General features: G+C 36.6%; 1 protein-coding gene across 1 annotated transcript; it reads right to left on the reverse strand.

Moving 5' to 3' along the window:
• Window positions 1-25,449: 25,449 nt before the first annotated feature.
• Window positions 25,450-59,941, reverse strand: LOC150105635 (endochitinase-like). Its single transcript, XM_090394957.1, has 9 exons — window positions 59,893-59,941; window positions 42,437-42,548; window positions 38,524-38,742; window positions 37,423-37,685; window positions 34,848-34,951; window positions 34,522-34,645; window positions 29,820-30,014; window positions 29,059-29,181; window positions 25,450-25,777 (listed from the first exon to the last, which is right to left on the reverse strand). The coding sequence occupies exons 2-9, from the start codon at window positions 42,507-42,509 to the stop codon at window positions 25,631-25,633; spliced, it is 1,248 nt and encodes a 415-aa protein (XP_090251083.1). The 5' UTR covers window positions 42,510-42,548; window positions 59,893-59,941; the 3' UTR covers window positions 25,450-25,630.
• Window positions 59,942-72,089: the final 12,148 nt, after the last annotated feature.

Here is a 72,089-nt window from a genome sequence, read left to right on the forward strand (position 1 = left end):
AGTCGTCCAAATTTCTATAACTCTATATTAAAATAATAACATAAAATTGTTTACAAACGAAAGTGATCTGTTAGTAGTCATTAAAACACGTCGTTGAAACTTTTGATTAAAAAAGAAAATCATTTTTATTATCTTGATACTATTTTACCATTTTTATTATATTGTCCCCTTAATATAATTTACATTTATGGTACAGTTCGTCATGCATTGGTTTAAAGGTGCAAATTGATAATGAAAAATTTGGCCGCTGAAGAAGACTATTAATACTGTATAAGTTACATAACACATGTTGTTGCAACAAACTTAGCGCCATATTTGAATATGATATTTTAATAGGTAAATATGAATCACTTTCAGATAAACCAAATTAAACTCTCTATGCAAAATACCACGAAAATGCTGTATGAATACCCTATGGATGACAAATCGTCTTTTTGGTGTAATGCTACAGACTCGTGTTTGAAAATTCGGTTTACTTGATAAGAATCTTTAACGCGCAACGAATTATCATCACATTTTGAGTTTAAAAGGTTTGGAGGACCTATTAAGCTCAAAATGTCTAATACCGACCACGATACACCCACAACTCAAGTACTGCATCGCATAAACCCCATTCACTGTTATTAAACAAGCAGACAATGACACCAGAAAACCTTACCTCTTCTGGGAAGGCAAGTGCCTACACTTTGTAGCTGTTTGTTGGACAAGGCGAATCTGACCCCAAGTTGTGTCCAGACGATGAATATATGAACTGGTAACCTGCATTGCCACCTCTCCTGGAGCTATTTAACCGGTCCTTTCACTTTTTTTTTTTTGCACGTTCATTCCTCTCTAAACATCTGATTATGATGAGTAGGGTTGGTGCCCTCTTGAAGGTCATGAAGCAAAGACACTGGAAAGGATTTAGTGAAAACAAGGCAAGTGGTACCATCCAGTGGAGCCTCAGGAACAATGATGTATTGCGGGTCTTGTTTTTATGCCCTCCTGTTGTTAATGCGCGCAAGGCTGTGCAAACAACTTTCTCTCTTTTCAATGAGAAGCTTGAGAATAATGTAGATGAGATAGGCGGAGAACTGGGTTAAGAACTTTAAAAGAAATCTTATGTCACATGAATGAAAGAAATAGTTTCATTGATATGAAAGGATTATATTTGTTCAGAACTTAAAGCACCGTATTCATATTGGTTAGTCGCTAATGGTTATTTTATGCCAACTTCGAATCATTCTTTACAAAGTGTACTGAAATTGACAGTATTCGAATGTGGGGAAGAAGGGGGGGGCTATGCATTCTAGTTCAGTTGAAGCACACTTTTATTTACAGTTACTTTATTTATATTGAACAACGACCACGGGAAATTTTAGTTTGAGAAATGGCACTAAGTATGCAGTCAAGAATAAGAAGCTTTCTTAACGAAGTAATAATAATAATAATAATAATAATAATAATAATAATAATAATAATAGCATTTTCCTCTGAAGAATCGAAGTTTCTGAGTGTAAAACGATACAGATAACACATGCACTTGCTCATCTTTTCCAGTTTCCTTGGTGTCACATTGCTTAGTAGAAATGGCACCCGTACAGCACGTTCAAGAATACCGAGAACCCGTCATTATTTTGCTATGCGATTCTTTTTTTTTTTTTTTTTTTTTTTTGGCAGTCATATTATCAATTTAAAAAAATGGTTTCTGTGTGATAGGTGCAATTTTATAATAAACTTATATGATGTTAGTTTTCTTTATCTTGTATTATAGTGTTCCGAGTTTGAATGTAAGGCTGAGGATTAAAGTGTGCGTTAGTTTTATTTTATTTTATGTAAGTAATGAACAAAATTTCCGAATATTGTGACTTTTGGATAACAAATGTAATAATAATAATAAACTGTTGATTTTGGCTATTCAATGTCTGCTTTTTGATAACGTTATACGTCAGCGAAACAGCGGCCTGTTCGAATAGTATGTAAGTCTTTCTACACACACACACACACACACACACACACGTGTGTGTGTGTGTGTGTGTGTGTGTATGTGTAGAAGGTTTTTTACCTTGGGTATGATATATGTTAAAGATACCAAGCTATTTTAAACCTGGTTTTTACTCCATTTCCCAAGTAAGCAAATAGACAAATAAGTCAAGTTTGCGCCTGCACATAATGCAAGTCTAAGTGACCCTTAAAGTAGTACAAGTCTAGGCAACTCGTGGTAAAGTTGGAATAAGCTCCTTGGTATTTCTAAGCCTGGCTCCCACTGATGAGACCTCAATAAAGGTCGAAACCGGTCTGGGTAGTGACCCCTTGCCTTTAATGCATAGCATCATATATCTCCTCAAGGAGATGGGCTTTGCATTAAGGGTAAATATTAAGAATAGTGATCAGAGCTTATCCCAACTTTACCACGAGTTGCCTAGACTTGTACTACTTTACGGGTCACTTAGACTTGCACTACGTGCAGGCGCAAACTTGACTTATTTGTCTGTTTGCTTACTTGGAAAATGGAGTAAAAACAGGTTTAAAATAGCTTGTTATCTTTAATGTGTATATAGCTTGGTATCTTTAATGTGTATATAGCTTGGTATCTTTAACATATATATATATATATATATATATATAAATTTCGATAAACTAGAAAGTATGGTATCCTTGCTGCAGAAGCTCTAGGCATGATGCTTCATTGGTTATTAGGAGGTATTAGCGAAAGAAAGGTCAGTTTTAAAGAGCGAGAAGATTTTATTGTGGGAAAAAGTTTAATTGCTAATGGAGGTTAATCCTATCCTCTAATCTGCTGTGGCTGTCGGTTGCGCGATATCTGGCTGTTTTACGGGATGAAAAAACTTAGTTTCCGGAGGATTACCCCTGCAACCTGTACAATTGAAGTATGAAGCAGGCTAACTGCAGTTCGGTTGAAAAATTGAGGAAGAAAATCGCCTTTACTAAGCGTGAGAATCCTCAGTCTGTGTTATCTTATATATAATAGTTATTATCCGTGCATGGCGTTGTGAATACATCAACGAACACATTTTAATTTGAAGACAGAACCAGAAATTCCGCAATTACAATTTAAATTTTGATTATATGATTTAATATTTTGATGAAAGAATGGGAAGAGGCGTGAAGTGACCTATAGGATATTAGTGCCCTCGGCACTAATGTACTATAGGTTTGTAACCTTTTGTGAGTAGGAGTCACATGATAAAGAAAGAAAGAAAGAATCTTTATAATCGCTTGTCAGTTGAAAGCGAGTTTAAAAGTCTCATACGCTTGTGGAGGGGTTTTCTCCCTCCTCCTTGTAACTCGAATTTTTTTTTTTTTATTTTCCCTCTATATACAATTGAAATACAGAAAATTTATTTGTAAGAATGATTAACCACATTATTCTATTAAAATTATGATCACGAGTCAAGAATAATTTTTTTATATTTACAGTCTTTGATTAAGTGTCACTTAATCAAAATAAGTTTCACTCGGTATTCTCGAATGTTTTGATGGAACTGATTTCAGACTTCTTCCATAATCTGTAAAAATACTTGAGATGTCCGTGAATTAATTTACGGCCAATGACAGCACGGGATTTCAGACTCATTTACGACTCGATTTTTAAGGAATCCTAGCTATCGTTAAACGAAAAATATCATCTGAATTGTGATTCTTTTTTTTTAATGCGTTTTTAAAATTTGAATTGTCATTCATTTTCTTTTATTGTTTATTTTAATGCATTTCAGAAGGGACTTTTCGATTTTGTCGCCCTTAAAATGAAATTCACTTTACTATCCCTTAATGATTTTAAGCGTAGGAGCGAGAAAAATATTGCTCCGTATGTGCTGCATTATCAGAGCTGATAAATACTTTATTACACAGAAGCACTGATTAAATTGATTCGTATGTTGTTGGTGGTGTTTTTTAATTCAGAAGATTTGATTTTTTTATTTATTTTTTAAAAAATCCAATTTACATAATAAACAATAACGTTGTACTATTATAATGATTACCGTAAGTAAAACTTCCTTAGTTTTTGGCTGAAATGAAATGGTAGTTATGAATTATAAATGGATTAACACTCATTGAACTGTGAAGTGGAATCAAGTTCATTTATTCATATTCGTTTTTTGCTCAGACACTATCTAAGTGATCGATTGGTGTGTGTGTGTGTGTGTGTGTGTGTGTGTGTGTGTGTGTGTGTGTGTGTGTGTGTGTGTGTGTGTGTGTGTGTGTGTGTGAATCACTTGTTCATTGGCAAAAGAAATTTTCGAAGTAACGAATTTAATTATTTGTATCAGAAAACGGTTTCCTAATCCACTGATCTCCGCTCGACGAAGTTAGGAAATGTATGTACAACGTAACATTGCAGTGCGTAGTGAAAAATATATTTCGACCTTCATGTAAATCAGTGGTTATTATTGTTCGATTTTAATAAAATTAAAATTGCTTGACAGCTTTTCTTAAATATGAGGTTTCATCAACTCCGTTCATCTCTTTTTGAATTGCTTAAACAGACGGACAGACGGCAAAGCCAATACATGGTGTTTACTAATGCGTCTTAAAATGACTACGAGGCTTTATCGTTGAATCTGACCAGTGACACTGGATATTGTTATATAAATGACATTAATGCAACATTATGTTACTGTGTATCAATTAAGATAAATGTTACCGTAAAAAATATAGCATGAAAATCAACTACGGTGTTGAATTAATTTGCTTAAAATCCCTTCTGTTAGACTTTCTATATTGCTATAAGTTAGATTAGGAATTAATTTCTAAAGAAATTTAACTTTTTCTGTTTACAAGAAATTACATTTATAACACTTTCACATGTAACTGGTAACGTAATACTTTATTATTTTGGGGTAACTTAAGATAATTCGTGTTCTTTTCCTCTTAAATTTTTGCCAAAAAATTGAGAAAAATAAAGAGAGAGAGAGGGGGGGGGGATTTCATGAACGCCTTTCGTTTCTTGTTACTACTCTCCTTTGTCTTGTTGTTTCGGAAATCGCCTTCAAGGTAACCTTCAAAGTGACTGTCAGCGTGATCTTCAACCTGGTGTTGCTTCCCTTCTGGGCACTCAAGGAGTGAAAAACAACCGCTAAACTACTTCGGGTACAAGCTCCCTCATCTCCTCTCCTCTCCCCTTAGTTCCATTGCATTCCTTACTAAGTATTACTATTAACCATAAACACTCCTAACAAGTAAGCAGCCACTGCATAAAAACTTGCCTACTCACGGTGATTATGAATAATGTGTAAGCCAAAACAACTTGCACCATGATTGCTGTACCGTATCGAAAATTACTCGGAAAGTCAAGTCCCTCTGTTAAGTCATTGGAGCTTTTGTAGAGGAAAAACATTTGTTTTTGAAACGAAATATCACATAAAAAAAAAACAAGCGTAATCAGAGAACTGGGATAGTCGATCGCTAAACTGCAACCCTAAAAGAAATCTTTCATATGCAATAGCAAAAAAAAAAAAAAAAAAGTGACTTACGAAGCCTTACTGGAATTTAAGGACCGAAAACAGACAAGGTGCTAAATTCACTTTAAAAAAATTAAAGAACACGTGTTATTGAATTGAAAACCTAACTAAAGAAAAGAGCAACGATTTATGAGTTGAACTGGCCCAAGACAAAAGTGGAAGAATTAATGAGATTGCACATATTGAATGAGTTCCGAAAGATGATACAGATAATTTCATTGCTATAATCAAAATTTGGCAAAATGGATGCATGCCGAAATTACCATTTCGCGGTCTTCTTTTATCAATTAAGCCCTAGTTACTTGAAGCGACGCTGTTTTCGAGACCACCCTGCCGTCTTCACCTTGGTATTTTTCTGCTTCTATTTCCTTTTTCATTACTTACTTTGCTCGTATATTATCCTGCATTTTTTTATATATGTTTATATGTTCTATACGTTTTCTATATTTTTCTATATGGATTTTCTTATGCATCAACACATGCTCTTTATCACTTTGATTAACTGCTTACTCATTATAAATTTTTGAACCGCTGCAATGAAATACTGTCTTTTGTGTTCGGGGTGGTGTCTTTAAGTCAAAAACTTTCTTTAAAAAAAAATCTCACCTCTGTTTGACAGAGCACAGTGAGATTAATTAAGTACCGTTTCTTATTCACTCATTCCACACCTATTGCAAAGACGCCCAATTCAGCTCTATTTTTAATCTGCAGGGAGTTGTTTATCTGAACTTGCATCTTTTCTTCTGTCTTCTATTTCTTCTTGAGTTCTTGTGTGAAGTCTGAAACACGATAGATGCTATTTGGTTGGAAAGATCTAAATTCAATTCCCGTTCTTCTAACTTCTATGGCTGGATGGACATCAACCCCTTGGATTTTTATCCCGTAATCGGTATTTTTTTTTTTTTTAATTGTTTAAAGAAAGACAGTTTTGAGCACTTGGCTCGCCCTAATCAGGGCTGTGTAGAAATATTTCAATCTGTGATCAGAGCCGCCTTTGGGCGTTTATGTTTCCATCTGTCTTTTTCATCGTAATCTGATGACTCACGAATGAGTAGGTTGGGATGGAGTGATGCCTGAGCAAAGTACTTGGTTGCTATCTGGAGGAGAAACGTAGGTATGTCTGGCAGGTTTCTGTCTTGGTGGAGGATAGTGTTCCTTACAAACCACGGGACATCAAAGATCATTCGGAGGCATTTGGTTTGGATTATTTCTAATCTTTTGATGTTGCTAGGGGAGGTGTGGCTCCACGCTGGTGAACCATAAGTTAGTATGAGTCTGATGATTGCTTTGTATATTCTTAATTTGTTTTCTGGACTGACTTTGCTTCTACAGTTAAGTAGAGGGTAGAGTTGAGCTATTGCTGAGGTTGCTTTGTTGCAGGCATGAGAGATGTGGAAGTTGAAGCTGAGATGGTTATCTAGTTTGATTCCCAGGTATTTTACTTTTTGCCATGGGATATCAATATTGAACATCGTGACTGCTCCATGATGGTCTGCTTTCTTCCTTGTAAATAGTATGGCCGTGCTTTTGTCTGCATTGACATTAATTCTCCATTTCCGAAACCATTTTTCAAGATTCGTTGCTGCGTTTTTTTGTAGTCGTTGTGTGACTAGGTATGGTCTGAGCGAACTGGTCAGTATCGCAATGTCATCTGCATAGAAAGCCATGGTGGTTGATGCTGTGCTTGGGACGTCTGAGATAAAAATGTTGAATAGTAGCGGCAATAATAGGGAGCCTTGCGGGACATCTGCTGTGATACTTCTTGTAGTGGATCCGACACGGAGTTTCACTTGAAATATTCGGTCTTTTAGGTAAGAGTCTATGATTTGGATGAGGTTTCGTGAGTATTTTGCAGTTATTAGTTTGTGGATGAGGCCTTTGTGCCACACTTTATCGAAGGCTTTCGCCACATCCAGGAAGATTGCACCTGTACGTTGTTTCCAATTAAATCCGATAGTTATGTATTCTATAAGTCTGTCTGTGAAATAAATATGTAAACTTAAAAGAACAAACATGATATGTTATGTATGTTTAAGTAAGATCACTTTCGAAATCGCCGTGAATTCACACACGATTTGTTTATTTATTTATTTATTGAACTTTAAGATCTTAATTTTAGACAAATCAAAATATTCGGATGATTATGAATAAAATATGCATTAGAATTAGAATATGAATATAGAAGAAAATACAGATGAGCTATGGGAAAAAAAAGTGTGTTTGTTTGAGGGACAGCAGTTATATAATTAAATTATGCAGAAAAGCTCGAAACACTGCCGCCATCACGATTTTCTCTAAGAATTCTCACCCTTTAACAGGAAAGAAATACCCCAAAATGTATTGGATAATCAGTACAACCATCTATAGAAGAAAACAAAACTGTATGTTTGAGTGACATTAGTATATATAATTAAATTATTCAGAAAACCCTAAACACGGCCGTCATCATGACTCTACTCTAAGAATTCCCACCCTTTAACAGGAAAGAAATACCCCATAATGTATTGGAAATTAGTACACCCATCTATTGACAACCAAACAAAACTTGACGACAATAACGGATGTGTGTCACCCTGGGAAAATTCCAAGATATCTTATCTCAAAAACATCGCCCACAATTCCATAGCTAAACCAAAACACTATGTGATGTCCCTGACAGACGAGGGCCCCAGCGAAATTCCAAACTCTATAACAACAAACATTCACATCACGATACCTTATCTTATCTTGATCTTGATCTTGATCTTGTCAGAAGTGTCCCACGAATCACGACACGATTCCTTATACACTAATATATCTCCCTTTCCATTCAAAACAACAACGTCACTTATTTACAACTAACAAATGACGTCATTTATCTACATCTCATAACAACACACAGCCACATCACGATTCCTTATCTTATCTTGATCTTGTCACTAGTGCACCACCAATCACGACACGAATCCTTATACACTAATATATCTTCCTTTCCATTCAAAACAATAACGTCACTTATTTATAACTAACAAATGACGTCACTTATCTACATCTCATAAAAACACACACCCACGTCACGATTCCTTATCTTATCTTGATCTTGATCTTGTCAGAAGTGCACCACCAATCACAACACGAATCCTTATCTCTACCATCACCCATAATTCCAAAACATTTTCGCGAACCAAAACACAAGAGCTCACGTCACTGACACATATGCCATGCCCCCAGGGAAATTCCAAACATTCTAATCTCATGACGTCACGCCCACAATGACGTCATCTTCTTATCAACCAATCACTTCACGATTCCTTATCTTATCTTGATCTTGATCTTGTTCAAAGCGCCTGGTATACTACTCAGGTAAACCCGCCTAGAGGAACCCACGTAGTTAACTGGCATAATGGTTCATAGATGCAATGGCCTCATAGCGCTAGTTGCTTCGTCCGTAATTCAGAATAATCCAACCAAAGTCTTTCAATACATCCTGACAACTTGGAGTATAGCACGTGCTCACTGCGTATAAATTGCATGTTCGTGAATTCGTGTAGGAAACATGGTATCTCTCAAAAAAGCCGTTTATCGCATTGTCTAAAATATGATAATAATATACAGTATTTTGTTTTGAACAAATCAAGTTTTCTTAACATCTGTGATTTTTTAAGCATTTAAAAAAAACATTTGTTTCAAACATGTTCAGAACAATTAAGCATCAGTTAATTAAAGATCAGTGGATTAAGGATCAATAAAACAACACTTCAAAGGTGATGTTCGTTACACACACACACACACACACACACACACACACACACTATCGCTTCCCAAAACACTTCGATGTTGGGAATTTCAATCCGAATGATTGAAATTTGAATAAAGTAGTGTTTCACTGGTTTCAATGAAAAGACAATGGAATCTGAATTGGCTTTTGCATATTTTCATTTCGTTCTAATGTATTCCATACCTCGAGTCGATGACATGGGATGCCAAACCAGATTCATCGGTTTTAAGTACATGATGGAATTCTTGTATCCTTTAATTTTGACCTCAGCTAAAATTTGTCCAAAATAAGACAGATGAGAGAAGTAAGACAGCTGGTAAACACAGGGACCTTGACGGTAGGCAGAAAGAATGACAGTTTCAAGTATTTTAGTAATAAGGTGTGACAACTTTTAACTACTTGTATATGGAATATATTAACTTTAAAGTAGTTTAAAGGTAATATGCCGGAGTTTTAGTGTATCTGTTTTTTTTTTATTTTTTTATATATATATATAATATCCCATGCACATATCCTTACGGACATGTATAATGCTATGCATTATAATGCATTTCCATAATGCATAGCATAATACATGTCTTAATTGATTAAATTGACTTGAAATAGACAACTAAATTGCCTTAGTTTACCCTAATGCAACACACACACACACACACACACACACATCCTTACGGACATATATAATGCTGTGCATTATGGGAATGCATATATACGAGAGCTGGAACGCTAATATTTAAATATAAGTGACTTCAATAAATTTCTGATTACATTCCTTCTGAGGAATTTTTATTTTATGCTTTGATAAAAATTCATTGGGAAAATAAATATAAAAATTGGTGGTGATATAGAAAGAGGAAAATAAAAGAAGAAAAATTAATAAAAAAAATAAATAAAGAGAAAGTGAGGGGATAAAATCTAACTAAAAATGGAAAGGAAATAAACAAATGACGGAAAGATAACGAAGAAAAAAGATAACAGAATAGCGATAAAGAAGGAATTAGAGGAGGAGGAGGAAAGAATGGAAATAAAAATGAACGAAGGAAAAATAGTGAGTGAGAGAGAGAGAGAGAGAGATGAACTTACTACTGCTGTGTAATTTTGAACGCTACTGAGTGAATGCATGAGATCAAGAGTAATGGAAAATATTTTTTTCAAATATTTTCCCTGAATTGGTAAGAGATTTGCATCTTATGTATGCTAGGTTGAACAAAAATTTACTCATTGTTTTTGCATGTTTTTAATCAGGAATTTATTGAAGTCACTTAGATTTAAATGCTAGGGGTCCAGCGCTCGTATTCATATTTTATTGCTGGTTTAGGCCGCAGTTCCCAAAGGTTGATTCTACAGTTCCCAAAGGTTGAATTTACATCACGTAAATTCCGGTGGTTGTTCACCACCGGAATTTACGTGATGTGTATTGAAATTGGCCCGTTGGTTGGTTTGCCATTGACCTTGAATCCCACCGTCTTTCTAGCAAGTTAATGTCCGACTGGGCAGTTTCACGCCAGACATTTTACGTGACCGCGTCATTAGTTCCCAATGTCACAAGGTAAATCGATGACCTCCTTCACCGTACCAACCTTTTTCAGGTACTGCATTCCGCCTTTGGCAGAACGAAATGAATAAAACAAACTACATAAGAAAAAAAAAAAAAGTTTTATTATTCGCTGTAAGCAAGCATACTCGTGCATGAAAAGCAAAATTCTTCTTTCTTTCCATTTCAAAATATGGAGCAAATTAACTGCGTGTCTTACTTTAAATGTCAAATGATGAATTTTCTGCACATTTGTCATTTTCATGCCCGTGTAGACATCCATCCAACTCACGCTTGAAATGTCGATTTTATCTCATGACTGAAAGTGCTATTTAGCGTTTCGTTTGTTTTCTACGTGTGTGTTTTATTCATTTACTTTCCAGCTTTTGTGTAATAACTCTGAAATCAAATGTTAATAGGGAATTTCTAGTATGTGCGTTTATTTGAAGTTTCAATGTATTAATTTCATTTTTTTTTTCATTAACATAATGTATTTTTTTCATTAGCATCAGAAATTCAATGTTATATAATCTGTATTAGAAACAATGAAATTGATAAATCATGATTTTTATTCTACAGTGGAGGCACGCATGAATTCACGCTTTATATTTAAAATGAACTGTATAAATAAATAAAGTTATGAATATAGGAAATTCAGTCATGAAAGAATATAAAATATGCGCTTACGAAGTAAGTTTTCTAATCACAGCGTTAAAAGAATGTTCCATGAAAATCGCACACGTGCGCGCGCGCACACACACACGCACATCAAATGTAATTAAACCTGGTTACCTTGTTACTTCAACTTGTTCTGATCTGTATTGCATAATAAGGTTATTAATGTCGCAGAGAGAGAGATGACCTTCACTTTTATCCCTCAGCGATATTATTATGATAACGACAGTGCTGATCTTATCACAACAGTATCGCAGAAGGGACGGACCGTCAACTGCTTAAGTTGCATTGTCAAGAAATATACAAATACACCTGGATCCTTCCAGCAAGTCATGTGTTTCATCGTGTTCTATTTACTGCATTTTATTTTTATGTGAATCCAACCCACAAATGGTTGTAAATCTATTGTACATTAGTGGATTGGGTTGGTTGAGGGTTAGACAATCTGGGGGGGGGGGGGGGGAGATTCTTCTCTAGACCAAACATAGAACTCATTTTGTTAATTATTGGCGAAAACCACGTAAAAAGTAGAGCTCTTTAATAAATTAATTAATAGATTCGTACAACACTATTGTGTACTCCTACTTCATATTGGAATAGAACACAAATAAAAAGTGGTATTTACAAAGATTTGTGAATTAACAACTCTCTTTTTTTTTCTTTCCAACATTCAACACGATATAGATGTTGAACGTAGGTATCACACGAGCGGTTCATTGTTACATGGTCATAGCCTGATTCATTAATATGGTTGATCCTTTATATATGCTGTTCAGAGTTAAGATTAGACTTTGGTTTTTATTAAATTTTATATACAGAATTTTAGTGAGTTGCCAATTAACCTGGTTTTTTTTTTGTTTTTTTTTTTTCCCTCTCTCTTTCTGTTTCATAGGTGGATGAGGTTGTTTTGGCAATCTTAATTTCATTGATACTTTTCATAGCAGTCGAAAGGCAACTTTTAAGTTATGTCGTGGTAAGATTTTTGCTATTTTGTCTGTCAGATTTCTGATGTGTGGTGAGGAAATTTCACCTTTTGTCTGGTTGTTGTCTTGGAACATGGGATGGTTCATTCAAAACTCTATCGACCGTTCTGACATTGTAAGCATTTTTAGAGGAATGTCTTTAACATAAGTTCTTTCTTATTTTTCTTCTTATTTTTTAAATCATCACTGGATATCGTAATAGCTTTCTCCATTTAGCTGATTTATACGTGGAAAAGTTTGAACTGTCTCATGTTGAATGGGTTTTAAAAAATGGCAGTTGTTAATTCAAAAATCTCTTTATAAATATCACTTTTTATCTGAGTTCTGTCCCAATCTGAAGAGGTATAATAGTGCTGTAAGAAACTAGTAATTAATTTATAATGTGGTTTTTGCCAGTAATTAACAAAATATGGATGCAGCATGCCACGGAAATTTTAACTTTTTTAACATAGAACTTTTTTCAAGCCACTTCAGGACTCCAGTAAGCAAGGGTTGAATGTTATCTCAACAGGTGACGAAAATAGTGTACCACGAAGTCTCACAAACATCCATATCACGGTTGGATTCAAACTTAGGACAGCTAGTTATGCTATTTGCTCGGCCAGTGAGATCAGCGCTGAGTTCTTCTGCCTGGTTGGCAGACATCGCACCTGATACCGTGGATTTATGCATTAGACTCAATTTTGAACAATGAAAATAAGAACAATAAATAAAATATGAAACTCAAAGGCTTTGATAATGAGTGTGAATACCAAAAAGATAAGAGAACAAAATAGGCATTTGTTAGGAAAAAACAAGTTGTGTTGAAAAATACGACCGCTGAATAGAACTGAACATTCACGAAACTCAACGTGTTCAGAATTAAATCATGTAAAAGATTTAATTCTGAACACGTCGCCGACAGTTAACCTAAAATGTATTGCCTACGCGGAAGAAAACATCTCTGAGTACCCCGATATACCAAAAATTAATGATTTAACTAAATAGTGCGGCATTTGTTTTCTAGATGAAAGAGGACGATCTCTTACACTTGCACTTTCTGCAGTCCAGTCTCTCAAAAGTATGAAAGATTCGCATATCACACTTTCAGAAGGCTATAGAACGTAGAAATCATAAATATTTACAGGGAGAAATGAGAGAGAGAGAGAGATCAGCCAAACGACATATTAGGGATTGGCTTATTTAAAAAAAATTTATTAATACTTCTTTTTTTTTTAATCTCCTAAACAGTTTCAATTTTATTGTTCTTCCTTTTTCAATACTGTTCCTTCATCTATAATTGATACGTGTTTACAAGGAACAGCGAGAAAAGCTGGAGGGGGGGGGAATGTTCACACTACATTATTTTCTTTCTTTCTTTATTTCCATTATCATTTCTTTATATTTCATTATAAATCATGTAAAAGCAGTTATTCACTTCGATCTACAACATGTAGTTCACAGGAAGATCCCCTGTTCCAATTTGGGTTAGAGTATCGATAAATGGCGGATCCATCGTTCCAATGCCGATGTATTAATTTAATCATGTATAGTGGTTGCTGGCCATGACATGGTTTTTATCCTACTCACAAGCAGTCCAACAAACGCAAACAAATGTGCTGAGATTTTTAATTTTGTTTATATTACAAATAAGGCTTATTTTTTATGTTTTGTTAATGTTTTTTATTACCCAAACGCTAAGCTTTTGCTGAAATGCGAAACTTTTTTGAATACGCTTTAAGTTTTCATTGAAGCACTATTATCAGGCTCCTGCGCAGCTAGCTAATATATCTCTTATCTCGTTCTTATTTATTTATTATTGTTATTATTACTTTTTTTTTCGTTTCAAAAGAATATCCTTGAGATAAATTGTACGACGCAGAAGTTGCAAGTAACTGCGCGTATGTATCTTACCACTTTGCTTCGACACATTGTTTATTTATATATAACCATTGCTTTGCCACTCATGCAGAACCTATTGATGAAAGGCATTTACTCATAGTCTTAGGAAAATATTGTATCGCATCCTTCTCTCTCGTTCAATGAAACTTTTTTTACTATATAGAGGCGCGACAAAATTGCCAGCCTCGATGGTAAAATGGATATTTCCACTTTGCAATCAACGAGGTTCGAAACTCACTGTGATGTAGGTGTTTGTGAATGTCTCGCTATGTTGTGGATGATTTCACTCTGGTCGGTATGTGTTCATCACTTCTTCATAGGAGTCCTGAAATGCCTTAAATGAAGTATCATGTTAGATGCCAAGCAGTGGCGGCTCGTGGTTTGAAATCGTGGGGGTGCTGCAACTTTCGAAATATGCATACATACTGTAAGTACAATGTATACGTGTTTGGATAAAATATCAAACTTATGGTAAAATTTTTTTAAAAAATTAAACATGAAAAAATATTGTTTATTATCGATAAAATTATACAGTTTAGTATAATTCAACATTACTTAAAAATAAAATCCATTATCATAACCCCAATAATGTTCTAAAATAAAAACTATAACAAATGTTATGTTTTTAATTGTAATGTCCAAATATTTAAAGAGACGGAGTAAACACGATAAGCACTACGAACACTACTACTGGAGCAAACTGCATATAAACAACAGTAAAACTGCGCGACGGACAGTGCCGCATTACGCTAATAGTTAGCATCTCACTATGACGTGCATAAGCTTGCGCGCATAGCAATATGACTGTGGTAAACACAGTGCTGCTAGCGTCCTTCGCCCTCCTAAGTGCTACAAGATGGATTTTTATTATTTTTTATACAAAATAAGAGAATTGTATAGGATTATTGATGATAAAATTAAATATTACAAGCAAATATAAATAAATTAATAAATATATTAATTTATTTAATTAATTTATACTGGGGCTAATGGGGGTCTTAAATTCATGTACACTAATACTAGGAGTATTAGGAACAAGAAGGAAGAGTTTTTGGCCATGGTTGGCACTTCCAGACCACAGGTTATAGGTATTAGTGAAACATGGCTGACTGTAGATGATATAACTAGTGGGATTGAATGTGATGGGTATAGTGTGTTCAGGAATGACAGAGAGAATAAAATGGGGGGAGGAGTATTGTTGATGATAGCTGATGAGCTCCAGCCAAGGAGAATAGAAGTTGAATTGCAGGATAGAGAAAAGAGCACATTTGAGGCCATTTGGTGTGAGATTGTGGCTAGCAGAACTAAATATACAATTGGGTGCTGCTATAGACCAGGTGATGGAAAAGATGGTGGTGACAGTATGCACAAGCAAATAGAAGAAATGGGTGGAAGGAGGGTGATTATTATGGGAGATTTCAACTATGGTCGCATTGATTAGAGTGAGGAGAGGACACACGGAAGGAAGGAACTGGATTTTATGCGGTTATTAAGGGATAACTATCTGCGACAGCATGTAATGGAAAATACTAGGGGTCAGAGAGTGCTTGACCTAGTAATTACATCTGAGGATTTGGCTGTAACAAATATGACCACATTGCCACCAATCGGTGAGAGTGATCATAGGGTCTTAACTTGGGAGGTGGATAAAGGTGTAGAATTTTCAATTAAGACAGGGTACATGTGGAATTATCGGGCTGGAAAGTATGACAAGCTTAGGAGTTTGATTGGTTCAGTGCCATGGCATGTACAACTGCAAGGACTAGAAGTTGATAGTGCATGGGAGGTAGTTAAGAAGTGCTTGCACGAAGCAATGGCTGACTGTATACCTAGAGTCCGAATAATAAATCAAGTAGGGGTTAAATGGATGAATAACACCATTAAGCTTGAGTTGCAAAAAAAGAAACAACTATGGAGGGAATTTAAGGAGAAGGGTGACCGCCAGGCACATGAATGGTATAAAGCACAGGCCAGAAGGGTGACGAGTGTGGTAAGAAAAGCAAAAAAGGATTACGAAAGAACATTGGCCATGCAGGCTAAAGAGAATCCTAAACAGTTTTTTTAGATATGTAGCAAGTAAAAGGAAAAATGTACATGGCAGATTGATTTTAAAGAATGCCGATGGTAGGGAGGTAACTGAATCAGTTGAGATAGTTGAGTTACTGAGTGAGCACTTTGCAAAAGTATATCATCCAGGTGGTGACATTGCAGAAACGAATAAACCAGTAGATTATACGGGAATTGTGGTTAATGAAGTGGAGGTGAGTAGTCTATTGCATAACCTCAATGTCAATACATCTGTGGGATTGGATGGTATACCAGCTCGTGTTGTACGAGAAGCAGCTAAAGAATTGTCAGTACCCTTGACCATTTTGTTTAATTTGAGTCTCGGGTCTGGGTTAGTCCCGAGCGGGTGGAAAGAGGGGAAAATAGTTCCACTGCATAAAGGTGGTTCCAAGACTGCTGTAGTAAATTACCGACCGATTAGCATATCAGGAATCATTGTCAAGGTCTTAGAGAAAATAGTCAAGAGGAAAATACAAGATTGGATAGAAGAAAATGGGATACTGTATCGGGGACAGCATGGTTTTGTGAAGGGTAGGTCATGCCTCAGTAACTTGCTCACGTATTATAACACAGTGACGGCTGAACTGGATAAGGTTAATGGGTTTACGGTGATTCTACTGGACCTTGCCAAGGCCTTTGACAGGATTCCACATGGAATTCTAATCAGTAAATTGCAGCATACGGGAATGGACATAGGGTTGGTGAGATGGATAGGAGGGTGGTTGACAGAGAGATATCAGAGAGTGGTTTGCTCGGGAGTAGAGTCCACAAGACGGCCTGTGACTAGTGGTGTGCCCCAAGGATCTGTTCTTCGACCACTGCTGTTTAATTTATTCATAAATGATATAGGAAATGATCTGAGAGGAACAGTTCATTTGTTTGCGGATGATGCGAAGTTGGGTAGGGCAATAGTGAATGCAGATGACGTCAAAATTTTGCAGGATGATTTGGATAGATTGGAGGTCTGGGCTAAGGAGAATGGATGTCAGTTTAATGTGGCAAAATGTAAGGTTATGCATTTTGGGGTGAAAAGATTGGCGGCAGTTTACTGCATTGGTGGAACTGTGCTCCAGGAAATTGATGAGGCACGAGATTTAGGAGTGTTGGTAGATAAGGAATTGAAATTTAGGGGGACACATTGCAAAAGTGACCAAAACAGCTCATCAAATCACTTGGTTGCTGAAGAATACGATGACAAGCAGAGACAAGCAGGTTATTGTTCCTCTGTATCGAGCCTTGATAAGACCCCATCTAGACTACTGTGCTCAGATTTGGTCACCTAGGTTTCTTCTTGATGGGGAGGAGGTGGAGAGGATCCAGAGGCGAGTGACCAAGATGATAGCAGGTCTGTGGAATGAACCGTATGAGAACAGGTTGAGGATTTGTGGGTTGCAAAAATTGGTTGATAGGCGGAGGAGGGGAGATATGATTGAGACATTCAAATTACTGAAGGGTTTCTATAAAATTAATTCAGAAGATATTTTTGAGAACAGGGCTGGTTGTGGGAGGACTAGGGGACATCCATGGAAACTGGGCAAAAGTGTGGTTAGTAAAGGTGTTAGAGCTGGGTTCTTTACTTTTAGAGTAGTGAATGAGTGGAATGCGCTCCCTGAGTCTGTGGTGGATGCTGTGACAGTGAATGAGTTTAAGGCGAGGTATGATAGATACTGTATGAATGTCAAATAGTTATGATGAATATGATTTGGGGCCTCCCTCGATGAGTCCAATGACTCCCTGGAGTTGCCCGTAATAATAGTAATAGTAATATATTTACAGGGTGTCCCAAAATTCACGCAAGAAGTCATTTTGATAGAAAACACAGGTTTTTAATTAAAAATTGTAATTTTTTATTGATTCATAAAGTATACAGTATATGGTTATGCATGGAATAGCATATCGGGTAAATGGCCTTTGCTGACACATACGCACTCTTTTGTCGAAATTTTCCATGACCGTTTTGCATAAATGTGGCTGAATTTATACAGCGCTCAATTTCCTCCTTCAAGGCGTGGGTGGTCGTGGGCTTGTTGGTATAAACCTTAGACTTCAAAAAACCCCAAAGAAAAACGCCCAACGGCGTTAATTCACATGATCTGGGCGGCCAATTCTGATCACCAAAACGGGAAATTACACGACCAGGAAATGACTCATGCAGTAATTGAATTGTTTCTCGGGCTGTATGGCATGTGGCACCGTCTTGTTGAAACCACATGTCGTCCACATCCATATCTTGCAATTTAGGCACAAAAAACTGGATTATCATGTCGCGATAGCGAGCACCATTAACTGTTATTGCCTTACCAGCAGCATTTTCGAAGAAGAATGGACCGATGATGCCTCCAGCCCAAAATCCGCACCAAACAGTGACACGTTATGGATGCATTTGTTTCTCAACAATCACTCGTGGATTTTCTGAACCCAAAATGCGACAATTTTGTCGATTAACGATGCCATCAAGATGAAAATGAGCCTCATCGCTGAAGATGATTTTGTTCGTAAAAATAAGCATCCACTTGTTGTTGTTCTATAATCCATTCAACGAACTCTCTTCACTGTGTGTGGTCAGTAGGCTTCAGTTCTTGAGTCAATTGAACTTTGTAAGCATAAAGATGCAAATCTTTCGTGAGAATACGCTGTAGAGAGCTTCTCGAAATGCCCAATTCAAGACCATGGTGCCGAATTGATGTTCCTGGACTCTCAGCAACACTCTCACAAACTGCTTCGATGTTTTCTGTTGAACGACTTGTTGAAGGACGGCCAGAGTATATAAGATCACTAATTGATCCCGTTTCCTTGAATTTTTTAATTAATCTTTTCACAGTTGATGAAGTTAAATCACTATTCCGACCATATTTTGTACGAAAATTGCGAACTGTAGCTGCCAAACCTTCATTATTTTTAAAATATTGCTCAACAATGAAAATGCGTTGTTCTTTCGTGTAGCGCTCCATTTTTAATAACCCTGAACTGTCAGCTGTCACGCTGTATTTTTTTTCTCGTTGGCAACACTTTACCACACAAATGGCGCTAAATTTAAATCTTGCGTGAATTTTGGGACACCCTATATATATCGAGAAAAATTGGGGGTGCTGCAGTTCCCCAGTGCCTATGCACGAGCCGCCCCTGGTCTCAAGATCAGGATTTCGGATTATCTAACGGTTAAGAACCTGTCGTGGAAGGGATTGTGATTTAGAAAAATGAGTGTAATGAAAACACGCATACGCAAGACTGTATAACTTTTATAACCCGATGTAAATGGCATTTACCTCCACGGTGTAGACTGTCAATATATATATATATATATATATGTAGAAAGTATTTTACCTTGGATATAATAAATGTTAAAGATACCAAGCTATTTTAAACCTGGTTTTACTCCATTTCCCAAGTAAGCAAACAGACAAACAAGTCAAGTTTGCGCCTGCAAGTGTTGCAAGTCTAGCTGACCCTGCACGTAGTGCAAGACCAAGGGAACTCATGGTAAAAGTAGAATAAGCTCTGATCACTAATCTTAATATTTACCCTTAATGCAAAACACATCTCCTGGAGGAGATGTATGATGCTTTGTATTAAAGGCAAGGGGCCACTACCCAGACCGGTTTCGACCTTTATTGAGGTCTCATCAGTGGGAGCCAGGCTAGAAATACCAAGATTTTTGTAATTTTTGTAATACAGAGCTTATAAGTATTTTACCAGAACAAGTTACTGTAAGCTAGACTTGCAACACTTGCAGGCGCAAACTTGACTTGTTTGTTTACTTGGGAAATGGAGTAAAACCAGGTTTAAAATAGCTTGGTATCTTTAACATTTATTATACCCAAGGTAAAATACTTTCTACATTTATATCTCCTCCTGAGATTTTTATTTAATAAGGTTAAAACACCTTATGGTAACTTGTTCTGGTAAAATACTTATAAGCTCTGTATTACTAAAATCTTGGTATTTCTAGCCTGGCTCCCACTGATGAGACCTCGATAGGGGTCGGAACTGGTGGGGGCTGGCTTTGAGAGGCTCTACTTGGGGATAGGTTTTTGCCTGTCTCTGAGTAGGGCCACCGCTGAGATTATGGTTCTGGCTGGTGGTGGGGGTGAGCCTGCCACTGGGTAGAGCCAACGCTGAGAAGTTCTTCTCGGTGACGGGGTGAGCCTGTCACCGAGTGGAACAACGCTGAGTTGGACGGTCTTTCGGCCACTATGGAGTGGTCTAGGGATCGTCCTAATTTTTAGAGAGGTCTTTACTTAAATACACCTCAATATTTCTAGCCTGGCTCCCACTGATGAGACCTCAATAAAGGTCGAAACCAGTCTGGGTAGTGGCCCCTTGCCTTTAATACAAAGCATCATACATCTCCTCCAGGAGATGTGCTTTTCATTAAGGGTAAATATTAAGATTAGTGATCAGAGCTTAATCTACTTTTACCATGAGTTGCCTTGGTCTTGCACTACGTGCAGGATCAGCTAGACTTGCAACACTTGCAGGCAAACTTGACTTGTTTGTCTGTTTGCTTACTTGTGAAATTAAGTAAAACCAGGTTTAAAATAGCTTGGTATCTTTAATATATATATATATATATATATATATATATATATTAGGAGAATTCATTTTTACTCGGTAGGAATATTATAAAATAAGTTTAATGACTATTACCGAGAGAAAAGATGGCAAGATATATTTAACAAGATACTACTAGTTTACTAGTTTCGTTACAAGAACATCATCAGGTATCATACTCAAAGAAATATATAAAAAATTACAGAGACTTAAAATTGTATTAACAGAACAAGTGAAAAACAGTAGCATGTTTGAAAAAATGCAAGTATGAGTTCCATACAAACGAATACTACGCGCTGTCGCGAGTGCGCCAGTACTGAACAGAAGCAACGTGTGCGTCCGAGAGATTGTAACTCAGGCTGTTGTTGATATGAGAGGAATCTAGAGAAATTTCTCTTGATTCAACAATCTTTCTTTCGAGTTCATCGTAGCACACATGGATATTAGCAGTTTGAGTCCAGTTTACAATGTGCTGGCGGCCTTCGTCTGAGTTAGCAGAAAAGAGGACGTGGCTAGAGAGAGCGCTAGCTCTAGTTACAATCTCTCGGACGCACACGTTGCTTCTGTTCAGTACTGGCGCACTCGCGACAGCGCGTAGTATTCGTTTGTATGGAACTCATACTTGCATTTTTTCAAACATGCTACTGTTTTTCACTTGTTCTGTTAATACAATTTTAAGTCTCTGTAATTTTTTATATATTTCTTTGAGTATGATACCTGATGATGTTCTTGTAACGAAATTAGTAAACTAGTAGTATCTTGTTAAATATATCTTGCCATCTTTTCTCTCGGTAATAGTCATTAAACTTATTATATATATATATATTATATATATATATTATATATATATTATATATATATATATATATATATATTAACTCATATCAAGATTTATTAGCGATCCATATTCTTCCGCCTCGAAAGGACGCAGTCTTGACATATTCTTTGCATGTATGCTATCCTTAAAATATTGATCCTGGGCAGGGAAGTGGTTGAAGTTGCGATAAAAAAAAGTCCTCACTTTCAACTCTTATGGCACCCTTCCAACTCTGCTTGAAACTTTGCAAACAGATGTGGATGTTTGAATCTGGAGGGAGTTGCTGAAAAGTTGATTTAAAATTTTTAAAAACTTTTCCACAGTTCAGAAAATTAAAATTAATTTGAAGCGAGATACAGGCATACTAAATATACCTGATTCGGAGGATAACTATTTTGATTTGGATGTTCCTATAATAATAGTAATAATCCGCGGTACTTACCGGAGAACTTAAGGCCCACGAGCATAATTTTAGGATGAGGTAGCTAGTTTTATGCCTAAATATATATTTCTGGGGTAAATTGCGTAGGTTCTCCTAACGGGTTTGCTTAGTTGCTGGAGGAAAACTCTGCCACCATGGTATGTGGCTGGCTAATTCATCTTCAGTTGAAAAGCCCTAATAAAAATTGTTCCCTTCATGAATGGGATCCGAACCTGGGTATTTCCATCTAAAGAGCTTCCTCTAAAACGACTGACCTACGGAGGTTTCAGATTTTCTTCGAAAAGATGCAACTGAGTTACCCACTGAAAATAAAACTTGCCGACTTACAAGAATTCTTCATTCTTTCTTTCAGTAGAGATAAACTTTCCTGTCTGGTGTTCTTCTCCCAGTGCAGCTTAATATATCATATAGAAATTTAAAGGTTTAACATTAGTGAATTTATGTGTGTGATGGTTTTTTTACTTATGCGGCAGCTCGCGAGCTGCATACGGCTCTTTGGTACCTTCTATGCAGCTCCATAACATCAACAGTCGTCATCAATAGTTAGTATAATAGATAGTCAAAAAAAAAAAAATCAGCTAACGCCTTTTTATTCCCGTATACGGGAGTAGGCGAGGCCATTTATCCCTATCTAACTTTTGGAGACTGAGTGGGCAGTTCAATCTCCACTGGTACCCAATCAGAGACAGATGGCCCAAGGCTATCACTAATTGAGCGGTACGTAGTGAAGAGAGACGGCTCAAATGTGCCGCCATCTCGTGGTCCCTAACCGTAACACAATATATTTAATGTCTGAAAAATAATGTGGGTTCTGCGGTCGATTTTCTTGAGTTTACAGGACGAAAAACCCGAGTTTCCGGGAGGAAAAACCTGCTTGCCCGTGCCAGAGATCGACTAACTCGGGAACCGGTCGAAAAAAGGCTTAGAAAAATTTCCTCTAGTCGCCGACTAGACTCGAAACCAAGACTTCCTTTGTGCGGCCAAGCGCAGTGGTGTGCAAACGCCACATCCACTGAGCTACACAGGCTCCTAATAGATAGTCTTTTTTAATAAAAATTAAAATCCATAATTACACGAAATTACCTTACATGAAATGTTGTAATAAAAAAAAAAAAAAAAATCCATAATCACATGAAATCGCAGTACACCTGTGACCGTCTGCAGTTTTTACCCATCTTGGCCTCCTCGGTCTGTCATGTGATCTACGCAGTTTGCTGTTCCAATCCGCGTCGTTGTCAGTTAAGCTACTTTACCTACTGCTACATTTGTGTGAAAACGCTGAATCAAGGTGTTTTTTTTTTTTTTTTCGGTCTTTGTACTACCTCAAATCCTATTTTTCATTGATTTTACCTAATTTCAAATTCTTTATTATTCAAATTCAGTAATTTCATTCGCTATTTAATTTTAATTTTTATATTTATTTATTATAATAATATATCGCACATGGCCCAACTGCGGCTCATTATTACCTGGAAGAAAAACCGATTGCTGCTCACGAGTCTGAGATTTTTGTATTTGGCCCGTAATAACACGATGTTTGGCCACTCCTGTAGTATATGATAAAAATTCATTGAATTATGTCTCCTTAAGAGACTAAATTAGACAGTGCATCACTATTATACAGTACATGAGTGGGGTGAGCGTAGTGAGAAATATGATCTTTTTTTTTTTTAGCAAAAAAAAAACAACAACTTCATACTGGTGGTCTCAAATAATTTCGTTTTATATGATACTCAGACGCCTGCAGACTATTTTTAGAGCATTTTGAACTCTTCATTTTATATTTTTTAACAACCAATTATTATTTCACAAAAAAATCGTTTTTGCTTTATTTTTTTCCAAGCTGATAGTAGTAGGTCAACTTGGATCTTTAGAGACTTTTAATATTTCAATTAATTGATTCATTCAAAGGAGTATCTCTTTTAGTTCTTAATATGTATTTTTCCTAATTCGTTCGGACTTCAAAATGCGAGACTGACTAAAAAAAAAAAAAGAAAACCATAAAAGATACTTTGGGTGTGTGTATGTGAGAGAGAGAGAGAGAGAGTTCCACATCTTTCATACTGCGGGGTCTTTTAATGTCGCAACTCCTCGTTTCCGCCATTTCTTCTTTCTCTTCCCTTTTTTTTTTTTTTTTTTTTTTTTTTTTGTATTCGAAGAGAATGCATCACAGTTTCGTTTCGCTCACATAAGCGCTTCTTTTTTTTTTTCTTCCCATACATATTTGCACTCTCTTTACTGCAACATCTAAATCATGCCGTCACCTTCGTCCACGTTTTTTCGACCTATTTTCGGGAAGTTTGTTAGCATTCTTATAGCTTTAAGTATTACCGAATATATATATATATATATATATATATATATATATATATATATATATATATATATATATATTATATATATATTCTGTTGTATTGTTGCAATCTTACTTCCTTGCGCTTTTTTTCCTCTTCTTTCTTGTTTTATTTGGGTCGCATTCCTTGATCAAGTTCTCTTAAGGGTTCTTGTAGAGTATTCGTTCCTTTTTACTAACTTTTTTTTTTAACTTCCGATATTATATATATATATTGGAGCTCCGACTGGATTCGCAATAGATAAAGTGGCTGTTACACTTCCCGTTTTGCCTTCCTGGAATTATAAATTGCTTCTTCAATCAAGTTCCAATCAACACTAGTGTTCTTTTAATCTCTCCATAAAGTTTTATAATAAAAATAGAGAAAATCAAGAAACTTTTATTCTGAGTATCTTGGTGACTTTTGATTTTCCGTTTGTAGCTGGTGAAATGAATGATTGTAATATTTTATGTTTACTCAAGTGTTGAAAGGGTTTCATATAAAGTCCGATTAAATTCAGAAGTTTAAACAAAATTTGGCTTAATGACACTAATATTTATAGTTATCGTGCAGAGAAAATGCTATATATCTATCGATTTAAAGACAATATTTTATTCCCCAGGCATATATTTCAGCCAGTGGCCTTGCTACGATTTTTGTATCCATCTCCAACAGAATTTCGAATCCCTTCCGCACTGTCTTCGGACTTGCGTTTTCTTTGGATTACCGCAAAAATCACGAAAACCTGTTTGCGAAAAATTCAAGTCGTAGTTACGTTCCACTACCTATTTAATTTATATTGCAAGTACAGCACGTCGTTGACACTTCGAATAAGTTTTGAGAGCCTGGTTTCACTTTATGTAAAACACCGAGAACTGAACACTTTATTAGCCACATCTGATATTCATACATTTCACATGATGCCTGGTATTAACATAATTCGAAATTAAAATATTCAAGGCTACTTATAAGGAAGAAAGAATTATAGAACTGTGAAGATGATATACATCTAATTTTGAAATAGATAATCGATTTCAAAAAGAAATCGATTATCTACAAAAAATCATTAATGCGTGTCGAATTTTGCTTCTGTTTTTGCAGATAAAACTGGATGTGATCTGCAGATTTTTATTCTTTTGGAGCCGAATAACCTTTAAGTTTCTCGTACATGACATCCACAAGAGGATTCTTCTTTCCACAAGCACCATTGAAATCGTCCAAATCAATGGCCCACATCATGCCACCGCCATAACCTTTGTCTCGAACGAATTCCATCTGAAAAGCAAACGAATAATATATATATATATATATATATATATATATATATATATTCTGAATTGTTATATTTGAATTGAAGCCTCATGATTATATTTTGACATTGATATATGTTTTGGCACTGAAATTCTCCCGATCAATCGCGAAAATTATTACTCATTCCATAAAATAATACATATTATATTACATACAGTAATAAATTATTACTCATTGCATAAAAATGAGAAAAATAAGAATCACATTTCATACGTTTTTATGCAGTCTAGCTGATATTGATGACGTGTATTGGTTGGAAAGACATGGATTCGCTTCCCTTCGCAGTACAAGAGGAATATTTATAACAGCATTTTAGTTTTAGGCGACTTAGCTGCTCTCATAAAGGTAGATGCAGGATTTTTTTTTTTTCTTTCTGTCATCTGGAATCTCTGATTTATCATTCCGCTTAACTGCATACCTGCCAGAGAACGCACCCAGTTTACAAGCATAATACGCTCTGCTCATGGCGTTAGTTGCTTGATGTATTTTTTTAGTGGTGTTAGCGTCAACGTTAATAATGACGTTATGAATTTAAACTTAAATCTACCAGAATTTCCGGATTTCGATCTTTTGTCCCATCATATAACAACATGACTAATTCCGATTTAATCTTTAAATCTATGTAGCTCAGATGGTTTCGATGATTTTTTTTTTTTTCGGTTGAAAAGACTTAGATTCGAATCCAGTCCAGAATGAGAGGAACCTTTATAAGGGCTTTTCGACTGAAAGTTACTTAGCCGGTCTCATACGCGGGGTTTCACCCCCCCCCCCCTTTCTGAAACTCGAGTTTAACATTCCCATGATACAGGCAAACTAGCTAGAAAACACGCATAATACACTGGTCTCATAGATGGAGTTATTTTTTTGGGAGCAATTCCAAACAAATAACAACTTTATTCATTCTTACACTACTCTAGTTTTCACTTCAAACACAATCTTTAATCTCATATCACGATATCACATACATTTTGAAAGCTAGAACGAAACGTCTGATTTCAGTACACACGGATGCGTTTGTGTTTCTTGGAAATTATTATTATTATTATTATTTGTGACACCTCCAAGGAGTCCGAAGACTCATCGCGGGAGGACACCTACTATACAACTGTTTCCACCATTACACCGAAATTAAATCGAAAGCACCGAACCTCTACCAATCATCTCCATCAACGCCATTTACCGCCCAACACCACCACCACAACTAGTACTTTTTGTCTGTAAATTGCGTGTTCTCTGAAGTGCCAATTTGTCTGTATGTGGGATGAAAAACCCGAGTTTCCGGGAGAAAAACACCCCGCTACCTCCGTATGAGATCGGCTAATTCACCTTCGATTGAAAAATTTATCTGTTTATAAAATTTATCGCCTACCTTAATAGTTTCTTATCCCTTTTCATCTTCCAGTGAAATTACTACCATTTTCAGTGCTTACTCGGAAAATTGATTTGTAGGAAATGTCCAATCAACACCGTCGCCAGATCAATAGCGCACTCAGGATTTAATCTTGGAGGGGGCCGAGCACTCAAAATTTTATCTTGTTGGCGAGTTGAGTAGACGATTTGAGAATGCACACTACATTGCATACGAATTACGACTGAGTAACTGCAGTGATTGCCAATACATGATACGCTGGCCCGGCTCGGGCAAACGAAGTAGCGCTGGGTCCGCAAGTGCACTACTTCGTTCGCCTTGCGTTCACAGCAGCCGGGATTCCCGAGAGCTATAGGATATTTCTTTCTTATGTGACTGCTAAGACACGACATAAATAAATAAATAAATAAAAGAATTTTAATTAGGAAAAGATTTTTGGAAATTCTAGTGTTTTTTTCCTTTTTCTTTTTTTTTTGGGGGGGGGGGGGAATGTCCCTTCCCCCCTGAGTGCGCCACTGCGCCAGATTAGATCGCGCCCTGAGGCAAACAGTTAAATATCGCCCCTGATGGATTATAAGACAAAAATATAAGAAAATCTCCAATTGCTATTTTGTTTTTATTACAACAGAAACATTAATGCAAAACGATTACATAATAATATTAATTAAATGTTTCCTCTATCGCACAATAAAACTGTTTATAAGCTCTTCTAAATTTAAATTATAAGCTATGTCCGCCTCTATCGATATAGTTGCTAGACCAACCAATCTTTCTTGGGTCATTGCTGTTCGCAAATAGTTTTTAATCAGTTTAAGCTTGGAAAACTTCTTTCCACACTTGCTACACTAACAGGAATTGTTAACAATATCCTTAGGGCGGTGGTTACGTTGGGATAAATTTCTACAAGATTTTGATTATATATACAATGTATATGATAAAATTTGGCGAGGACCACTTTTCTCTTGTATTATTTTTGAGAGAATTTTTAATTCTTCAAATAAATCTATTGCATCTACGTCAGATGTTTTGCCACTGCTCAAAACTATTTCCAAGTCTTTACAATGTTCCAGGCGCCCTTATTAAGCGGCGCCTGCCTCTATACTACATCCTGTCGACGGTACTGTGTGTGTCCAATCACTTCCCCTCCCTTTCATGAATTAATAATGTAAAATTTCTTTGAAAGACACATCCGGCTGCGAAGATTCTAGGAGTTATATATATATATATATATATATATATATATATATATATATATGAATCTCCTAGGGTATTTAAACTGTAAGTGAAGGAAGAGGCCCTAGCTTTTCTATTATCTATATCTTTTTAACATCTATTCAAAAGGCACATTAGGTTGATAGAAAAAAGGTGGCATGCTAATGCCAATTTTCTAATTTCATAAAGTACCCCGTATCATTTTAATTTTAATTTAATTCACCTCATAATTAAAATTATGAGGGGAGAAAAAATCCGCGACAAACTAAATCTAAACTGCTCGGAATGAAAATTTTGCATCTTTTATACTAATCTCGCTCTCGGTGTTTTATAAGGAAATTGGGTGATGACTGTGATCTGCGTAGAGATCTATAAACTAGCTAATGCGCAAATGAGAAAACCTATGAATTTGTATGAATTTCTGTTAACTCGAAATACAGCAGATAGTTGAGGTTGAGGTTGAAATACGATCATAGTTCTTCGAAAAGCTGTTGTCAGTTGCGAAAAACGTCCAGTCCAATGAAATTGCCTTACATTTTTAAAATTTGTTATCGCATTTAATATATAATGTACGTATTTAAAAATCATAATATTAATATTAATAGCAATATATTAGAAATAATATCGTTCAACAAGTAATTTTAATAGTACAAAACAACCTCACCTTCATTGATAAACTCTCCTCATCTTCGTAACCAACCCACTGGTCTTCATGATAGGCATAAGGACACCTGCCGATATCATCAAATTTTTTTATCCATGTTTGATTTACCACGTTAGGACAGATCTGTTCAAAGAAACACAGCAATGTTTTAGAAAACAAACTTCTCCCAAATTTTAATAATATTGACAAGTAAAAATTAATGTTGTGCGAATTCTTATAGATGTGATGTATAAATGTTTCATAAATTAATAGATTAACCATTATACTTTAGGAATTCATTACCAGAACACCTTAAACTAACGCATCCGTAGAAAGAAAATATGTTTATTTTAAACAATCTTGCATATAATGTTGGTCATCAGAAGACATGATTGAAATATGAGAATATTTACACAGAGTACTTGGTTTTCTTTTTTAAGTTCTTTCATCCAGCTAATTGGATCAATAAGTATGGTTATTCGTGATAGACATGTTCAAATATTATTTTAAACGTGTTTAATTATGCAAAAATTAGACTCTAGACTTCAGTCTAGTCGTAGTCTAGAACAGCATGTTCATATTGTTGGACGACATATTTATGACCACGGCGAGAAATCGTAGTCTACAGTGAACTTGCGTTTGGAAAAGCACGTGATGCAGCTGCACACACAGTTTCATTAAATTTTAGAACCGTGTTATATGCATTTGTGCCTTAGAATATTATTCTCGATACAATGTATGAGTTTCTATTTTATTTAATTTTTTATTTATTTTTCGCTTACCTCATAGTAGGCCATGGAAATGTTTGCTTTTGTGTACGGACCAGGTATTGCTGCTTCCACATCCAGACTTAAAGGCGATCGTAGGTGATTATCCGTTTCGCTTTGAAGGGTGAATGTACGACCATAAAATGGTACTCCAACTATCAGTTTGTGTTTGGGAGCCCCTTCTTTTTCCCATAATTCCAGTCCATCGTGCTGTCGGAAAAAAATATTTTCTTGTTAACAGAGCAAAACAGACTGTCGGTAGGCAATTGGATATAGTTAAAATTTCATATTGGAAATTAATGTATCGGTATTAACTTCACTGAAATCCTCTGGTTGGTCAATCTACCATTAAATAGCAAAAGTCATTACGAGATGTTTAAAATTTGAGTTTGATTAGTTATAGCTTGTTTTATTAGTTTGATTATTTTTTTATAGTTTGATTTATATCCGCTGGTTAGAAGGACAGCTAGTAATATTCGCGTAGTCAATGTAGGCTACTATTACGAATACAGCAATCCCTCGATTAGTGCGCCTAATGCATTCTTTAAAACAGGCGCATTAATCGAAAACGCACTAATCGAGTATAATAACCTATGGGAAAATGTATAATTCGTTCCTTAGATTTCTTTTTTGACCTTTAATTTTTTTATAAAAGAATTAGGGTATGTCTCAGGGCCTAGTTAAAGGAAACCCATGAAGCTGAAAGGCAATAAAACATATTCAGAATATAAATTTATTATTCTGGCGGACATTCTGTTTCTTTTTTTCATACAACTGCCTCTTCTGCAAATTTTCCTGCTTCTCTCTTCACAAGGGCCAGTCTCTAAGCATTGCTACTTAAAAGTTTCGGTTGCACGAAAAATATTTAAATTTGTTTCTGTGAAATCTCTTTGGGCTTGTCAATGATTAAATTTTCTTCATATTCTTCAGGATCTTCCCGCTGTGCATGTAAATTTAGCAGGTTGGAATCACTCAACTTCTCAGAATGAGATTTAATTAACTTAGATTCATTTGAAAAGCCTCTAAAATCATTTGCATAATGTGTGGAAGAATGTGCTTCCAAATGGATCCCATATTGCTAGCAGTAATTTCATTCGACTTTGCGACTTTATAAGTAGGCTGGGATTTCTCTGATTGGGCTAGAAAAGTCTTGGAAGGCATTCGCTTCCAAAAAAAAAAAAAAAAAAAAAAGACCGGTTTAATCGACATTAAATATTTGTTGATCAAATAGTCCCCTTCTTACACAATTTTCTTCAAATTTCTGGATAATTTGCAGCCACCTCCTTATCGGCACTTGTAGCTTCGCCTGTGATTAGAACATTATGTAGGCTAATATATGAAGAGCCAAAGGCTTCAATTCGGCGACATGAACTTATTTAAGTTAAGGGATATTACATCCCATATTGTTTCTTAGCCGAATGAGAAAGAGTTTCATGCCGAATATATAAAGTTCGGCGATTCCAAGCTTAAGCAAAATACCTGGATAGTGCAGCAACTGACCCTTTAAGTAGTGGCAACTCATAGCAAGGGTGGAGCAAGATCCGATCACTATTCTTGATATTTACTCATAATGTGAACTTAGCTCCTAGGAGCTGTATTACTGTTCAACATTATGAGAGAAGGTCACTACCCAAACCGGTTTCAACCTTTTTTGAGGTCTCATCAGTGAGTAGCTAGACCTAGTTAATACAAAGTTTGTAGCGAACAGAACTTACATCCTAGGTCCCTAGGTCTAGCTACTCACTGATGAGGCCTCAAAAAAGGTTGAAACCGGTCTGGGTAGAAGGTCCGACATTTCTGATATTGATATCAGCAATGACAGGAACATATTGACGAATATAAAGCAAAGTGTGCACAATTTCGTCAATACGTTCCTGTCATTGCTGATATCAATATCAGAAATGTCGGACCTTCTCTCATAATGTTGAACAGTAATACAGCTCCTAGGAGCTAAGTTCACATTATGAGTAAATATCAAGAATAGTGATCGGAGCTTGCTCCACCCTTGCTATGAGTTGGCCTCACCTTGCACTACTTAAAGGGTCAATTGCTGCACTATCCAGGTATTTTGCTTACGCTTGGAATCGCCGAACTTTATATAGTTTCTATATTCGGCATGAAACTCTTTGAGTTTCTCATTCGGCTAAGAAACAATATGGGATGTAATATCCCTTAACTTAAAATTATGTAGGCTATTTCTCAAAACCACCCAGCACTAACGTGGAATTCTTCTTTTCCATCATTGGTAGCCCTTTCTTTCAAGGTTGCAAAGAGACCTAATGCTTTTGATTTAATAAGGTCAGTTCTTAGCAGGATCCGTTTTTGGTTACAATCTTCGATCTACAAAGAAGTCTCTAATTCAATCATTATAATACTTTGTATTCAGCAGCATTGGTTAAAATTGCTCTTATAGTTGATTCACCCATTTTTGTGTTCTTGTCTTATCTTTGCTGTGGACTCGCCTTGTTCATTTTTCTTTATTATTTCAAATTTTTCTTCCGATGAGATTACTTTTCGAATCATTTTCACACTTTCACTTTTTTGCTCACTAATTCTTTTACTCACGATGAAAGGTTGGGAAAATACTTTAAAATAAAAAATAATAAAAAATATAAAGAAAATAATTGCAAAGGAGGTACTAGATATGATCAGGAAAATGTTATGTAATTACCAGACGACATAAATTTTGGCTGTAAAAGTTTGGAACATCGTATACATAGCGTACATGGAAGTAGTGTAGCGTGCCATTAAAAATAACTTTGTAAAATGTTTTAAATCAGTAACTAAAGTATTTCATTCTGGTGAGTGATTTTTTAAGATAGTTAGCCATAAAAATGTATATAAATCGAAAATTTTTAAAATCTGTAACATTTATTTTTTAAGATGTATATAGGCACACTAATCGAATTTTAGAGGCGCACTAATCAAATTTGGTTATCGAAAAAAAATGACGCACTAATCGAGGGATTACTGTAATAGGTTAACCATCGCCTAGCGCCTTTTCCTTACTGCCAATCTTTTTTTTTTAAGTAATTTTTCTCTGTATTATGCGTACACCTTTATGCACACACTTTCTATATAAACATGTTTATAACATTTATAATTTATACACATACTTTCTATATAAACATGTTTATTATAACATTCTTATGTTTGCTGTTGTATTACATATACAAGTAAAGCTGAATATTCATTGCGCACATAGGCAAATCGACCAAAAAAAACAGTCATATACTTAACAGACAAAAAAAAAAAAAACTATTATTGGGGGATAGATGGCGTAGTGTGTTGATGGAGGAATAAAATTTCTTAATTTCTTAATAAAATTCTTACATAGCGACACTGTTCATTAGTACAACAGTTGAACCTAAAGCTTTTTTTTTTTTTTTTTTTTACATTTAAGCACTGTAAATATGATTTCTTTCACCTAATTTTGCCATTCAGACTGTGCAACTGAAACCAAAATTGAAATGACTTTAAAGATCCAGATATCAAATTTCCAGCCAGTGCGGAATTATTACTATCAGTTCGAATAATTTTGCCAAATTTTACTGATAAAAAATGATATTGAAACCAGAATTCAACCCCTTGGACATATTCTAGTCTGAATCTTAAATATCAGTAAAGTATTTAAAAAAAATCCATCAAAACGGAGTTATAGCGATATGTAATTTCAAAAATGTTTTGCCAAAAATTTGTGGATATTGTTCGACAATTTTTTCTACAGATTTCAAATTTCGAATTTCAATAAAAACGGCCCAACCAGAGTTCGGTGATATCTTGCATTCTGATGGACAGGCAAGAACTTAATAAATGCATATGCATTTACGAATTTAAAAAAAAAAAAAAAAAAAAAAAAACGTATAGTTAATAATGTATAGTTTTTTTTTTTTTTTTTTTCGATCCTGCTTAAGTTGCCTAATTCGTGCCTTTCTGATGAAAGGCACAAAATATGTTTTATTTTAAATATAATATAATATGAAATTTTACAATTGATATAAATTTACAATTTAATGTAGTGCTTTTCATTTGATTTCATAATTATAAACAGTTTTGAATTCACATTCACTTTAAACTGGTATAATATATTATAACCCTAATGATCTAACAATAAATTTTGTTAAGTGCATGCCTTAATCATTATTTCTCTTAATCATTTCTCTCAAAAAGCGAGAGAAAGAAACTGTTGCTCATAAATTTACATTTGCCATTCTTCAGATTGTTAACATTTACTATAAAAATATTTTTTTCACTTTTTAAAAACGTATAGGAGTCTGATTTGCATAATTATCAATAATCATTTTTATTTCGAAAGGTGATTAACCAGGCTATATTAAAATTCATTGACTGGCAAACTAAAACGTAAAATAGAAGGAAATACAAGCAGAACACTTCGCAATAACAGGAGAAAAAAAGCTGCTAATTAGCTTCGTATGCATAGGGAGGGACAAGATGACCAGCGGTACGAAATTTTTCAGAGAAAAGGAAGAGCTTAAATAATTTGCTAATTATGATCTGACTGACGAATTGAAAGTAATATGAAAAGTACACGATTTTGGCATGTAAATATACATTATATATTATATATTTTATTTCTATGAATTTCAATTTCTATGAATAAATTTCTGTGAGCGATAGCTAACATGAAAATTTTGAAATTATTTACGAGAAAAGGTGGGAAAGGTAGCAAATGTTACTATTAGACAATTAGCCTTACCACGTTGATTTTCTCGAAGAATCCTTTGTCAAAGGGACGTCGATAGAGAGGACTGTGAACATCAACGTAATTAGCCCAACTGTCTCGAAGATCATATGTCATAACATGAATGAAATCCAGCAGTCTGCAAGAAATATTTTGATTATTTTGTGACTGTTTAATTTAGAATGTAATAAAAAAAAAAAAAAAAAAAAATCTAATTTTCTAGTATGGGTGTGCTGAAATTTATACGTAAATGTCAGAGCATATTTAAATTTTGTTATCGCAAAATTACTGGATTTGTTGTAGGTAAAATTTAATGTAATTTTTTACCAAAAAAAACTTACTGTCCAAGTTGGTATATATCATATCCTCTTAAAAGTAAGGTTGGTTCGATAGGCACAGCAGCTGTTAATGTAAGGTTGTGGGGACTGAAAGCTATTCGCAGTTCCTGTAATCAAAATGTAAAGTCAATATAAACAAATGAATTTTTATTTAACATATTCATCAAACAGTATTTATGTCTCATGAAAAGTTCTATGCATATTTTTGTAATAATCGACTGATATTAGTATTAAATGTAATGCAAGGAAACAAAGCTTAATACAGCATTGACGTCAAATCACAAACAAAACTCCCAAGAGCAAAATGTTCCCGATGGTCTCATGCAACCATTAACGGTGAAAGTATTTTATCGAAGTGAAATTGCAGTTGACAATAAAAGTAATGTGCCTAAGTATACAAATCACAAAGAATATAGATCATGTGAAGTAAATACTTTACATTCTTGTCTTGGGATCCCATGAATTTCTTCTTAATCGCAGAAAATAAATTCTTAAGAATTTATTTTCTGCGATTTTTTTCGAGATTTTATTTCAATATTTATAATATTTGCTTAAATCTGACCTACAACGCATCGTCATTTCGTGAAAAACTATCCCCCCCCCCTTACTACGACATCCTTAAGAAAATGTAAAAATATTCATTTAATTCGATTCATTATTATATTTTTTAACGTTTTAAAATCTAATCTGTTTTATTTGTTCTATCTTTGAGGTTTAAAACCACATAATAGGTCTTCTTTATATGAATACTCACTCAGTCCAATTATCCGCTGCCCGTGAATACAGATAGGAACATTGAATACAATACTCGAAATGAAGAATGAGATCTAGCCATTGTTTGGTACAGAGGAACATTCACATGTTTGTGTCAACCTGTAGAATTCTGTAAATAAGTGAAAGAATTCTGCTTGCAGATCAGGCTTTCTTACTATACTGCTTAGAACTCATTTATTTAGACTACACTATTATTTCAGTTTTCTTTAATCTTCTGCTGTTTTGAGTTGATCGGTTCCTAGACAATATTCTACTAAGAAATTTTTGTTACCAGATGATGAACTTCGCATTTCAAGCTGTCATTCTTTGTAACTAACACTCATTTTTTCAAATACATCAAATGCAGTATTTATAGCAGCAGCGATTTCATGTACACATTTTCACTGAAAATGTGTACATTAAATTTTTAATTTCATTACTAACATGATTCACATAACATAAATTGAAAGCCAAACGGCTATTTTTCTGGCGTCCTTAATAATAATTAAGGGGATACAAATCCCTTGTTGTTATCTTCCAGGTCTACCTACTCACTGATGAGACCTCAAAAAAGGTTGAAATCGGTCTGGGTAGGGACCTCTCCTCATAATGTAATTACAGTATTACATCCCCTAGGGGCTGTGTTTTTACATTATGAGAAAATATCAAGGATAGTGAGGGAGCTTGCTCCACCTTTGCTTCGAGTTGCCTTGGTGTTGTACTACCAAGTGGTCATTTGGATTCGCCAATAGTTTTTCGGTATATATGAAACTTATAGATTCGTAGTTCTCGATCTTAGAGTTTTGCTTACTGGCAGTTGAACAACAAGGGATTTGTATCCCCTTAATTATAATTATGATTCACATATTATTAAAAACTATAATGAATCAACACTAATCCCCGAGGAATCCCATTAGTCACAGGAGTCAACTTACAGGTATGACCGTTCATTCCTCTATGTTCTTTCTCTCTATCCAATTTCATTGTCTTAACCCATAATTGTCTTATTTCACCCATTTGTAAATAACTCGATTTTGCGGTATCGAACGCTGTATTAAATTCAGATGTATAATGTCGAAAATTATTTCCAGCATCCAATTCCTTTAAGTTAAACAACAGGACTACCCCTTCTTAACAAAGCAATGGCCGTATTCTTTATAATTTTATTTATAACTAAAAGCCTTTGTAGGCATTCTTAACAACAGGCTGCACTTTTATTTTACTGTCATGGATGCTGGACTAAGAAAGTGTAGTTTTCCTGTCACTTTTCGACCCGCACTTATGGAGCAGGGTAACATTTGTCTTTTTCCAGTCGGAGACGCTCTTCAAACCAACCGGCTGTGGTTTCACCTGCTACCCTGGCATCAGTATTTCCAAATGTCTCTAGGTGGTAGCTAAATTTCATCGTCCGGTTTAGGCCCACCATCCTGCTTATTGGAGGTCTGAAGTGTAGCATAGGCACTATTTTCCTTCTCCTCTTTCGGACAGTTGGCCTGCTTATTTTCTTTTTCCTAATGTTTATTTTGCCAATTTTTTCATTTTCGAATCTATATAAATGGGTTTGACTCACTGCCTATCATTTTGAGTTTTTAAAAACATAAAGTTCCGTTCTAATATTTTATTTTTTATCATAGTTCTGGAAACCATACGATCACTCAAATAACTTCGTAGAACTATTAAGGAAAACAAAAGATTTTAATTTTGAATTGATTAGTAAATATTCAAAATCACATATTTATTTAGCTAAATTTAATTCCGATATCTGATGTTTGTCCAAAACTAATCGGCGACAGAAAAATCAAAAACAAACAAAACACGTAGTTACCTTTATAAGTTCGACAAAGTTCTCTTTGTCGGTATAACGACCATCTCTACTACGGTCTCCAGGATATTCCCAATCGACGTCAAGGCCATCAAATCCATACTGCTGAATCCACGAAAGAGCACTTTGTACAAAAATTTCTCTACGTTTCGGATCACTGACCATATCTGAATATTTCTTCCCACCTTCGCCCCAACCACCTATAGCTAGATGTACTTTCAGATGAGGATATTTTTCTTTCAGTTGAACAAATCGCTTGTACCCTTCTACGAGAAATAAAAAAAATAAAAAGTGAAGGCAATATTTTAATGGAGAATAAGTAAGCTGAAAAATATGCAAATATTGCAATATTCACTGATCTAATAGTGAAACCAGTCTGATTTTCACTGTTAGTTAACTCAGCGTGAATAAAATTTATTGATGACTAGACACTTCCTGTAGTAACTAGTAATATACTGTGTAGAATGACTAGCATCTCCATCCATTTCGATCTCCACCCATCCCGTCATGCCAAATTTCTTGAAATATCATACAACAAAACTCAACGTCACCGAAAACGATCGTCGAGCTCATCGAGGATTATCTTTTGGCTTAGTACAGTGAAGATTAAGTACTACCTCTTGGCTTAGTATAGTGACATTTAAGTGAAAGGTATAGGGTAGTATTGTGAAACTTACTATTGTGAAAACTAAGTATTATTCCATGGCTTAGTATAGTGGTGATCATTTTCAAATGTAATTGATATTACGTATCAACGCTGGTTTCTTCAGCGCCCAATAAACGTTTAATAGAAATCCATGTTCCTGTAAAGGACCTCAGTGTTTTTCCAAATGATAGAATTGAATTCTGTCACGAATGTAATTTAAAGTAAAATTGATTTCATGACCTGCATAAATAATTCAACTATCAGGAAGTTACGATTGCAATATTAGTGACTGTCTTCATTATGTCAATGTAGCCCACTATTGTCTCATAACCTTCTCACATGCATTACGATAGGTTTATTGTTTTCTAATAACCATAATATATGCTAATAGTTCCTTAAAACATACATTTTAGCAACTTTAATAAAGATAAATAGTGATTATTCTTTTGAAAGTCTACCTTTCTCTAAGTCGTATTCTGGATCACTACTAGAAAATTCCCAAGTATTGTTGTCCAGTGTAACGAAAGCGTATATTACATCAGAACATTTATCTCCTGGAATATCATCGATATCATAAGACCAAGGTTCAGGTCTGTAATGAGCCCAAGAACTATAATAGCACACAATCTTTGGCCTTCCATCTTCTTCTTCGAGCACGGTTCCATAATGCGGCACGCCTGAAAAAATATGTTCAAGTTTACAGATAATATAATTTTACAACTATAAAAAAAAATGATAATTCAAATTTCACTTAGTAAAAAGAGGTAAAAGCAATAGCAGGATGAGGTAAGATCGTAGTATTATAATAGTTGGTCATTCTAATCAACAGGTAAAAAAGTAACAAAAAAATTAAAGGAGTTTGGAATTGAACCTAGACAAAAAAAAAAAAAGAAAAAAAAAGATATTTGCAATAGTATTCTTGTATAGTTCCGTGATTATTCTTCGTCCTAGAACTGAATAATGCTGAGATGTTTTTTGTTTAGGTACATAGTTTCTCATTTACTTAATTTTGGATCATCTCGAAACTTTTTGTTTAATTTTGCCAAAATTAGACAAAATGTTTAAAAATGTTTAGAAGTTGAGCAGAAGAGACGATTGTTTAGAAGAAAAAGAAAAAGTGTTTTTACAGGTTGAGAAGATTACTGTTGTGATGTGTTTATGCCCTTATAGGCTAGATATGAAAGCTAGCCCACCAAGAGAAAAGTGATTGTGGTTGGCGAGCATATTATAAGAAGTGAGGGGAAAAAAGCATGATCTTTCTTCTGGAAATAATACCAGATTATGTTTACGTAGCTAGCTATAGCAGATCTTGAATCATCATTCATTTGAGCAATACGAGGATTTCTGACTGAAGAAGTGGATGGAGTGCATTGTCATCGTCAAAATTATGAATAAGATTGGATGTCATTGAGAGATCATCAATGTATATGAGAAAAAGTGAAGGTAAAAGCACCGAGTCCTGGAGTACTCCAGCGTTGGTTAGGGTACCTCAAGGTAAAATCTGACGAGAGGAAAGGATCTACCATGACACAGAATGAGCAACCATAAAGGAAGCTGACAATTTATTCTCAGAAGGCAAGAGGAGACCATAAGCTGTAGCATAGTAAGACGGTCGTGATGCCAGATTCGATAAAAACTCAACAAAATTGCTTGGAAATATCAAGCGGGACCACGTGAGTTTCTACAAACTTTTCCTTAGTTTGGTTCAAAGTTGGGAAGGTTGGCTAGATCTGCTATAGAGTAAGAATGGTGGAATCCAAATTATTAGCACCAATTAATTTTGGTGGAATCCAATTAATGACTTTTTACATTAGTTTCAAGAGTATTGAAGTGAGAGCAGTATTACAATAGTATTTGTAATACTGCTCTGATGATTAACTTTATTTCGTTTTTTTTTTAGGAAAATATCTGAATAAAAGATTGATTCCATAGGTGAAATCAATTTTCTTTAGTTTATGCAACGAGAAACTCGATTTTGGCAAGAATAAACACCCGTTTGCCCGTGCTATAGATCGATTAACTCGAAAACCGATCGAAGAAAGGCTTAGAAAGAGTTTCTCTAGTCGGCGACTAGACTAGAACTGAAGTCTTTCTTCGGACGGCTTTCCTAGTGGAGAGGATGCAAGCATCACTTCCACTGAGCTACACACCTTCCTACAAAAATCATTGGATTTGTTATTTTTATTTCTTTCTTTTTACGGGCTATAGTATAAGCTGAATGAAAAGCTGGAGTTATTAATGTAAGCATTGAATGTATGCTGAAGTTTCATCTTGGACATTTGTTGGAGAGCCAGGGTTTGATATGGCTCGACAACACCCCCAGAGCCATATCAAACTTTCCACCCCAGAGTGGAAAGTGCCTTTATATGCATACAGATAAATGCACTCATAGTAATAAGAATAATTTCAGTTATTTGATTGGAGTAAATGCCATCAGCCATGGAAAAGAATCATGAAGATAGCGGTGTCGAGCTCTAAAAACGAGATTTTGGTCAGTTGCCAAGAGGAGAGATAACTATTAACAGTATATCTGAAGCTGGGAGCTGGTTAAAAAGCTAGAGTGTTAGGACAATGATGAGTATCTGATATTCTAGCAGGCAGGTGAACAATTTCTTGTCTTGTCATGTGTCATCTCTCCTTCCAGGAGGTTGACTACCATGAACTTCCACCATGTACAGTTTTGGGCTTCTCTCTTACCTTCTTCAAAAGACAGAAAGGTCCAGTCCTTGATATTTTCCATCCAATGTGTTCTTTGTCTTCCTCTTCTTTTCCCTTGTATCATTCTTTCTAAAAGTGCTTTTGAAGGGATTCATGCCTTGGTATGTTACCAAAGTGGATGGTTTTCAACAGAGTCTTTTCTTCTCCAATCATCTCTAATATCTCTAAATTAGTTTTTGGGAGTCCATGGGACTCTAAGGATTCTTCTGAGGATCCACATCTCAATGGCATTTAGTTTATTTTCGCAGTGTTTTGATATTGTCCAGGTTTCTGGTCCATATAGTACCATACGTCGCATTTAAACAGCTTAATTCTTGTTTTTGTATGAATTTCCCTTGAGGTCAGAATGTTTTTCATGCTAATGAAGGTTGACCTAGCAATTTCTGTTCTTAATATTTCCTTATCACACTTTACATTCTCTGTAATTTAATTTACGTTAGATCATTACCACAACAAACAGTTCATTTTCTTCCGGCTTACTCTGTGAAGTTAGAGAAGGGAAACTAATACCTTCAGCCAGTGACGGCAAGTGAAAATTTTAAGTGGGGGTACTGCATATACAAAATAAAAAAATAAAAAGAAATATTTTTTTTTACTAATCAGTAACCAATTTATTAATAAATAAATTTACATATTAAAATTTGCTTTATTAAAAATATTTCACCATCACCACGAACAAACACCAATAATAAAAGTTTTCGTATCTCACAGAAATAACGTGCGCATGCATACAGTTTATCTGTAAACGACACTGCCCAAACGAGCAGTGTCGGAATCACTTGCAACGTGCAATGACAAGCGTAAACGAATATGGGCGAGTCTAGCTACAATTGGCGCGATAATTCTGACACTGCGTTAGATCGCAGTGCATTTGTTTCGTGTAACGATAATTGAAAAAATTTACTTCTTTTGATATTTTCAACAGTGACACTCGTCATAATTCAGCCTTGTATCTATAATAAATAAATAATTATATGTTATTTTAACAAAATAAAATAAGATTTACAAAAAATAGTTCACCTTCACCACGAACACGCGCCAATAATAAAAGTTTCGTATCCCACAAAAATAACGCGCGCAAACATACGATTCACTGCCCAAACGAGCAGTGTAGGAATCACTTTTAACGTGCAATGAGAAGCGCAAACTAATATCGGCGAGATTAGCTGCAATTGGCCGAATGTAATAATTCTGACACTGCGTTAGATCTCAGTGCATTTGTGTCGTAATCTAAAGCGTTAATCTAACAATTCCAATTATTAACTATTTAATCAATGTCAAAACATAAGCTGTAACCTTTAACATGTTGTATTGCATTTATGTAATATTGTAAGCATTGTTATTATTTATAAACACAAACAAAATTTAATTTTATCATTTTTTCCTTGGTGGTGGTGGGGGGGGGGGTTTGCTGCAGTGTCGCAGGGATTATGTACGAGCCGCCACTGCCTTCAACCGATGTTGAAAGCTCAGGAAAGGTAATATCACCGTTTGGGTAATTGTTCTAGGTAGGATAACGAAGCCGTCTTCAATTGTTACGCTTTGAAAACCTTTGTTCTTGTTCTCCCATTTTATATGTAGGTATTATGTAAATGAATAAATAAAGACTATAGAAATAAGTTCTAAATTAAGATTAATACAAATAGTACATACGTTCAGGACGGCTGTCCCTTGGTTCTGCTGCAAAGGCTGTTATGGCTAAAAACAGCAAGGAAAGTAACATCATGTTTATTTTCCTCTACCGACGTTTATTTTGAAATAATCGCTGAAAAGAAATTCATGAGCAAATGAAATTATTCTAAGAATAGGATTGAAAAACTACTAATAACTACTACTATCAACTAGAATATGCACTCAATACTAATTGTTAATATATTATAGTAGTGCTTTAAAAATATTTATATATATTTATATATATATATATATATATATATATATATATATATATATATATATATATATGTAGAAAGTATTTTACCTTGGGTATAATAAATGTTAAAAATACCAATAAAAATACATATTTTTAACATTTATTATACCCAAGGTAAAATACTTTCTACATTTATATCTCCTCCTGAGATTTTTATTTAATAAGGTTAAAACACCTTATGGTAACTTGTTCTGGTAAAATACTTATAAGCTCTGTATTACTAAAATCTTGGTATTTCTAGCCTGGCTCCCACTGATAGGGGCTGGCCTTGAGAGGCTCTGCTTGGGGATAGGTTTTGCCTGTCTCTGAGTAGGGCCACCGCTGAGATTATGGTTCTGGCTGGTGGTGGGGTGAGCCTGCCACTGGGTAGAGCCAACGCTGAGAAGTTCTCGGTGATGGGGCGAGCCTGTCACTGAGTGGAACAGCGCTGAGCTGGACGGTCTTTCGGCCACTATGGAGTGGTCTAGGGATCGTCCTAATTTTTAGAGAGGTCTTTACTTAAATACACCTCAATAAAGGTCGAAACCGGTCTGGGTAGTGGCCCCTTTGCCTTTAATACAAAACATCATACATCCCCTTCTTGGAGATGTGTTTTGGCATTGTTGCAATCTAGCTCCTGCCGCGCCGACCGGGTGGGAACCACTCCATCCGTTTATTGGTAAATACGTCATATTGGCCTACTTGATTGGCCTCCTTAACTATTTTCATGACCTTGCTCTATCTAACAGGTCATATTCATGTCACTGTTCCAACGATTCACTCTTAATTGCGTTGTCATTCAGGATGGAGGTAATCCAAGTTAACAGAATTAAATATTACCTGTACAATGATGTCTTATATATTTCTATCGACCCCTAACAATGTTATATCGACCCCTTGGGGTCGATATCGATCGCTTTGGTGACCACTGGTCTAGGCATTCAAAACCGAAATCCCTACAGAATAGGTTGATTACTCCTTATTCCAGGAGTGTGCGTGTTCAGGGAGCCGGTTTGCATGTTCTGAGGAACGAAAAACCTGAGTTTCCGGTTAAAAAAACCCTCTATCACCGTATGAGACCGGCTAACCCACCTTTAGTCGAAAGAGACCAGACTAAAGGAATCGAACCCAGGTCTTTCCGCCCAAAGAGCTTCGTCTATACCGACTGAGCTACGGAGGCTTGATGCAACATATAGTAGCCAAATAGTTCATAGTAGAGAAATATGGAACATTAAACATTTAGTAACATGCTGGTAAACAGAAACACGCAGTAGTTCTGTATATGTTTATGTGAATCTCACCTGGAAGGATTGTAACTGCAATATGCAGGGTGTTCCATAAGTTCCTAGATATTTTAATAATTCGTAAAAATTAGAAAAATTGGTATATTAGAGTGTAGGTTGATCGAAAGTGAATCGCAAGGGGGGGGGGATAGAAAAAATTTTCACCTGTAGAGGAAGCTGTATCACACGCATTATTTGCGGATGCATGCAAATGAGAGTCCTATAAAACGCAGGGTGTACTGCTGATAGCTCGTAATGAATGCGTGCGAATTCCCAGTCACTGGGGCGAACAGAATTGTTTTTGTGAAAAGAAAAATTTGTTGCTGTGATGCTTATTTTGGTGGATCAGATATTGTTAGTGAAGTTGTCTTACATAAGTGGGGAATCGGTAGCGGAAGTTTTACGAAAGTTTCGAACGCAGAAAAGAATGAAGAAAGGTCGAGGTCCTATCACTCCTGCCCAGAACACAGTCTCTAATACGACATTTCTAGAAAACTGGAAATTTGTCAGATCGCCGTCGAACATGCACAATCAACGCACAATCAACAAGCGGTGTAAGCAGTGCATGGGAAGCTGCAAGAATCACAGGCATAGCGAAAATGTCACTGTTCCGCATCCTTCATGCTGCGTGATCATCACACCACCAAAAGAACTCTCATTTGCACGTATTTGCAAATGATGCATGTGGTACAGTGCCTTCTGTCGGTGAAAATTTGAAGTAAATTTTTTATCCCTGCCAAAAAAAGATCCCCCTCCTTGCAATTCACTTTCGTGCAAACCGCACTCTAATATACCAATTTTTTCTAATTTTTATGAATTATTGAAATATCTAGGAACTTATGGGACACCCTGTATTTTACGAAACTGTGGATCCGTTAATGGCTAGATAATCCCAAAATCCCCTCGAGACCAAACATGGAACTCAGTGACTAGTCGGTGGTGGATGACTCTGTTTTGCATCAGTTTATCTGCTACCTAAAAATGCATGATCAAAGTGTTTGTTTTTTCCTACGTGTGTTTCTTTAGACTAACTTTTCTCTTTGTTATTACTTCCCAGCTCTGTGCGTAGTGAGTTCACGATCGCTTAGAGGAAATGTAGTTAACTAACTATTGGAACATGAAACCAGTGATTAAACCAGAAATTTTACTATTATCTTCAAATAGCCTTGGTGGGACCCTCATTCCATATTAAATTCTATCTGAGTTCTCCCAGTTAGACTTTGACTCATCCGAAAAATTACAATATCTATTGACTTTAATTCTTCTCCTTTGGATTTTATTCTTTGTCCAATTTAAATATGCACTATGCACAGGCATGTTTTATAATAATTTTCTATTCTGGAACGATAGGTTTTAAGTTGCTGCCGCTATCTACTAATCGAAAATTTTTTTAAAAATCTGAGCTCAATAAAAACTTTAACTCTGGTTTTTTACTGCTACAAAACAGACAACTCGGCTGAGAATATATATACACAATTGTCAGGCATATACCTATCCCATCTTATTTTTGTTGTAATCTAACCAGTGATTCTCAACCTGCGTGTGCAGGGTGAAATATTTGTGCTTATACATTTTTTGTAAAGAAATATCCTTTTCTTACAAACTTAATTTTGATCAAGATGTATAATGCTGCAAATATAACATTAGTTGCTTATGTTATGGATTTGAACGAAATTTCATTGTAGAAAACTAGACATCAACCAACTCCTTAAATTTAAATGCGACTATAGTCCACGTTGTACTTAGTAATTTACAGGGTGGTTGATAGTGAACTTTGTGCATCTCTTTCGAGCATCTGACGAAATATTAAACAATCACTAAACAAGTAGAAAGCTCAAGCTTTTCATAGAAATTAAAATAAATAAATTTTCTAATGCCTGTTATTCCCTAAAAGGAGTTAGTGGAGCTATTTTAGTCCTAACGTTTTTAAATCCTAACACTCGCCTGTAATAGTCTGAACTCTATTGTCGATTTATTTGAGACGCGAGATTAAAAACTGAGTTTCTGAGAGGCACATCCTACATCTGCCACTAATTTGGGAATTAACCAAAGAAAGGCCTAGAAAGATTTCTGTAGTAAGCACCTGAATGACCTTTGGGTGGCCAATCGCCATGGAATCAAACGCCGTTTCCATGAGGCTTCCACATCGTTTCCACGTTTTAACGACAATACTTTCTTAAGATGAATCCTCTTCTCATGAGTTTTAATTCGCTTATTTTTTCCTACTCATTCTTAACAAGAACTCATTATTTTTAATAAATTATTATTTTTTTAACATAGATTACTTGTTAAAAACCAGCGATGGAATTATTAGTTATATTTACTATCATATGTTTTCCTCGGTCTGTTATTCTTGACAAATTTTATTGTAAATTTCGATTTCATTTACCTTTTTATTAAAACAAATTGTGTAAACAGTTAATATAAAAATGAACCTCTTTTTAAGAGTAGTGAAAAAATTTTAGAAAAAAAAAGTTCACGGCGAAAACGAACTGTCTCATCAATGTTTTTAATGACTTAATTTTTTTCTAAAACAGAACTATCATTAAAAAAAATCACTGAGACAGTTGGTTTTTGCCGTGAACTTGCTTCCACCACAGAATTAGACTACGCATTGTAATGAGCTAACACTTCTTTATTCCCTTCTACTGAGTAGGCGAGGCCTTTTAATCCTATCTAGCTTTTGGAGACTGAGTGGACAGTTCAGTCTCCACCAGTAGCCAATCAGAGATAGCTGGCTGAAGACTATCACCAATTATAAGTGGCAACCGATGAAGTGACTAGAAAATAAGTGCTGCCATCTCTTGGGTACTAACTCTAACGGGATATTTAATTGTCTGAAATAATGTGGGTTCTATGGTCGATTTTGTTGAGTTTACAGGACAAAAAAAACTGGAGTTGCCAGGAGAGAAAAAAAAGCCGCTTGCCCGCGCCGCGCCAGAGATCGACTAATTTGGGAACTGGTCGAAGAAAGGCTTAGAAAAAGTTCCTCCAGTCGACGACTAGACTTGAACTTTAATCTCTCTTGGTGCAGACGATGTAGGTTTCACCTACACTGAGCTACACAGGTGGTGGTATTAACTGTTAAAATTATTTCTTTTTTTTATTTGAAAAATATTTTGTTAGCACTTTTAGAACAATTGAACATTATACATTAAAAAAACAGCAACTTGACATATTTTTAAAATGCTTTATTATATGCATACCCACTTAGAGCCTTCATAGCTCAGTCGGTATAGACGAAGCCCTTTGGTCGGAAAGACTTGGGCTCGATTCCCGTCAGTGACGTGGAACCTTTATCTGGTCTCTTCGACTAAAGGTACGGCGGTAGGGGATTTTTGACCTGGAAATTCGGGTTTTTCAACCTCCAAAACAGAAAAACTGGCCCCCCTGAACATGCGCACCTACAGACATAGGCATAGGGCTAACTACGTTATCCTCGAGGCAGTCGCGGTTTCAGATCGTAATAGGCCATGCCTAATACTTTAGGCATATTGCGTAACAGGCCATTAGGCCTGTTACGTATAAAAAAATATACGTATAAAAAAAAAAAAAAACCTACTACTTACCAATATTCTGGTTTCGGCAGAAGTCCTCCGATTTCTGATCGGTTCAGTTCTTCCGAACTGGACATTCTCGAAAACGACGTTTTTCTTTCGCTTTCGAGAGTTTCTGAGTTTTATCTTAAAAAAACATTGAATGTAGAATTTTGCTATTAAACTCTTTTACTAAATAGATGAATCTAACTGGCAAAGAATTGCATGCCAAGTTCGAAAAGTCATATACAGTATGCTATGATATAGAGAAGAAACAAACAAAATTGCTATGAAATCATCTTTCATGTGAATAATTTATTGTTTTAAGGACAATCATACGAGGATAGTTAGAAAACCTATGGCTGTTAGAACGATGAATAGGTTGAGGGTTCAATATAAGTGAAATGCTGCTTTATAGACCTCCAAGTACATATTGGTGATTATCAGTGGTTTCACACCACATGACAATAGTAATTTCCCACCTACTTTCACAAACTCTGTCACTGTATGATTCAAATCCACAGCCTGTTTCTTGCAATATAAGAGGAGACTGCGCACTTCGCCACCTAAGCTAGCATATAACCCATAGAATAATATGAGATTATAAGAGTAGTATAAATCAACAGTAATTTTATGACCGAATTATTAATAAAGCTTGATTCTCTTTCCTGGGGATAGCTCAGAGCTTGGAAACGAGCGGTTTGTGACTCGTTGCTATTTTTATTTGTTAGCGACGGTGTGCGTTGAATTGTTGAGTTTGGTTGCTTTGAATTACAGCCGAAGCATCTATGGCTATAGGCCTTGTATTATGTCTGTTAATTTAGAGTATTTTTGTGGCTGGGTTCCCTGCTTTGTGGAATGAAAAATCCTCGTTTCCGAGAAGGAATTCCTGCAACCTCTTCCTATGAGGTTGGCTAACTGACCTTCATTTGAGTTACAGCTTGATTATGTTTACCATTAGTATGCAAGGCTTATCGTTTTTACTGTAGGCGATGTCGTAATTCGTGAAAACACATACACACACCTGCGCGCGCGTGTGTGCGTGCGCACACACACACAAAATATTTTGCTTAAAACATGAAGGGAAAAAAAATAGTATTTCACAAGCATATTTCTAGTTTGATATTTCACTTCTGTCCTAGTAGGAAGCTGATCTGACACACACACGCGCGTGCGTGCGTGCGTGTGTGTGTGTGTGTGTGTGTGTGTGTGTGTGTGTGTGTGTGTGTGTGTGTGTGTGTGTGTGTGTGTGTGTGTGTGTGTGTGTGTGTGTGTGTGTGTGTGTGTGTGTGTGTGTGTGTGTGTGTGTGTGTGTGTGTGTGTGTGTGTGTGTGTGTGTGTGTGTGTGTGTGTGTGTGTGTGTGTGTGTGTGTGTGTGTGTGTGTGTGTGTGTGTGTGTGTGTGTGTGTGTGTGTGTGTGTGTGTGTGTGTGTGTGTGTGTGTGTGTGTGTGTGTGTGTGTGTGTGTGTGTGTGTGTGTGTGTGTGTGTGTGTGTGTGTGTGTGTGTGTGTGTGTGTGTGTGTGTGTGTGTGTGTGTGTGTGTGTGTGTGTGTGTGTGTGTGTGTGTGTGTGTGTGTGTGTGTGTGTGTGTGTGTGTGTGTGTGTGTGTGTGTGTGTGTGTGTGTGTGTGTGTGTGTGTGTGTGTGTGTGTGTGTGTGTGTGTGTGTGTGTGTGTGTGTGTGTGTGTGTGTGTGTGTGTGTGTGTGTGTGTGTGTGTGTGTGTGTGTGTGTGTGTGTGTGTGTGTGTGTGTGTGTGTGTGTGTGTGTGTGTGTGTGTGTGTGTGTGTGTGTGTGTGTGTGTGTGTGTGTGTGTGTGTGTGTGTGTGTGTGTGTGTGTGTGTGTGTGTGTGTGTGTGTGTGTGTGTGTGTGTGTGTGTGTGTGTGTGTGTGTGTGTGTGTGTGTGTGTGTGTGTGTGTGTGTGTGTGTGTGTGTGTGTGTGTGTGTGTGTGTGTGTGTGTGTGTGTGTGTGTGTGTGTGTGTGTGTGTGTGTGTGTGTGTGTGTGTGTGTGTGTGTGTGTGTGTGTGTGTGTGTGTGTGTGTGTGTGTGTGTGTGTGTGTGTGTGTGTGTGTGTGTGTGTGTGTGTGTGTGTGTGTGTGTGTGTGTGTGTGTGTGTGTGTGTGTGTGTGTGTGTGTGTGTGTGTGTGTGTGTGTGTGTGTGTGTGTGTGTGTGTGTGTGTGTGTGTGTGTGTGTGTGTGTGTGTGTGTGTGTGTGTGTGTGTGTGTGTGTGTGTGTGTGTGTGTGTGTGTGTGTGTGTGTGTGTGTGTGTGTGTGTGTGTGTGTGTGTGTGTGTGTGTGTGTGTGTGTGTGTGTGTGTGTGTGTGTGTGTGTGTGTGTGTGTGTGTGTGTGTGTGTGTGTGTGTGTGTGTGTGTGTGTGTGTGTGTGTGTGTGTGTGTGTGTGTGTGTGTGTGTGTGTGTGTGTGTGTGTGTGTGTGTGTGTGTGTGTGTGTGTGTGTGTGTGTGTGTGTGTGTGTGTGTGTGTGTGTGTGTGTGTGTGTGTGTGTGTGTGTGTGTGTGTGTGTGTGTGTGTGTGTGTGTGTGTGTGTGTGTGTGTGTGTGTGTGTGTGTGTGTGTGTGTGTGTGTGTGTGTGTGTGTGTGTGTGTGTGTGTGTGTGTGTGTGTGTGTGTGTGTGTGTGTGTGTGTGTGTGTGTGTGTGTGTGTGTGTGTGTGTGTGTGTGTGTGTGTGTGTGTGTGTGTGTGTGTGTGTGTGTGTGTGTGTGTGTGTGTGTGTGTGTGTGTGTGTGTGTGTGTGTGTGTGTGTGTGTGTGTGTGTGTGTGTGTGTGTGTGTGTGTGTGTGTGTGTGTGTGTGTGTGTGTGTGTGTGTGTGTGTGTGTGTGTGTGTGTGTGTGTGTGTGTGTGTGTGTGTGTGTGTGTGTGTGTGTGTGTGTGTGTGTGTGTGTGTGTGTGTGTGTGTGTGTGTGTGTGTGTGTGTGTGTGTGTGTGTGTGTGTGTGTGTGTGTGTGTGTGTCAGATCTGCTTCCTACTAGGACAGAAGTGAAGTACCAAACTAGAAATATGCTTGTGAAATACTATTTTTTTCCCTTCATGTTTTAAGCAAAATATTTTATGACAGCAGTGCAAACTGGAAGAGTACAGCTCAATGATTTCGAATTCTTTTTTTTTTTAAAGTGTTATTTTTGCATAATGTACTCGTAGAAATCTGGAAATGTTATCGACTGAAATGACTTAAAAATGCTATATTTGGTCTCAAGAATGGGGTTCAGATTCCTGTCAGGTGTCTTCTCCCTCCAGTAGATTGACTACCATGTGTCTCCACCATGTCCTATTCTGCACCTCTCTGCTCCCTGTCCCTCATATGAGAGACAGATCCAGTCTTATCGTGAAAACACATCAGAATATATACACCAATCATCAGAATATATCCAAAATATCTGATTTTTTAATTTCTTTCATCAGGCTCCTGTTTACGCCTGCCATCTCTAGTACCTTTTCATTTGTCTTTCCATGATATTCTCATAATTCTTCGCAGCATCCACATTTCAAAGGCCTCCAGTTTTTTCACACTCAGATTGGAGAGTGTCCATGTCTCTACTCCATATAATAATGTAGACCATATGTAGCATTTGGAGATTCTTAGTCTTGTTTTCAGATTTAATTCTCTAGATGTTAGTAGATTTTTCATACTGTTGAAAGTTGACCTTGCAATTTCAATCCTTTTTCTAATTTCATCTTCTGTCCTGCCATTCTCTGTGATCAAGTGTCCGAGGTGTATGTATTTTTGCATCTGTTCTAATTTATTTCCTTTTATATTGATGCATATTTTTGGTATTTTCTTTTCTCTTGAAATTATCATGATTTTTGTCTTTTTAAAGTTGAAACTGAGGCCATATTGTTCGCTATACTTGAGGGTTTCATCTATAAGAGTTTTGAGATCATATTTGTTTTCAGCTAGAAGAACCGCGTCATTTGCATATCTTAGGTTATTAATATTTCTGCCCCCTACAGTGATTCCTTTGAGGTTACTAATTTTATTAAATATTTCTTCTGTGTACAGGTTAAAGAGAATCGGAGAAAATACACAGCCTTGTCTCACACCTTTCTGAACTGGGAATTCTTCTGAGTGTTTTCAGATCAGGACTCACACAAATCAATACTCCCTGTGGAAAGTAAATTATCCTTAAACTACTTGTCACATGGTCTTAGTTGTTCTGTGAATAGTACCAAAGCAGTCGGGGTTCAGATTATTTAATCCTTAATCCATTCCTAGTACTGATATGTTATAGGTTTGTATCCTTTGATGAGGGGAATTGCCATTAAAGATAATAATAATTTACTGCGCAACATGGTGACTGCTATTCCTTTGAAACAGGAGGAGAAAAGGTTATATATATATAAATAAATAAATACATACATCTTCAAGGCCCACCTTTCCTAATTGGGTTGTGGGGACAACAGCTGCAAGAGGAACTTCCAATGGTCACGATCGTCTGCCACCAAGCTCAGGTGTTCTGGTGGGATTCCCAAACGTGTCCACCCAAGGTTTTAGATACAATCTATTCAGCGAGTCCTTGTATTTCCACGTGGTCTCCGATCCTCTGGCTTGGCAAAGAGGGCCTGCTGAGGGAGCCTCTCTTGTGGCATTCTGACCAGGTGCCCGTACCAACGTAACTGTGATCTCTCTCAACACGGAGAAGCAGCGGTTGAGTATTGAGGATTTCCTGAATTGCAGAGCTTCTGACTCTGTCGAGTCTTGTCATCCCCGCAACCCCTCGAAGGAACCTCATTTCAGCCGCTTGAATTCGTGTCTGCATTATTTCGGTCATTACCCAACTCTCATGACTATAGGTGAGGATGGGGACATAGACTGTATTGAAGACAACCAGCTTTGCCTTCTGGCTTAACTCCCGCTTCAATACTACCGAACGGCCAAGCTCCCGCAATATTGAGCTTGCTAAGCCAATTCGAGTATCTAGCTCTACGTCCGATTTTCCATCATTCGTGAATATGGACTCAAGGTATTTAAAATTCTCCACCTGCCTCATTGAGACTCCACTTACATGTAGAGTGCACTGGGATGGTTGTCTTGAGACCACAAATGTTTCAGTTTTGGCCACACTGATCTTCATTCCGGCATCTGCACAAACAGCTACAAACCTATCCAGGGTCCGCTGGAGGTCATCTGTGGAAGAGCTAAGCAGAACTAGGTCATCTGAAAAAAGCAGACATCCAATGCTACATCTTCCAATTCTGACACACTCACTGCCTCGGCTGTGCCTATCAATCCAGTCCATAAATTATGAAAAGGATGGGTGACAGAACACCCTTGGTGGAGGCCAACAGAGACTGTGAAAGGTTCAGACTTTGTGCTGTTTACCCTGACACAAAACTCTGGGCATTCATACAGGGCCTTGATGGCAGCTAATAGTTGGCCATCCACTCCATACTCCTGTACTACTTGCCAAAGCTTATCCCGAGGAACCCAGTCATATGCCTTCTCCAAGTCCACAAAGCATGTGTAGACATTCTTGGCATATTCCCAAGATTTCTCAAAGACTTGCCTTAAAGTGAAGATTTGGTCAGTTGTGCTTCTACCAGGACGAAAGCCACATTGGTCTTCCTGGAACTTTCACTCAACTATGCTCCTGCACCGTCTTTCCAAGCACCTAGCATACACTTTCCCAGGCAGGCTGAGCAGAGAGATGCCACGATAGTTACTGCAATCCTTCTGGTCTCCCTTCTTGAAGACTGGTATTATTATGCCTGTCTGCCATTTCTTTGGAGCTCGCCCTGATATCGAAGCAGCCTGACACACTCGAGTCAGCCAGAGAACACCGTCTCGATTTAAGGCTTTTAGCATTTCGGGCCGAATTTCATCATCGCCAGCAGCCTTGCCCGCTTTTAGCGATTTTATTGCTAAATGGACCTCTTCTGCTGCTGTGAGACTACTCATTGCCCCGATCTGCACCTCTTGGATGTCCACAACTGCTGGGCCACCCGGGTTAAGAAGGCTCTCAAAGTATTCCCTCCATCTGTGGAGGATATCCATCTCGGTTGTTAAAAGTGCACCATCAGAGGCCCTAATTGCCCTTGCTGTGCACGATTTCCTCCCTCGAAGGCGGCGGATGGTCTGCCAGAATACTTTGTTTGCATTTGCATAGGATGAGTCTAATCTTTCTCCAAAGAATTCCCAAGCCTTTGCTGTCTTTACTGCCTCAGCAGCAGCTTTTCGTGCCTCAGCATACCGCAAATGCATTTCAGGTGACCTGACCCTAGGCCATGTTAGGTAGGACTCCTTTTTTGCCTGGACAGTTTTTTGGACTTCTTGGTTCCACCAAGGTGTCCCTTTCTCACTTCCCCTTGCCATGCCAGGCCACTTTGTGCCACAACATGCGAGTGCAGAGTCAGTGACAGCTGTTCTGAACAGCTTCCACTCGTCCTCAACATCTGCAGTATGCTTGGGAATCTTTTTGAACCTGGAGGAAATGTCATCTGCAAAATTCTTCCTCACAGCCTCATTTTCCAATGCCTCCCATTTCACGCGGTATAGCTGCTTAGGCCTACCAGCGTTGATGGTAGCATCTGGTTTCTGAAGCCGTAGAGTGCACACAACAAGGTGGTGGTCAGTTGACAGTTCTTCCCCTCTTCTCAGACGAACGTCCAACAGTGAGGAAAATAGGTCTGCTGAGACTATAAAGAAGTCAATCAGAGACCTTTGTTCTAGTATATCGCTGTACCAGGTATACTTATGGACTTCTTGGTGCTGGAAGAAGGTATTCATTATGGACAAGCTGTTAGTACAGCAGAAGTCCAATAATTTCAACCCATTCGCGTTAAGGTCAGGGGCGCCGTTCCTCCCAACGACACCTCTCCATGTCTGGTCATCTGTTCCAACATGTGTATTGAAGTCACCCATTAGCAGGACTGATCCCATGTCTGCCACCCTGTCAAAAGCAACATCCACTTCCTCTAGGAAGGCAGAGTATTCTGACTCCAGATTAGGCACCACAGCCAAATCATAGATTTTCATCTGAAGCCTTAACACACATACCCGTCCCCCCCCCCCAATGGGATCCACTCAGCAACACAGTCTGACAGCTGGGGGGCTTGTGAGTATCCCCACACCCGCTTGAGCAGACATTGTCAGGCTCACACCAGAGTAGTAGAGCTTCCACCCCTTATCCAGGTCGAACAGACCTGGATAAGGGGTGGAAGAGCCTTATCCAGAGCCTCTCCTCTTGGTCGAAGAAAGCCCAAGTCTAGCCGGTAGCGCTTGGCTTCCTCGACCAGTTCCAACTCCTTCCCTGTCAGAGAGAAGATGTTCCAGTTGCCTAAAGCCATAGTCTGGTGCCGTTGTCGTTGCCATTTCCGTCCTTTTGCAGAACCATTTCTCTGCGCTGCCGCTAAACACCTTCCCAAACGGGTAGCGGGTCCATTGATGGAGTTTCTTCTAGCAGAGTGCTGAGGAGTGGTGTCTAAGGGAGACTGTAACATATTTTTCGAACGGGTCCCTCTGCCTAAAACCCGAACGCATCCCTTGGTAACCCGCCCGACGGACGATGCGGTATGAACATTTTTTGATGGGCTGATCATGTTACAGTGTTTAATAATGTCCTGTTAGCACAAGACGAAATGACACAGCAAAATAGGAAAGATTCCCCTCGAATACTCTAATAGCATTCGGGGGGGAGGAGCAAGAAGAGAAGAAAGAAAGAAGCAAGGGAGGAAGAGGAGGGACCAGTCTACTGATAATATAACAGATGTATATTACATGAAGTAAGGCATGGTCCAGCATCAGGCACCTCGGGTTTGCCACGCCCGTACTCACTAAAGTGAGCCCCTCATAAATAAATAATAATAATAATAAACACGTGGTTGTATTTAAAGACGATTCCTAAGTTCAAGTTTCAGTTTATTATCGTAGTAATGCAATATCTTCCTTGGTGTCCTTTTGTTAGATATGGTATTACTTATTTTAAATGCTGAAGGAATTTTCTGCTTGATTGTTTGTACGTACTTTTGACTCACTCTCCAAAACCATTTAATTAATTAAGGTTATTTTATTTTATTTTATTTATTTATTTATTTTTTGATTGCTCGTTTACAGTCAACGCCGAACTCGATGACTACATAAATTAATCGCTGCATGATATAAAATGTGGAAAATGATATTTCATATAATGCGGGAATTATAATGCACATTATAATACGTTATTAATGAAATATTTTTGTCCAGATTTCTATATTAAAAAAAATTTAAAAAAAAAACATTTTAAATTTTCATCTGGTGTATAACAATGTTTTCTGGTTTTCTCTATAAAATTATTTTTGAGCTTCTGAAAAAAGAACAAGTTCCCCGCATTCAAGGTCGTATGTGCTGTATTTAAAAAAAGAAAAGAAAAAAGTCCTGACTGTCTCTTTTGAGTGAACATCGACATTAATAGTGGTTTACCTTAATCGTGCCCTTGAATATGCACGCACTGCTGCCCAGGAAGTTCAAGGACACTATTATTTAATTCCCACATCTTGACCTTCAATCTCAGGTATCCAGCTTTCTATTAACTGAAATCTGAGAGTGAAGGTGAGGGTGTGTGGATTTATTTTTAAACAACTATTAATCAACCAAACAACAAAAACACTACCTGGTGCAGACTGTGGGAACAGATCATGAATTATTGATAGCTGAAGTTAAATTGAAATTAATGGCTAAGAAACATAAGAACAGTATCACACTTAATTTAAATCCAGCTATTATTAAGGTAGAAGCCAGAAAGAAATTAAAAAGTTTGGAGAAGACCGTAAGAAAATTGGAAAAAAACATAATGTACAGTTATAGAAGCAGCAAAGAAGACTCTACGTAAAGCAACGAGAAAGAAAAATTGTAAATAGTTGTCAGAAGAAGCTACTTAAATAGCAGAGGAAAGTAGAAAAATTAAACTCCAGAGAAACAAAGAAAGTGTTAGACAACTGAGTGCAGATATCCAGAGACAGGCTAAGAAAGATAAGGACAAGCATCTAACAAAAGATGCAAGGAAATTGAAGAAAGCAATATTACGGGGTAGAACAAGAGATCTGTTTAGAAAAATAATTGATGTTATAGGGAAGTTTATCCCTAGATTAGGAGTGGAAAAAAGTAATTCGGGAAAATGTCTGATGGAAGAAGAAGCAGTGAAAACAAGATGGAAAGAGAGTAGAGGATTTGTACCAGAAAGATAATATTGAAGTAGAATTAAAAAGGAGAGAATTTGTTGAGGAACCTATGATGATGAAAAGTGAAGTGATATCAGCAATGGAACAGCTGCCAAAAGAAAAGCTCCTGGATCTGATGGAGTGTCAGTAGAATTATTGAGAGCAGCTGGTTTATTTTCTTCTAACAGGTTTGGAGAAAAATATACTGGCCTAGAGATTGGAAAACATAGGCATTCATCCCAATTCAACAAAAATAAAAATAAAATAAAAAATTAATTTCCAGAGATTGTGAGAATTATAAAACCATCGCTTTAATTTCAGATGCAAGTAAAGCTATGCTGAAAGTTATCCAACCAAGGCTGGAGCCATATGTGAATAGAGAAATGCCACAAGAACCGGCAGGCTTTAGGAAAGGTCGAAGAACTAGAGACCAAATAGCAAACGAGATAGATTATGGAAAGAACAAGAGAATTTCAGAAGAAAGTATTCATCTGTTTTATTGATTATAAAAAAGCTTTCGATGGCATGGATCATAACAGACTGTGGATTGTAATGAGATCAATGCGAATACCCGAGCATCTAATTTTCTTTATTAAGAGAGAGCTGAATGACAACCAAGAACAGTAAAAACAGTCTTTGGAGAAACAGACAGTATTCAATTGGAAAAAGGGGTACGGCAGGGGTTGTATACTATTGCCTTATCTTTTTTAAATATTTATAGTTAATATATTATTAGAATGGCTGATTATACAAAGATCCAGCTGGAATTAAAACTGGTGGAAGAAAAATAAATAATTTAAGACATGCAGATGATACAACCCTCATAGCAGAAACTAAGGAAGATCTGGAGCGGTCGATTCTATTGGTTAAGAGGGAAAGTAACATCGCCGGATTTAATTTAAACATCAGCAAAACAAAAGTGATGGCTTCTGGCAATTTAAATGAATTTATAATAGAGGGAGATAAAACAGAATTCGTTGAAAGTTATGATTGATTGGGAACCAGAATCAGAAATGATGGTAAATGTGAAGGTGGAATGAACCGAAGGATAGTCACGGGAAAAACAGCTATGTTAAATCTGACAAAAATTATGAAAGATAGAGGTGCGAATAATGCAACGAAAGTTGTTAATTTTAATTTTAATTAAAATTAAAATTGTCAAAGAAATACCATTTGACATTTGATTTTTTTTTTTTTTAATTTGAATTGGGATGAATGCCTATGTTTTCCAACTTCTAGGCCAATATATTTTCTTCCAAACCTTCCACTGTTGGCAAATTTCGGTCAATATATTCACTACTTCATCCCCAACTGCTCTCAATAATTCTATTAACTCTCTATCAGCTCCAGGAGCTTTTCTTTTGGCAGATGTTCCATTGCTGATATCACTTCACTTCATTTTTCATCATCATGGGTTCCTCAACAAATTCTCTCATTTTTATTCTGCTTCAATATTATCTTTCTGGTACAAATCCTCTATGTACTCTTTCCATCTTTTTTTCATTGTAACCAGAACCTGAATAATAAATTTCGTTCAAGCCCATCCAGCCAGTGTGGAATTATTAAGAGTGAATGGAACCACGCTACAAATGTTGCCAATAAAAATACTTCGATTGAAACCAAAATTAAAGTTAAATAAAAATTAATGAAATTTTCAAAATTAATAAAGTTAAATTGTGATTATTTGCCAAATCTTTGCTACACATATGTACGTACAGTGTGAAACATTGTGTTCTTTTTCAAAAATAATTTTATTTCAGATTTACGAGTATGTTAATATATATGTGGGTGGTATGCCAACAAATATTATTTCGAGTGTTGCCAGTTTTCCATTGATATACCAAGTCGGCTCTCTTTTTTAGATTTATGCCAAGATGCCAAGAGAGCCGACCTTAGATGAGGGGTAAGGGTGCGATTATTACGTCTGTAAATTGCATGTTTTCCGTTTGTCTGTGTTGTCATTATGGAGTGGAGTGTAGGACGCGACCTTCATATGAGGTTTGTTCCATAGTTATTTCCAATTTGATTTAGCTTAACAATAATGATACCACGGCCGTGAGTCCTCTTTTACAAGGAAAGAAGTACGGCACCATCTCAAACCACCTCATTTTCCTTCGGGCTTGGGACTATCATATAGCTGACAAATCAGGCCTATGGCTGGGTCTTAAGTATTCCTAATTGTAATCCGCGCGCGCGCGTGTGTGTGTGAGTGAGTGTTCACGGGGCCAGTTTGGGGAACGAAAAACCCGAGTTTCCGGGTGAAAAAACCCTCTATTCCGTATGAGACCGGCTAAGTCACCTTTAGTCGAAAGAGACCAGATAAAGGTTCCTCACGTCATGGGCGTGAATGGAACCCAGGTTCCTACCAAAGGGCTTCGTCTATATCGACTGAGCTACGAAGGCTCATCGTCTGAAATCAATTCAGGCTATCTATCTCAGCTACCCATTATATTTCAGCTGCTCATCGCATGCACGTCAGTGAACCTCATTGAACAAAAACCGAAGTGTGCCAAAGAGATAACCTCCTTCGAAGATTCTCTTGCATCTCAACTGCTCCTTTCACGAACCTGTGAATGTAATTTCAGTTTGTATTCCCACGGCCACCAGTCATTTGGAATATCCACAGTTATAATATTTCCTCACCAATTTATTATTATTATTATTATTATTATTATTATTATTATTATTATTATTATTATTATTATTATTATTTCTTGCTAGGATCAATTTGCTTTAAATTCTTTTTTTTTTAAAAAAAAATAATAATCAACTCTTCGATTTTAAATAAAACTCAATTCTAAATAAATAAATAAATAAATATATATATATATATATATATATATATATATATATATATATATATATATATATATATATATATATATATATATATATATAAGATTTCATTGTTAATATTAAGCTTCTATTAATCTATAAATTTGTCGTTACTACTACTACTATTATTATTCAAGGACTCATTGTGTGAAGGTCGTACTGCTCCACTGCACATGTGTTGAAATTGCCGTTGACAGTTGCAACAACTCTATATAATTAAACTTGGACAAGTTAATCCGTTTTTAATTTATTATATTCTGATTTATTTTCGTAGATTGGTTATAGGTTACTTATTTTATAAATCTAGCTGAATTTCATTTTCAGTTGCAGAGATTGTTTAATAATTTAAAACTGGTATATTTCAAAAATACTCTCTTTATTACGGAAATTTCTTACCTTTCCAATCTGAAGTAATCACACGGTAGCACAACGAAGTGAATACCTGTTCTTTTTATCTTGCGCCAACCAAAAGTTGTCTCACCTGCTAATTAACATTTCAAGTTTGTCGCATGTTGATAACTCTCTTTTCATTCGCTCTTTGGCACAGCTGAAGATTTTGCGATAAAAAAAAAAAAAAAAAAAAATCCAAAGAATATTATCCGCTGAATGAATTATTTTTTTCAGGGAAATGAGAGGTTAATAGATTTCTCCCTGTGTCAGTCACGAATCACAAGTGTTGTGCTTCATGAATTCGTGTCATATATGTGGCGAAGTAAATTCAATTTTACGTGTGTTATTATTATTTTCGATAAAGTACTCACTTTAATATGCTTGTAAATTTTTGTAATACTGTATTTGAAATTGACAATTTCGAGATTGATTCGTTCATTTATATAAGAACCAGAGGGCTAATCGGGCAAGCATGCCGATTGGCATTCCCCACTGACAGAATGTTATAATGCACAGAAAATGTTATGCATCTCAAGGAACACTTTCATAGTCAGTGGTACTACCTGTTATCCCCTGCAAGGAACTTTATTCGAATTAACTATCCAATATCTTGACCACGGTACATTAGTATCCAATATTTTACAGTACATTAATATCCATAATTTACAGTACTGTAAATACATATTTACAGTACTGTAAATTCTGTAAGGTAATGTACATTAAAAATAATATTGTTATGTTAACAAAATCTAAACCGATTGGACTGAAATCCTTAGAGTGTGGACGGGGACATTAAGCAATGTAAAAACAACTGAATTCCAAATCTGATTGATGGAATAGTCAGCAAAAAAAAAGGGGGGGGGGAAGTTGCTTTTTGCAATCTTCTTCTTTTCCCAAAGTGCTTCAGTTTTTTCATTACTTGGATTTAATTAGCATTCAGATTTCATATACTACATCGTTTTAAATACCTCTATGAAATAAAGGTTACAGAATAATAATAATAATAGCATTTGATATCACAGATTTTGTAACTAAAATAAGGGTTCTGCTGTTGTACCGTATGAAATCGATTAAATGATAGATTTCATATAATGTATATAAATCATGACCCCCTCCCCCAACACACACACACACACACACACACCTGTTATGCTTGCTATAACCACGCCAAAATTTATGATTCGCTAAATATTGCTCAATGATTAAAATAATTGGTATGGAAATCAGCAATAGCAAGACAATGAAATAGGCAGAAAAATAGACAATAAAAATGGACAGAAACATTGAAAATCTCAACTACATTGTTGAGATTTTCAATGTTTCTGTCCATTTAACCATTATTAATATCATTAATAATAATGATATTAATAATGGTAAATTAAATATGGAAATAGACAACAGAATCAACAAAGCTGGTATGGTAGGAAGTAAACTGAATAAATTTATATGGAATAAGAGAGAAACTACTCAAAACTCTAAATTTAATTAATGCAGTTTTAACTTATGGATCTGAGAGCTGGGTTAGAAGTAAAACACTTGACCAAAGACTAGAGACTGCAGATATGAGAGTCCTGCGAAAGATTTGGGGCGTGAACAGATGACATCAATGGCAATATTATATTAAAAACGAGGATGCTAGCCTGCTGACCGAGTGGTTAGCGTATCCGCTCTCCAGCCAAAGGGCTGCGGGTTCGAATCCCGCCGTGAGCATTGATGTTTGTGATTGTCTGTGGAAATAGTAGTGGTGGTGGTCGGCGGTAGGTGACGTTGGTGTAGTTGCGGTCAGTTGGTGGATTGAGTGGTGGAGACAGAGTTGTAGAGCAGCTGCCCTCCCTCGATGAGTCTTTGGACTCCCTGGAGGTGTCAAATAATAATAATGATATTAGGAAAGAACCTGACATTGTTAGCATTCAAGAATGTGTTACCAGAGCTAATCTCAGGTGATATGGTCACTTAAACAGAATAGGAGAGGAAAAATTAGCAAAACAAGTGTTTTCTCCAGGTTGGAAAGAAAAAGACCCAGAGGAAGGCTATTGTATCAATCCACATGGGTGGATTGATACAATAGCCCCGCCCCCCAGCTCCGCCACTGAAGGTAATCGCAGCCTTTTAGCAGGTTATTTTATTTATGACTTAGTACTGAAAACTTGAGTTCAGAGCCAAATAATTTCAATGCAAAAAGGACACTGCAGGACAGGGGTAAGCAACTTAGAGAGCATAGCTGACAGATAAATGAGAAGTGCATATGGTGAAGAAGAATCTAAGATAAAGTAAGGTAGGTGATTAGCCATGTACTACTGATCACTGTGCTTGCCTCTTTGTTTAATTCGAATATTTCCATGATACCGAGCAGCTGTTTCCTGATGATGTCAAACTATAGGCGACAATTGTAAATGGAGACGATATACTACGGCTGGGGTCTTCACTGTCAGGGAAGTCAGACAGTGAATTCACATCAAGCAATGCTTGATCTAATGCAGGGTTGCATTTTGACATGCTAGTCGATGGGTATAGGAAACCTGCTGTAGTGAGGTCTACGCTCCCCTAGATCGTGAAGAAAAATGAATTTTTATCGGTGTGGTTATGTAAAGCGTAATGCGTTCCCGAAGCAACCCACGAAATCGGCGATTTCACGAACCGTATAAGGCAATCTATTCCAACATCCCGAGACAACACTAGTGGGTATATTTGGCAAATTTCTTGAGATTTCGCAGAATGTGATCAGAATGACGGGCAGTGTGGGAGCATAGCAAATTCCAGGTAAGTAGTTCTAATATAATACGTTTAGTACAGAGACCACATCAGTTGTCATCCGAGTAAGCATTTATGAAGGAAATGTTCCTTAGAAATATGTTTAGCACATCTAAACCCAATATTTAGTAGAGAAATATAAAAGAAAAGTCGTGTATTTTTTCTTTATATAAAAAGTGTATATACTTTAGCAATAAGAACTAAATTTTAATAGCTGAATAGTTAATTATGAAATAAATATTAGATTTCTTTTGTAAAGTAATGGATACACTTTAAAGCATTGTGTTCAAACCTATTCTGCAGAAGGTTCCTCCCAGAAAAAAGAAAAAAAAAAACATTGTTTTTGTAATATAATAAGGCAGGGAATCTTCAACCTTTCAGGCAATGCGGGCCGCATTAAAAATTTCAATGAAGCCCTCGGGCCACTAAGCTATATTGCAGTATTAAGAATTGCAAAATGCTTTCCAGATTCACAAGGAATGCTGTTCATTTGATACTTTACATAAAAATCCTATAAAAATAAACAAACTCAGCTTTAAGAGCGTACGTAGGAGTCGGGTTCATGATAAGTAAATACAATCAATACTTGAAAAAAGATAATTTAATGAAGAAAACATTCATTTTTTACAATGGCAATGGGCAACTTGGCAATGTTTTTCCTTGCCCAGTTTGTCAATGTTGGAAGTCGCTATGCGCAGAGTATTCTTGAGATGCTGGTCCGTAATCTGAGTTCTCGTCTTGGACCTCACATGCTTCATTCTGAGAACTGCTCACATAAGTACTGTATGTGCTTCCTAACAAAGCGCACATCTTCAAAGCATCCTCAAAAATGTAGTCTTTGGTAAATGTAAGCAAGGGCACATTGAATAATTTTTCTCTCAAAGAAGGGTTGTTTTGGAGTTCAAGCAGCTCCATTTGTACTGAGCCTGGCATTTCGGCAGCATTGATACTGAATAGCATTGCAAATAAATCGAAAGAAGACTGTTGGTTAGGAAAATCACTAAATCTTTCTTCGAACTCACTTCGCAATACGGCTAATTTTGTAGCGTATTCATCAAGAGCGAACAGTTGGACTCAGCGAGAAGTTGAAAATGAGTTAAGTCTTTTTTTTTTTTTGTTTTTTTTTTGCGAGTTGTGCCTCCCAAAGTTTGAGCTTGGTCACAAAAGCATTGATGTGATCAAACAGAGTGTGCACCAGTTGACCTTTGGATTGTAGCCGCGTATTTAGGTCATTCATATGCTGCGAGATGTCGGTCACAAAGGCAAGTCTGTCATCCACTTAGGATTGTTAAATTCCGCAATCGGATTCCCTTGGTTTGCATGAACTGCTGTATTTCGCTCTTCAAGTCAAAGACTCTTTTAAGAACTTCCATCTGCTCAACCAACGCACATCACTGTAATAAACCACATCGCCGTGATTCGCTTCACAAAAGCTCTTGGAATTGACGATGATTCAATCCTATTGCCCTAATAATGTTGACGACAGTCACAATAACTTTCATGACATTCTCCAATAGTTTTCGCGCACAAATTCTCCTGGTGGATTAAACAGTGGCAATGGACGAAACATTTCCTTCTAGTTGTGGTTCTTTCCGTAGCAGCGCAACAAACCCTTCGCTCTTTCTCACCGTAGCAGGGGCACCATCAGTTACCACACCCTCGAGGTTAGTTAAGCTGACGTCGAAACGCTGGGGCGTTTTCTTGGCTGCTTCAAGAATATCAATGCCTTTCGTCGTTCCCTTCATGGGTACGAGCGCTAGGAGTTCTTCTGTCACATTGAATTGTTGATCAATTCAATGTGACAGAAGAGCGAACAGTTGGACTCAGCGATGCCAAGGACAAAGATAGCCAGTTCTGCTGTATCCTTCACATCTGTGCTCTCATCTAAAGCAAGTGAATATGACGTAATTTCGGACAACCGTTTTTTTTTTTTTTTAAAGTTCCTTCAATGTCATTGGCAAGTTCTTCGACACGTCGTGCTACAATTACCCCAGACAAACTCGGTTTTTTTAAACACTTATTATTTGGGCACAGAATATCTCCAGCAGCGATGAGAAACTCTTTCACAAACTCGCCGTCCAAGAAGGCTTTTGATTTTTAGCAATTTTTTCAGCTATTACATAACTTACTTTGACGCTCGCTTCGCTCTCTTTCCTCTGCTCTTTTAAACGTACCCTGCTGGCAATTTAAATCAATTCCGAGACGGTTCACTTTGTCCACACGAAGTTGCCCTTGAAGGTAATCGAAATTTGACGCATGCTTTGTTTCATAGTGTCGTTTTATATTGTATTCTTTTGATACTGACACTGACTCTCGACAAATTAAATACACTGGCTTATCGTCGATCGGCACAAAAAAGTACAAATGTCCACTTTTATTAAAAACCCGACAACAATCACTTGATTTATGCTTTTTTAGTCGTAGACGCCATAGTCACAAAATGATGGAAGATAAACCCAAAAAATGATCCAAAATGGCCGAACGGTTATTGTCCACTTAATATATATCTCACACTAATGAAAAAAGTCTGGCAGTATTATTATTATTATTAGTAGTAGTAGTAGTATTATGTGATACCTCCAGGGAGTCCAAAAACTCATCGAAGGATAGTGTGCCAACAGCATCGAACGAACCCCTTCCAACTACTAACTGCGCTCAAACTTGCTTAACTTTTTGCGTGCCATTAGTAGCAGAGGCTCTACCAATCGACCAACCTTTGCTAAAACCAACATTAGGCTATGGCTGACACGACGAACCTGCGTGCGCTTTTACAATAATTACGATTGCGCACCTACCGAAAGTTCACTTAGGAAGAAATACAAATCTGAGATATGATTGCTGTCGAATATCACACTGTTCACGACTGACTGTGGATGAGATCCTCTTGTATTTACATGAAAATAACGAAGTATCGAGAACCCACGAGATGTATCTGGGAGGCACTAGACAGCGCACTCGAAAAAACTACTGCTTCGGCCATCTACCTTATTATTATTTAAGTACCGCTTGGCGCTGGTAGATGGTTGAAGAAGCATGTCTATTTAATATTTATTTTTATAGGATTTTATGTAACGTATCAAATGTACAGCATTCCTTGTCAATCTGGAAAGCATCTTACAATTCTAAATACCGCAATATAGCTTAGTGGCCGGCGGGATTCACTGAAATTATTTTTTATTTAATCGCGTTTTAATGTTAAGTAGTGATTTTTTAAAAATGGCCTGCCGACAGGCCACGGCAAAGAGCTTTGCGGCCCATCCGTTGAAGAATCCCGTAATACGGGAAGATGTAAGAGACTGATATTGTGGGTAGAGGATAATGGTTAATAGCTAGGCTTACCATACGTCCCGGTTTGACCAGGACTGTCCCGGCGTCCTGGCCAGTTTGTCATTTTGTCCCGGTTATTTGGTAAAAATTTTAAAATGTAGAATATACACGCAGTACAAAAAGTGTAGCCTCGGAAAATGGCGATTAGGCAACACGAATACCCCACTTTCATTCTACGCAGCGTCGCAAGTCATTGTTGAGCATGTGCAATCTTAGTTGAGTTTAGATTGCCAGTCGGTGTTTCTTTTCGGCGTGCTGTTTGTGTTTTTTTTTTTTTTACTTCATTAAATTAATTTAACCCCAAAATGCCAAAAAGAAACTGTGTGTTTACGGATGAATTAAAAAAGGATTATCCATTTTTGAAAAACGTTTGTGGTCATATTGACAAAGTGAAATGTGAACAGTGCTCTTCAGAATTTTCTGTGGTGTTTAGAACATAAAAAATCGCTTGACATGCGCGAAACATAAGGCTAGTCTAGCAGCGGCAGGCACTTTCTCAAAGATATTGTCATATTTTAAAAGTGCCGATCCAAGTGACAAAGAATTTTTAATAGCTGCTAAAGAAGCAACTTTTGCATTTCATGTTTCTATTCACAATCTCCACTTTAACTCAGCCAATTGTTCATCTAAATTGATATCAAAGCTTTTTGAAGCAAAGTTTAGACTGGGTAGAACAAAATGTGACGCTGTCATTGTTAATGCGATTGAGCCACTGTTCTTTCAGCAACTTTGTGAAGATTGAAACAAAACAAATTTTGTGACGATATCAATTGATTCTTCCAACAGAAAAGAAATTAAAACTGTGCCATGTGTTGTGCGGTATTTTGCACCAGATTGTGGAGTAAAAGTTAAACTTTTAGACTTTCAATCATTTCCGGTGAAACTGCATGAATACCGACAAACCATTTAATGTCAGTTATGAAAACTCATAATATAACAAAAAAAATTATTGGATTTTGTGGAGATAACTGCAGTACCAATTTTTGGGGGTGTAAAACAGAGAGGCGAAAACAATATTTACAGTCGATTGAAGGAACTAGAAAGAAATATTGTGGGCATTGGTTGTGGTGCTCAAATCGTTCATAACTGTCTTCAAAGTGCAGTTGATGTTCTACCTATTGAAATAGAAGCTTTAGCAGTCAAAGTTTATAAATATTTCCACATTTATACGGGTCACTCAACTAAAAGCGTTCTGTGAATTTTTAGATGTAGAGTACAAAATGGTTCTTCAACATGGCAACACCCGTTTTCTTTCGCTACTTCCATCTATTGACAGAATACTTGAAATCTCTGAGGGACTGAAATCATATTTTATTTCACAAGAACAGTGTTTGGTAATGATAAAACAGTTCTTTGATGATGATTGTGGTGAAATGTATTTGTGGTTTGTGCACGGGCAACTCAAATTGTTTAACAAATCTATCTTGATTATGGAAAGTACAAAAGCGAGTGTAACAGATATTGTCATTGAACTTAGAAAATTAAAAACAAATCTTGAGGAAAGGCGTGATAATAAATTTATACCTCAAGAAGCAAAAAAGCTTTCTAGAATACTGGAAAATAATGGAAGTATTAATATTAATACAATACTACAAGAGTTTACAAAATTTTATGACCGATGTCTTTCTTACATCGAGCTTTGGGAAAACAGTTTTGGTGGAGCAGAATCTTTTACTTGGATAAACAACAATGAATTAACTTGGTCGGAAATTGAAGCTTCAGGTGAAAAAATTAATGAAACTCTTGCAAATAATGCAATAAACATGGCTGAACTGTTTGATGAAGTGGTAATTGCAAAAGCTTTTTGGTCGGCAAACTATGACATTTTGAAAAATACAAGTTGCGAAGAAAAATGGATACAACTGTTTGTCATTTCAAAGAAAAGAACATTTCATTGCCCAATCTTGTCCAAATTATAGAATTCATTTTCATTATGCCAGGCACATCTTCACCTCTTGAAAGGATATTCTCAATAATGAATAACATATGGCCTGAAGAAAGAGGTAGAATGGCTGAACAGCTTTTACTGAATAGCAATTCTGTAAAAGCTGTATTGCACTGCAGACTGGATAGTGAACTAAATTGTAGTGAATTTTTCGACGCGATTAAAAATAAAGAATTTTTAAAGAAAGTTCACACTAGTGATAAATATTAATAACTTTTTAGCAATAAGTTATGTTCAGTTAAGAGTAATTAAAAATTATTACTACAAAATGTTGTTTTTTTGTTAACCACTCCGTTATATATATAGGCTTTTGAATCATATATATAGGCTTTTGAATCATAAGTACTTAGCGTAGAAGGTGTTACTTTCTGTTTTGAGTAAACTCTCAAGAATGTCCCGGTTTGATAAAAAAAATTTTATGGGAAATCATAATTTTTGATGTACCAAGAAATGATATGGTTTCACATTTTATATCGCGTGGAATGAAGTGGATTTATCCCATGCGATATAATTAGGAAACAATTGTTACATACGATGTAACAGAATAAGAGATTACAGAAGTATACTACGACACGAAATAAATTCAAATCAGTTAACAAATTTTAATATTTTATTTCAAATACAATAGAATCCAAAATATGTTGCAAAATTACCAGAATTCGCGATAATTAACGCATTTCTGTTCAATGCGCTCAGAAGTCGATTTTGATGAGATGAGGGAGAAAAAACCCGAGTATATTCCGGGAAAAAAACACCCAATAGCCTGCGCCAAAGATCGACTAACTGTGGAGTCTGATGAATAAAGGCTATAATGCTCTTTCTTCCACAGACCTAGCATCATGGGGAAATACAAGCCATGAGGCTATGCATGCAGCTAAACACACTTCACAAACACACGCATTCACTCTTTCCCATATCTTCAGTATCCGAAGAACTGGCTTCACCTCACTCTATTCATTCAGTTCTACCGCAAAATCCTCTAACCCTCCGCAAGGCCATGACACACATACGGCTTTTTTGAACCGTGGATGTTATGCCACTACCCCACAAAACTGAACACAAAAAACCACGAACCCCCACATCCTCAATTCCGCTTTTCATGGCTAACGTCATCATGAGTTCACCCATGTGGTTCACCCATCGTCGTGTACTTCCACAAGGGTTACCGCACAGGTAAAAAAAAATGCAGGATTGAAACGGTTGTAGATTCAGTGGAATGGAGCTATGTATGTTCTGAGGACTCGGAAATAGCATTACTAATTATGAAGGGATTACTCTAAATAAAATTAGATGAACTTTAACCGTGCTTCTATGTAAGTAATAAGAGCACTAACGAGTCTGACATCTATGAGGCGAGTGCATTACGTCTCTCATTTGCTTGTGTATTCAGTGTCTGGGATTGCTATAGGTAAAAACTGGAGTTCCAAGAGAAAAATCCCACGCACAACTATAGCAATATAGCAATAAAAGCTGAAACCAGGTGCAGCAGGCATCGATCTCGCTGGAAAAATTTTTTACCTGTTAGCTATTCAGAATAAGCTTCAAACTATCTTGTCCACAAACGCTTCAATTTTCCTCATCAAACCGAGCTGTGCAGCTAGACTAGTTCTTCTGGATCTTCCAACATGAGTTTCCCATTCTTTCGCGAGGAGAATGCAGAACACAGTACCTTCTTTTATACTGCAGTTTCATTGTTAAATGATGAAAGAATTAAACATACTCATAATAATTTTCCTAGAATATGCACAAAAGTTTCGAACAGTACAACAATTGGGCTTGCAACAATATTTGGTTTCAACAATTTTTATCGGTTTAGAAGAGAAATGGAAAAAACAGCTCTGGATAATGGCAGAGATAATTTGCTGTGGTTGTCCATGTAAAAGTTTAAGAAGAATGATTCCCGAATGTCTAACTTATGGTTTGGTAAGGATGAGACTGTACCATCAGGAAAATAAAGGTTGGAGCACGGAATAGCAGACTTGCACCACTTGGTTCTTGGTTCTCATGAAGGAATAGAAGGTGGGATTGTACTTTCAACAGTTGACTTGCCATTTTGAAGTTAGATTAGGATTTTTGATTGATTTGTTTTTCATTTGTTGCGAGGTTCAGCGCAAAATGCATGTGTAGCTGCAGGTTTCATCTTCAACTTCATCATAGTCTACATTTTCTTCTTGGATTTTCGTAACAAACTTGAAGAACCTTTGTTTTCATTGGTATGATGGGATTATGGGTAGAACTAGAGGGGAAATTCTTCTTTACAATTTCAATTATTTCTACTATTCTGTCGTAACAAGTATTTAGATTAAGAGAAGAACGGAAAAAAGTCATCAAACCATGGAACAGGATAGCAGACATTACGGAGGACATCCATATTAACACCACTGTCATATCAAAGGACCTGACTTAGTGAAGGAGTTGCATAGTAAAGAAAATATCAATCGGCTATAGTCTAGCTTATGGAGAGGAGAGCCGGTAATAAATGTGAAAGCTGCTGGCACAGTTGGTGAGAATTGTTTGTTACTTTGGTAGGTAGATGGGTTTGTTTATATTAAGGGATTGTTAACAGTAAAAACTATCGGCATGCATACACTTGGATTATTGTGGAAGTTGAATCCATCAAAGATATCAGTATACTTTTCATAATTTGCTGAACGATAATATAAAAAGCAAATGAATGCACCGAACTATGACACAGACATTTTGTAACATTGGAGATCCATCCGATGGGATTCAATATTAGAACAGCCTCTGAAATTAAATATCACACCTAATTAATTCCTTAAGTGTGCTATTCCCATGAAAGATTAGGCGAGCGATTATTGAGTACTCCAACTGCAGAATTATCCGCTAGCTGGAGAGCAAGTTTCCTGTTTCTTTACTATCATACTGAATCTTTTGTTCTTGCTAAGAGCAGGTATGAAAACTATTTTATTGCTCTACGAATGGAGAGTCTTTGGATCCCTAAGATTACATGAGAGTAACAAGTATTATAAGGTGATAGTACACATTCCATGCATGTAATTATTCTGGTACCATTCTGGGTCACTCAACAACATTAATATATAAAATTTATGCAAAAAAATGAAGCCAACGAAGGACTGCAATTCAGAAACATCAAATACACAGCTACTTTCAGAAAGTTGCGGGATGCAGTGTCGGTATGAAGCAGATATGGGCTAACCCTTAACGTAGAAAACTATCCCGCAAGACTTTATCCAAAATAGTCGGTCAATGGATGAACTAAAAGGAACTTGTCAGGTAAACTAAACTGTGGTTATAATAATCTCATTAAAGTTAATGCTATATGAGTTTAATTAAAACCAGTGGTTCCTATATTGGGTGGTACCGCCCCCTTGGGGACGCTGGAACGATTCTAGGGCGCGGTAGTAGCCTCATGAGCAAAAGGGGGGCATTGAAATGAAGTAAGGTGGTGGTGCAAGCTAAGGACAAAAATTAGGTGCTGAAAATAATTTATCATCGAACATTTTGTTGATATAACTATTGTATAACGTAAGTAAAGGTCGTGTTTGCCTTATTTTCCAAGGAAACGTATAAAAATGCAAGTTTCTGCCAATCGGCAGAAACTTGCCGACGACAAGTTTTAACAACTAAAGTGTTGGCGGGCGCGCACTTTCAAGTGATCGGGATTTTACAAGTTCCGTACGCATCGTTAGGAATGCGTACGGAACTTGTGCATGTTATTACTTGTTCACTGTATAATATACTATAAATACGTGACACGTATGAAATCGGTTTTAGATTGTTTCTGAATTGTGTGACAAGCAGTTAGCAATTTGATGTTGTGAATAAACATTTTAGTGCATATTCGATACCCAGTCGGTACCTTACTTACACGGATTACACACAAAGTAAATTATTGTCGTTCCAATAAACCAGCAGGTTACATGTGAGTATTTTTATACATTTTCTTGTAAAAATAATTTGGTTTAGGTAGGTCAGAAATTGCATTCTAGCAATTTTGTAAATTTAACTTAGGCCTAGTTAAGTTCAGAAGGAAAGCAACAGTGATAAAAACCAGCACTCATGTTGCTTGCCCTCATAAACCAATCATAACAGACACAACAGATAAAACACTTTATACGTCGTTAATTTTTGTAAACGAAACCGCAAGACATTTCTCCATCTTCAAACCCCTCCCCCCATACACACACAGTCTTTA

Source organism: Typopeltis vanoorti, chromosome 6 (assembly GCF_054136105.1).
Source record: "Typopeltis vanoorti isolate ZY-2024b chromosome 6, IOZ_Tvanoo_1.0, whole genome shotgun sequence".
NCBI classification, from domain to species: domain Eukaryota; kingdom Metazoa; phylum Arthropoda; class Arachnida; order Uropygi; family Thelyphonidae; genus Typopeltis; species Typopeltis vanoorti.

What these genes read in the sequence shown, in the direction of transcription:
- LOC150105635 (XM_090394957.1), bottom strand. Translation starts at nt 42,509, where the DNA reads ATGATGTTACTTTCCTTGCTGTTTTTAGCCATAACAGCCTTTGCAGCA. An exon ending in AAGGGACAGCCGTCCTGAAC is followed by an intron (nt 38,743 to 42,436) that starts GTATGTACTATT and finishes ATATTTTTTCAG; the next exon opens with GCGTGCCGCATTATGGAACC. An exon ending in GATATATACCAACTTGGACA is followed by an intron (nt 34,646 to 34,847) that starts GTAAGTTTTTTT and finishes TATTTCTTGCAG; the next exon opens with ACTGCTGGATTTCATTCATG.